At 35.6% G+C, this 72,089-nt stretch overlaps 3 protein-coding genes across 13 annotated transcripts; all 3 read left to right on the top strand.

The window, feature by feature from the left end:
- The first annotated feature begins 20,604 nt into the window (after nt 1-20,604).
- LOC122311457 lies at nt 20,605-41,571 on the top strand. 5 transcript variants are annotated; one of them, XM_043126020.1, is made up of 17 exons: nt 20,607-21,136; nt 21,441-24,155; nt 25,690-26,140; nt 27,690-27,918; nt 28,773-28,937; nt 29,194-29,466; nt 29,589-29,834; nt 32,598-32,993; nt 33,092-34,498; nt 34,686-34,742; nt 36,361-36,789; nt 38,066-38,289; nt 39,180-39,310; nt 40,029-40,295; nt 40,416-40,594; nt 40,709-40,971; nt 41,065-41,571. In XM_043126020.1, exons 1-16 carry the CDS (start codon nt 20,770-20,772, stop codon nt 40,796-40,798), a joined length of 7,626 nt encoding a protein of 2,541 aa, XP_042981954.1. In that variant the 5' UTR covers nt 20,607-20,769; the 3' UTR covers nt 40,799-40,971; nt 41,065-41,571. The 5 variants fall into 5 exon arrangements, with proteins under 5 accessions (XP_042981978.1, XP_042981954.1, XP_042981960.1 ...); XM_043126026.1 differs by having other exon boundaries at nt 41,052-41,571; XM_043126012.1 differs by having other exon boundaries at nt 40,709-40,980.
- Nucleotides 41,572-46,085: 4,514 nt separating this feature from the next.
- LOC122311422 lies at nt 46,086-50,477 on the top strand. Of its 5 annotated transcripts, XM_043125985.1 has the most exons (4): nt 46,088-46,306; nt 47,333-47,600; nt 48,566-49,548; nt 49,724-50,477. In XM_043125985.1, exons 3-4 carry the CDS (start codon nt 48,593-48,595, stop codon nt 50,208-50,210), a joined length of 1,443 nt encoding a protein of 480 aa, XP_042981919.1. In that variant the 5' UTR covers nt 46,088-46,306; nt 47,333-47,600; nt 48,566-48,592; the 3' UTR covers nt 50,211-50,477. The 5 variants fall into 5 exon arrangements, with proteins under 5 accessions (XP_042981937.1, XP_042981931.1, XP_042981919.1 ...); XM_043126003.1 differs by having other exon boundaries at nt 46,086-47,600; nt 49,727-50,477; XM_043125997.1 differs by lacking the exon at nt 47,333-47,600 and having other exon boundaries at nt 46,087-46,896.
- A 17,479-nt stretch (nt 50,478-67,956) lies between these two features.
- On the top strand, nt 67,957-72,038 carry LOC122311401. 3 transcript variants are annotated; one of them, XM_043125960.1, is made up of 4 exons: nt 67,957-68,113; nt 68,946-69,047; nt 70,824-70,906; nt 71,714-72,038. In XM_043125960.1, exons 1-4 carry the CDS (start codon nt 68,008-68,010, stop codon nt 71,741-71,743), a joined length of 321 nt encoding a protein of 106 aa, XP_042981894.1. In that variant the 5' UTR covers nt 67,957-68,007; the 3' UTR covers nt 71,744-72,038. The 3 variants fall into 3 exon arrangements, with proteins under 3 accessions (XP_042981894.1, XP_042981889.1, XP_042981903.1); XM_043125955.1 differs by having other exon boundaries at nt 67,971-68,113; nt 68,895-69,047; XM_043125969.1 differs by having other exon boundaries at nt 67,984-68,113; nt 68,918-69,047.
- The last annotated feature ends 51 nt before the right edge of the window (nt 72,039-72,089 follow it).

Below are 72,089 nucleotides of genomic sequence, written 5' to 3'. Positions count from 1 at the left end.
TTTTGAAACCACTTTATAAATGACATTGCAAAGAGAAATAGGCCTAAAGTGCAGAACTGTTTGAGGATTTTTGACTTTTGGTATTAAAAAAATGAAGGTTTTATTAATAGGAGCAATCTCACCACCTCCATTTAAGACTTCCATAACTGCGTTAGTGACATCATCTCCTACAACTTCCTAATGAGATTGGTAAAACAAAGTAGGGAAACCATCTGAACTAGGAGAACCCATAGGATTCATTTGAAATAGTGCAGCTTTTACCTCTTCAGTTGTAAATTGTTTGGAATGATTGGAGTTCATCTCTCTATCCACTCGATGATGGACATGACCCAAGCAAGCATCCATACCACTTGGATTTGAGGAGGAAAAGAGCTCTTGGAAATACTGGGAAAGTAAGGCAGAAATTTCTCCCAAAACAGTAGTTGCATTGCCATCAGCCTTTACAAGCTTTTGAATTCCATTGTTTTTCCTCCTCTGATTAGCACACCTATGAAAGTACTTAGAATTTCTATCACCATCTTTAAGCCACGCCTATTTTGCCCTCTGCTGCCATTTCAAATTCTCTTCCTCAAGAGCTTTGTCAATATCCTTCTTTAGGGCCTTAATAACTATTGAATTTGAACCAATGTTTGAGTTTTGCATCTTAGAAAGTTGGTTCAATTGGGTTTGAATGTCCCTACATTTTTTCCAAAGAGTTGAGCTCCAATTTTTTAAAGAATCCTTGCATCTGTTAAGCTTCCTCATGATTGAAGTAACCTTAAAACCCTATTGAGTATCCTGACAAGACCAACTAGAGTTAATGATGTTGTTGCAGGCTTCATGAAGGTTCCAGCTTGCCTCAAATCTGAAAATCTTCTCACTTTTAGTCTCTATGAATGGCCCCCTCCTACCTCTTCTTCTTACATTAATCAATAGGGGGCAATGGTCAGAAGCTTGGGCTGCTAGAGCACAAATGCTGCACTCACAAAATAGACTAGTCCACAGCAAGTTTCCAAGGACTCGATCCAATCTTTCTTTGGTGAACTGGACTCCCTCTCTATTATTGCACCAGGTAAATTTTGAGCCTTCATAACCTAGGTCACTCAGGCTACACCAGTCCACAGCAGTTTTGAAAGCTTCCATTTGAAAATAGGTCTCCTAGCTGCTCCTACTTTTTCATGGCGGTGCATGATTTCATTGAAATCTCCAAAGCATAGCCATGGTTTGTTCTCCTTAGGTCTGATCATCTTCATCAAATTCCAACTATCCCCTTGTTTTACTATTTCAGGAAATCCATAAAAGCCAGTGAGCAATATCTACTGCATATTCTCTTGTTGAGTGAAAATTATCGAAATATGGTTTTGAGAATAATTCTCTAATCTAAAATCCATATTGCCCTTCCATATAAAAGCTAAACCTCCAGTAAGACCTCTACTTTCTACCACAAAACTGCAATCAAATCCCAGTTTGTTCCTCACCTCCTCCATCCTTTTTCTTCCACACTTTGTTTCCATTAGGAATATAAATTCGGGCCACTTTTTCCTCACTAAAAGGTTTAATTCTCAAACTGTACAAGGGTTCCCAAGCCCCCTATAGTTCCAACTAAGGCCTATCATTGTTGTTGGTAGTCCACCAATTTAGTTTTGTAACTGTTTACATTTAAGTCTTGATTACCTTTTGATTTCTTCATTTTTATTGGCAATTCCAACTGATTATTCAAAACTCTTTTCTTACTCCCCCTGCTTTTTTAGGCCGTGTCCATAGGGATAGAGTGAAATACCTCCCTGGCCTTCCTTTTGCAGGTGGCCCCTTTTTGCCTGGTCACAACACCAATATTACTAGGCATAGCCATATCTGTATTAGACATATCTTGTTGCGGCTCTCTTTCCATAAATGGTGGTGATTCAACATCAATAGTAGGCGACATCTCATTTACAGTATATTCTTTATTATCATTGGAATTTAATAGATTTGAGGGTTGACAGTTGACAGTAAATACCTCTACCATAGGTGCAATCAGGGACTCTGTCTTTAATGAGTTTCCAAAATTAGAATTATCAAACCCCTCCTTAGATTGATTCCCATTTTTAGTGCTATTTTCCTTATAAAAAAGGTTTGAGTTGGGAAAGTCCTCAAAAGTGGCCATGACTTCTTCCTCACCCGCTTTCTTACCGTAAGTGGTTTCCTTATCATTACCACTAGAAGATTCAGATTGCTGTCTCTGCTGTTGGTTCAGACCACCAGATGTACCACCGTATTGTCGAGCATCAAAAATCTTAGAGTTCATTGGTTGCGCCTGGAGCCATGGGCCAAATTGCAAAGGCTTGGGATCATTGCATGTGTAGGACCCCATTGTTGGATGCAACTTTTACCTTTATGAGCAATAATACCACAATGAAAACAGAACGCCTATAACCTTTCATACTTTATAAAGATCTAGTGTTTACGGTTATTCAGTTCTACCCATTTTCCACGTAAAAGAGGTTTAGGTAAATCCACTACAACTCTTATCTGCATACATTTCCCCCATGCAACACCATTAGAGTCAGCATCCACTCTAATGACATGGCCAACCGAGGAACCCAAGTGCCTACCCACTTCGTCTGTCATTACCCCCATGGCAAACTATGTAGTTGGACCCAAAATGGTTCAAATTGAAAATGAATTGCGTTTAAGGAATCATCCTCATCAATTTCTAAAAAGGACACAAGATTTCTATCAAAGAACCAAGGGCGTCCCCCTAAAACTTTTTCTTTATCACCAAGAAAGTGAAATTCGATTAAGAATTTGTGTTCCCCCAATTCTTTGAACTTTACCAATCCCTCCAGTCTCCATGCTTTTGAAATTGTTGCTCTGAATGCTTCACTATTTATACCTTTCTCAGTCAAGACTCCCCCAACAATGCAATGTTTTCTACATAAGACATCCTCCTTAGACCTAGCAGAAAGGGACTTTTAGTACTTCACTTTCTGTCATAGACAAGTTCAGTCTTTTCCATCTCTTCGCAAGGTCTTCTTCCTCTATCATGGATTGGAAACAATGAGGGCCAGAAACTGGAAAAAGGCCAGGCTCTCAACACAAGAGACAAAACCACCCTATACCGGCAAGGGAACTAAAACCTTACTCTGCCTCAGACTCTAAAGAGAGAGAGAGAGAGAGAGAGAGAGAGAGAGAGAGAGAAGGACTCTCTGAAGAAGTTTGTGTTGATAGTATGTTTATATCATTAATAGTATTAGTATTATTATATCACTATAGTTAATAGTATCAAAAGTGATAACTAATACTATAGTAATTTTATATATAGACTTAAAGTATATTACTAATAGTAATTGAGTGTTAGTATAAGACCATAAAGTATAAATTGTAATTAATATACATTATATTAAGACATAAAATGTTATTAATATATTTATTATATTTGAAGAGTATGATTAAATAAATATTCATGTTTAAGATTATAATAACATTATTATATATATTTTTTATATTAACATAAAATTATAATAATATTATCTTATATATAATATATATATATATATATAATAAAATATTATTATATATATTATATAATATAATTATATATAATATAAAAATATTATATTAACATTTCAATTACAGAGAGGATTGGAATATTTGGATTAAATAGTACTGAACAAGCATAATAGTAGTCAAGAAATTAAGAAGAAAGAGGCGGCGAAAAGGAAAATAAGAAAAGAAGAAGACTAGGCTGGGTTTGGTTAGTCAGTATATATACCTCAGAACACATGAGAAGAGTTCGTATGATTGAAAGTGGTTGAGCTCCCAAACACATTAGGGACATCTTAATGGGAACACTCCAAGTCAAAAACCATCGTCACTGTAGCTCAAAATGACATTTCTAAAATGAGTAACTTATCCTATCAACCTTTCTTCTCTCTCCCTCTTTGTCGACTACCCACACCCTCACAGCCCATCTTCCCCAAAAACTTATCTCTACCTTCTTCTCCAAAGAATCCCCGCACAACGAATTGATAGACCTCTCTACTTCCTTCCTTTGTACCCTGACCTCTCTCTCTCTCTCTCTCTCTCTCTCTCTCTCTCTCTCTCTCTCTCTAGCCTAGTTTGCAATTCCTACACCCAAACGCGAATCGACAAGCCACTGTGGAACCCGTGAGCCTCCTCAAGGTCATGCGCTCCATGCTCTGTACGTGGGTGTGCTCTGATTCTAATAGTACAAGACTGCACAATCACCTTGCTGTCTGGCGGAGATTCAGATTCGAAATCTTCACCTAGCAAACTTGTACCCTTGTGATCTGGCTCTCTTATCTCACAACCTCCATTATAAAGCAACCATGACCAAAGGCAAAAAACGCACGAGATCCACTTCTTGCACACACCTTTGCACTAAGTTGGGACACCCAACACTTGTAGTGACCAGGTTCACCATCACGGGAGCGAGAATGCATTCCTTTAAGGTAAGCACAAATCAACTCCACTATTTTTGAATAATTTGTTCATTATTCTTGTGACCAATATGCATGTTTTTGTGAAGAAACTTGTGGTACAAAATGACTAATTGCATTGTTTGCTATGTCCTAGATCATCTTGTTATGTGCTAATTATAAGTGATTTGCAATGTACTGGGTTAGGGTTATTGTACAAAATAACATTTTCAGTGCTTAGATTATTCTTCATTTTTTCATACATACATGCATACAAATATATGGAATCATGATGGCGTCCCCCATTAGTTGGGATGATGGTGTCTTTCTTAGTTCAAGTGTAAGATTGTCAATACCTGGAAACTGCCAAATCAGAAAACAAGTATTCAAAAGATTTGCAATTAGGATTGGTATTTTTTTTGAGTTTTTGTTGATCCTTCGCTTTTAAGATAGATGCATTAACATGTGCAACCACAGGACAAAATCTTTAAAGAGAGTATAATTCATTCCAACAAGCCTATACACAAATGAAATGCACGTCCTTGAAGTTTCCCACACTTAACAAACCAACTGGATGCTCCAACAACATATGTAAATTGAGTCAGCTAATAATTAAGAGCACTAGTAGTGGGCTAGCTAAAGTTAAATTTCAGCCAAAGAATAACTAAAATGTCAAATAAAGTGCAGTAGTGGGCTCAATAAATGAACAGTAGTTTTAACTTCATATCATATGGCTAGCCAAATTTATTGAGCTGAAGGGACTTGCTAAATATTATTTTTAAAAAAATGATCTTCTTGAATGCCAACGCTAGGATTCGATTTGGTTTTTCTCTGTTTGATTCTTTTTATGCTTGGATGATGCGATTTTATGTTCTTTTACCACTTCTTTGTTTGGTTGTTGGTAAGATATCAGTGCGAATTTTTTTATTTTTAGTGGGCTGGGATTTATTTTTTCTGTGGGTTGCGATTTTTTTTTTTTTTTGATTCAGTGCGATTTTGTTTGCAATTTGTTTATTGGTATTTTCCCTATCAGAGCCCCTTTTTAATTTGAAAGTTAAAATTCAATATTTTAATAAAATAGTGAAAGATTTGTTGAGTCTATCATTTGGTGTAGTAAAAAGTGACTAGCTAAAATTTGTAAAAGTGAATTTTCTAGCCAAATTTTAGCTAAAGTTTATTGAGGCCACTAAGTTGAGAAGTGCAAAATGAGTGAACACAGCTTCTTCATTAATGTGCTTTTTTAGGCATAAGATCCAAGCCAAAAAATGCATCTTTAGCACATGCTTAAATTGCTCTGCATGTATACCAAATACTGTTTTTCAACCTGAACACTCGAGCACAAAAAAACAAAGCGTTCTCAAGCATCATATTCATAATCTATCTATATTTGCGTAAAAGTGCATTCAGAGTCGGAGTGGACAATTCCTAAACATGTCCACATATCGCCTCACTGTGAACATAGGTATAATCAAATCAATGTTGCAGTGCATATGTTTGCAGTCCACAAGGCATCTTTGAATGTTGAGCAATCTCTTAATAGCTTCATCCCAATGACAAGAATGATTGGGAGTTTTAGATCTTGATTCTCATTAAATTCTAGATACTGTTTTCTCCAATCATGATTATCATCGAAGCTCTCTAACTTATCGTATGTAACACCCATCCTTGTGGTGGGACCTTTTCAATTCAATTTTGATAAAAATCGATGGGAATTACGATTCCTTTAAAATTTCTTTTCCATTCATGTTAGGATATAAAAGACTCCATGTCATAAATAAAATTCATTTTCTTAATTAAAAGATTACAATGGAAAATATTAAACTTTCATAATTGAAGTTTTCAATATAAAACATCTTGCCTAGGCCTTCGTGCTCTTCCCCTTGGGCTGTATCTGTCCTGACCTGTCATGCTCATCTTGTGCCTAGGAGGGCACACATAAATACTAAAATGAGTCGATGACTCATAAGCATTACTTCATACAGTTAAAATATAATAACATAGATTTTCAGTCATGCAGTTATCATTCCGTACATACATATCTTACATAGCATGCATATGTGTTTCTTTTCGTTTGAAAACGTTGCAAGGTGGGGTTTTCTTTAAAACATGCTTTCTTCTTTAAAACAGTTCCCCACACATCACTGCCTTCATTTCTTAAAGAGTCTTTTTATGCATTTATCTTTTTACATACATTTATGCATAAATGCATACATTCATGCGTTCATCTTTTCTTACTTACATTCATGCATACAATCCATACGTACATTCATGCATATTTTCTTAACATGCACCCATTCTTTCTTTTCACTTTCATTGGCTATTGCACACTGTTACGCCCCATGTGCTGGGGTTAGCGGTCTTTTAGACCTGATTCCGCCCGTGGCTGCGAGTTGGAAATCCATTCCGTCAGGGTGCAGCACTGAGTGTACTACCAGTACTACTTACCAGGCATTGCAATCTGCCCCGTTCAATCCATTCCTTTGGTAACATTTTCATTCCAGTCCATGTGGCCCTTACATATTTTCATACATCATACATTCAATTCGTTCCTTTCCTTTACAGTCCATTCTTTCATTTCAGTCCTTACAGTTCTTATGTTTCTTACAGTTCTTACGGTCTTCATTTCTTTCGGTTCATACAAGTTTTAATTACGAAAAAAGGTTTTCTCTCCTTTATTTTTGTAAAAGTCCTTTTAAAAGAAGTTTTATCTTCTTTTAAGAGAGAGAAACTAGTTTTCTTTCTTTTATTTTAGGAAAAGTTGTTTAGAAAGATTCATTTTTTAGGAGAGAGAGTTATTTAAAAATTTTATTTTCTTTCTTTTCTTTTCAGTTCAGTCCTTACATTCCTTAACAGTTCTTACGTCTTTTAAAGCTTCATTTCATTTCCTTTTCATAAACATACATACAATACGTACTACTTATAGCATCCATTCACATGCATAAACGTACATACTTTGGGTGTGTAAAAAGGGGCTGCCAAGGGATGCTGCTACATACTTATACTTGAAAACTTACGTTTCATTCTTTTCTTTCGTAAAATGTGTCTTCGTGGAGAAAAGGTTCGTTTTCCTTTTAAAGAAAAGCTTTCGTCCTCTTTTTCTTCATTTTATTAAAAAAAAAAAAAAAAAAAAAAAAAAAAAAAAAAAACTCTAGAAGAGTATGAACGTAATACTTGCCTGGACTTCATGCCATACTCATTCCATGTAGTTCATTTGTGTGCGTGTCAGATGGTAACCTACATGCATACACATAACCTTACGTCATCATCTATCTAATGCATAAGGAACAATTCTAAAAATATAACTATGCGTCATTCGGAACACTCCCCGTCCATCCTTGGGCTCTTACGTACCATTTACTATGCTAAAATCTTTAGGGCCTTATTCCTTAAAGTGAACCATCGTGATTCACCTTAGGGTTAAGACACTAAGACCTCTACCTCGTTCTTCTATTTCCACAATCCGACGCATGATTCCGACCGACAGAGTCATGCATCCCAACCTTAGACAACTTACCCATTACTACCTTCACGTATCCTAGTCCATACTAAATCCTCATTCCCAACCAGTCAGGCTACATGAATTCAAGCCAACTCTAGGGCTAAAACACTATGTAACTCTGCTGAGGATAGATTACCCATTATATATGATAAACCTGTCTGGTACACGTGTCTAGCCAAAGACACCTGTATCTCATCCCCTTTTATCACCTAAGAGTAACTTATAGTTCCAATGAACGCCCGCTTGTATAAATAAGCTCCATACTCCAATACCAACTTGCTTAGACCTAGTTGATAGGACTCTTCCTACTTCCCGGCCCTATACAAGTTTGTCCCAACACTTGATAGGAGAGGACTGCATCTACAAATGCACATCTGTCATGTCACGTAGCTCGAGACCAATCATGAGTCACGTCACGATGCCCATCATGCTTCCGCTGCACGCTTTGATACTTTTCTACCACTTCCATAGACTCTTAGCCATAGTCAACCACAAGGTGACACTCGTCACCCCGGACTACATGCCATATCACTACTATTTTGGGACACTGTTACATAGTTCCCACCACTTAACAAGAGGATTGCATCCAGAAATATACCTCTGTCACACTATGCAACTCGAGAAATATTCCCTAATAACAGCACGATGTCCATCGTGCTTCCGCTGCACTCTTTGATACCTTTTTCACCACTTCACACTTACTTTCAGCCACAAGCCAACCACAAGGTAACACCCATTACCTTGGACTATAGCCACATCACCATTGCTTCGGGACATTGTTACACAGTTTCTCGACACTGCACCATACACTCCACACTTCTCTGCTACACCATCCAACCCTTCGTGACATGCCATCCGGTGTATCACGACCTAGTACAAAGTATACTCACGTGAACCCTCTTTCATCCACACTATGACACACATCACTACGATACATGCCTCACGGTGCATCGCTACGCAACATGGAGTATGTGTCATGCGTACTCCCTTCGCTACAACACTTGTTATCACGACGCACATCACATGGTGCATCGCCATACAACACAGAGTATGCTCCACACGCACTCCCTTCATTCTACGCCACACATCACTACATCGCACGTCACACGGTGTGTCGCTGCATTACACAGAGCATGCCCCACGCATACTCTCTTCACACTTCACGCCGTATCACAACTACGACATCCATCTCACGCCCATACTTCACAGCACAGTCCACAATACTACACAATCAAGCCCAACACTTCACAACTGCACTTCACTTTACAACTACGCAACAAATTCCACAATACTAACTATACATACTATAATCCAACCAACCAACTAATATAAATATAAATAACTAAAGATAAAGGGTTATACCATCAACGGGATAACCCATGCGTCGCTCGCTTCCCATCACGATCAAACGTCGGAGGAGGGTACGTGGCGGTAACACCACGTACGATGGCTGTCCACCACATAAAATGACGGTTTGGGCTTGAGAATAGCTAGGCGTGGCCTTGGAAAGGCTCATGATGGCCTCGTGGTGGTCAAAGGTGGTAGAGCACGGCGGCATCATGCCGTGAACAGTGAATTCGAAATGCTAGGAGCTTGCTTGAGGTGGATGAAAGCCATAGAACTTCATGGGAAGTTAGGGAAAGGTAGAGGAAGATGTGGTGGAGCTGTGGTGGCGAGGTGGTGGCCATACGGTTGCTCACGGCGACTGGGAGGCTTGAAGCTCACGCACGGTAGAGGAACAAAGGCACGGGCTGGACGTGCATGGGAAGAGAGAGAGAAGAAAGAGAAGAGAGAAAAGGAAAGGAGAAAAAGTGAGGGGCCTAAGTATTTAATAACAGTCCTACGCTTCGAGATCCTCAAAACGATCTAACGATAGTTTAAATACTGATTTGAAAACGCGTAAGTGTTTTATATAAAATAAAACACTTAAATAAAACACTGAGAGGAATTAAAATAAAATATTATTGTATAAACTAAAGTTTATAAAATAATATTTCTGCATCATTATTTAAAATGATAAAGTATCGTTAATTACTCAAAGAGGATAAAATCATTTAAATTAGATAAAAGTTTTCAACGTGAGTTAAACCTCTTAATATTTTAAAACAACTAAAATATTTAATATAAGTAATTTCCACAATTATAATATTTGCAGAGCTCATTAAAATATTATTAAAATATTATAATTGTGCTACATTAAAAACAAGCTTATTCAATAATAACGAAAATATCTTCTATTGATATTTTCATAATATTTAAAATATTCGAAAGCATTAAAATATATATCTTACTTTGAAATCTGCTAAAATAACTTTTGGAAATATGCCATTGAGGTACAATGCTTTGGATAAGGCTCAGCACGCAGATCAAAACTCGGCACGTGGAACAAGACTCAACACATAGACCGAAGCTCAGCATGTAGATCGAGACTCAACACATAGACTGAAGCTCAGCACGTATAACGAAGGTCAACACATGGACCAAAGTTTGACACGTAGATCGAAGCTCATAAAGAAGAAGAAAGAAGGAGCGAATATCACATCGTATTACCATAATCAAATTCAACAACTAGATTATCACAATTGCCTCCTTTAGTGGTTGTTGCATCCATAGAAGATGGGAACCAATCGCTTGTAGTAGCCTCAATCGCATGCTACGTACGTATCCCTTTTGTTCTCCTCTTGGACCTCTACAGTTAATTGTTCCTCCCATGGATGACATGATGCATGACCCGAAAGAAAGAAACACCATAGTATAATAGTACCTTCAACATGTCTATAGTAAACTGAATTAAATCTAAGTATATCAAACATATTACATGAAATGATATAAAAAAAGTCACAACAATATAAAAAATAAAAATTAAGACAACTAAAAAAATATGTTACATGAAACAAGCTGGTTCATGGCATATGCATTATTACTTCATGTAGATATCGGCAAACATATTACTGTATAAATACTCAATTGGTACCTCATTCCTAAGGACCACTTGTGTGAAGTAATAACATTTTCTATGTACATATAAGCAAACATTGATTATTGAACGTAAAAGTGAATGTGGTTTCAGTACTACAACCAGACAACCCCAGAATCTAACTACCAAAAGAAGCTTAAATATCCACCCCTCAAGAATGATACTAAAATCTTCAATTGACACATAATGATGAAAAAAAAAATGAATAGAGATGATTCAATAGAACTAAGCTATAGGTGCAAGATAAAGAGTGAGGCAAAGAGTGAAAGGTAAAAGAAAAGCAAGTGTTCCGTAATTTGCCAAGCTATCGGGCAATGTATTTCCTTCTTGATAGACATGCACTACAAGAGAAACCATTTTTTGGGACAATGGTATTTTCGTCCCTAAAGAGAATTAGAGATGAAAATATTTCATCTCTATTTCATCCTTAAAGGTTAAAGGTTTTTGAAGACGAAATTCAAATTTTGCCCCCAAAAATACTTTTATAGATGAAACCAGGTGAAAACAGTTTGAACGAGTGAATTTTTTTGGGATGAAACATTTTTTCATTCCTAAAAACTGTTTGAATGGACAAATTAATGTTCGAACTATCGGGTTTCCATTCAATACAATCGAAAATTGCTTCAAACGACTCAAATTTATTTTATCTTGTTCTAATGGAGGGATTGTTCAAATAGTTTATTTATGTTCGAAACGATATATTTTTGTTCGAACAAATATATTCTGATCGAACGCAATTTATATATGTTCAAATTGAAAATATTTGTTCGAACAAGTGGTTCAATACTTTTGTTCAAACAGTGTATGGTACATTCAAACGATGACAAATAAGTTTAAACAAGATATTATCTGTTTAAATGTTCGTACATGATGTCTATTCGAACAAAAAATTAATCTGTTCAAACATAATCGACAGTTCTCAACCCATTGGAATGGATTTGATTGGTTGTTCGAACGGAATCTAAAATATATGAAACAACCAATAAATTGAATAGTACCATTCGAACTAGGCTTGTTACGTTCGAACGATACTCTATCTAGTTCGAATGGTACTCATGCTACAATAAACCGTAAATTCAAAACTAAAACAAATATTAAAATATTATAATTAAAACATCTCATTTGTTCAAATGTTGCATCAAATCAGAATAAAGAAACAAGTAAAGAAAATAAATTCTAGAATGGTGGTAGCATAGAGTTTTGGGACATCATTAATTGTCATTGTTTGAACATTTTTTTAGATTGAATCTCCAACTTTTTCTTCATATTTTTTTTCTAATATTGTCTCTATATCCGCTACCTGAGCTAATTGAGTCTACAACTCTATTTACTTAGACCTCAAATGTTCGATCTCCAATCTTGCTTCCTCTAATTTCCAAGAATTCTTATTCGATCTTACTTGAGAAAAGGATGATGATGTTGAGGAAGGCTTTATGCAATATCCTAAACCCCTCAGATATCTAGAATGCGATTCAAAAACTTGAGAAAAGATCTAAACATCATTCACAGATTATTCATCAGATGGAGACGCAGTAATTTCTATAAGTGATACCATGATCTTGTCCTTAAAAAAAATCATTAAAGATGGTTATAAATAACAAAAATATTATTAAACAATAAAAATAAAAAATCTTAAACTTACATAATTTACTTCTACTTCATAACTAATCCAAATACCATCACGATTTTTCTGTGATGTAGTATACAATTCGGTCAGATTATAGTCAATATGACTTTCTTCTTCCTATAAAAGGAAAATCTATATTATAATTTCAATCACAAATCTTAATATGTTAATATTCAACGGGAAACTAGTATAACGTTACTATTTTTTTTTATAATCAATGAAAAGATCGAGAACCCGCACGATTATGTATCGTTAAATTTGCTCTATTTAATTTGTTGACAGTATTTCGTTGCTACAAAAGAAGAAACAACATTATTACTATATTTCTTTAATGCATCTATCATATATATGCATAAATAAAGATAGAAGCGAAATTACCTAATATGAGGAATCTTCAAACATATCACAAAAGTTTTACCATTCGTTTGGTGGCATCTCTTGGAATGAATTTTGGTGCGCCTCTGTTGCACTACTAAACTTTTGATAGTATGAGTGGCATCTAACTTTGTACCTCCGGTACATTAGACATAAGCTCATCAACTATTAGTCGATTCTCTCGCTGGCCAAAATTAAATTCAAACTTATCTTTAAAAAAATTATAAATGATTAGTCCAAATATAAACTAATTATAAATTAACATGTTATACTTAATTATTTTCTAAATGACTTATTACCAAGCAATGATTTTTTATGTAGTCTTTCACATCTTATAAAACTTTAGCCTAGGAGGATATAGCCATCAGTATATATGTGTGAGTAAGGGTACCAATATAAGAAACAAGCCAAGCTACCAAATCTTCAGATCCACTAGTATGATCATCAAGAATATCAACGAATCTCCAAAGCCACCAACTACCAAGGTCAAATAAGTTAAATATGTATTTTACTAAATAAGAATTTTTGAGGTAATAAATATATAGAAAATAATTTAGATAAATTTAGATTGTGTAAATTTGTACTATTTTTTATAAAAGAATAAGCACTTGTTTGGAGATTAAAAATATATCATAATACAAAGCCTCTTTGGGACGGTCTGGCTAGCAATGGTGTTATACCAGCCCTCCAATCACTGCATGCCACGTCAAGAATTTCACACTAAGAGAAGTAGACTCCACCACATAGGAACGTTTGAAAGCAGCCTCACTATTTTCTGAAATCTTGAGAATTCTTATTTCTTCCTTATCTTGTTTGCAGCGTGTTCTGGAGTTCGTGTAATGGGGTGGATTTCAATCATGGTGTTTGAAATAGAGTTTTGAAATGCCACACAACGCTTTCCTGAAATGGTATATGCATAGCTCCAATCCAAGGACTTGCTTTTGTTGACATGTTTTGCCTGCAATACACATATAAGCTCTAATGTCCCGAAAGTTCACAAGTGCATAGTAAAACAATGACTCCAAGAAATAGTACAAAAGAAGCTAAGTCATAATCTAAACATCGATGTGCTAACTTGTGTATATAACAAAAAAAAAAAAAAATCGGCATGATTGTTTCTTGCGTCTTTGACAAAAAATGCAAAACTAATCGAAGCTGCTTCACGAGGACCAAAATTGGGTGCGAGGACGATGCCGAGAGAGGGGTGGAGAGGAGGTTGCAAGATCTTGCGTGCGAGAGGTGAGTGGAGAGGGGATGCAAGGGCTTGCCTGATTTTATAATCCGATAGAGTGCAACTATAAGGTAAATATAGTGAAAAGCCTAGGTTTCAATTAATTATTAGTGGGCTGCTCTTTGGCTTTAATAAATCCGATTGTTTTTAAGGTTAACTCATCATAATATATGTTAATAGGAATAAGGTAGTTTATAAATAGTAATGAAATAGCTTGAGTTTAGTTATTTTATTAAGTTTTGAAAAATAAAAGAGAAAAAGTTGAATAACAATATTAAAAAGTTAAAAAGTTGTAATATAATTTTTAATTTAAAATTTGAAAAATTTGTATTATTTTTTATTTGAAAGTTTAGAAAACTTGTAATGATTAGATTAAAAAATTTAAAATTTAAAATTTAAAATAAGAAATTTTTTGTGTTTAAGTGATATTTAGAAATAAAATATTTGAAGATACTTGAAAACAACTGTATTCTCAAATGGCCCTAAGGCCATATTTGGTTGTTAAAGTGATCTCAACCCATTTCAAACCAATTATTAATAGGATCTAGTATTTTTTTAACTTTTTATAAAACAGTTAAATTCATCTCAACTTACTTAATACATTTAAACATATATATATATCAATTTATTTACATTAAAAAATATATCAATAGGACTCATAAAATATTACTATTCAAACATTAACTAAGACATTTCAGTAACTAGTGAGATTATAAGAATATCTTATACTACTTTTTTACTATTTTCAAATTATTTATTATTTTATTATTATTATACTATTATTTAAAAATTATCTAAGATCATGGTCTAAACGTATACAAACTAAAAAGACTAATTTACGAGAGAAATATTATTTTTAATTATTATCATCGTTCATCCGGCTAGTCTATTTTTCGAAGGATTTGCTCAAGAATAGGGGTGAAAGCCGGTCGGTCCGGACCGGTAAAACCGACCGGACCGAGTGTTTCGGTCCAGACCGGACCGAACCGGCCTTAGAGCCGGTCGGTCTCGGTCCATGAAAGTTAAGATTTTCGGTTTCGGTCCCGGTCCCGGTCCATGACTTTTTTGGACCGGACCGGACCGGACCGACCGAATAGAAAAATGTGATTTTAAAATATATTATATATATTATTTTATATAATAATTGTATAATTAATTATGCAATTTTCATCTAAAATATTACCATTAAGTTTAACAATATAAAACTTTAAATTTAAATTAATGTTCTAGTAATTAACTAATGTCAATTAGTTATTAATACTTATTATCAATTGATTAAATTCACCATTAACTAATTAGTAGGTGAATTAACTAATTACTAATATAACTATTATCTATGATCTGATTAAAGTTATTAGATAAACAAGTTATACTTAAGTTGTAACTTGTAACTTCGTAAATATAAATCAATGATAAATTTTAATTAACTAATATATAATATCAATTAAGTAACCTATCACCAATTCACCATTAACTATGTTACTATTAATTATTAACATATACAAGTAACAAGACTAAACTACATCTATGATCTAATTAAAGTTAGTAGATAAATTTTTTGTAAAATACCTAAGTTGTAACTTATAACTAAATATAAAGCAATTAATGTAAATTTTAATGAACTAATATATGATATCAATTAAGTTATTAACTAACCTATCACCAATTCACCATTAACTAATTATAGTTTATTAACATCTACATCTATGAATCATGATTCATGATCATATAAAAAAATTTGCATCTATAAGTTTAATATAGCTCACTAATTCATTGACATACTATAACTATAAGTCTATATCTCTAAGTTAGTAATAAAATAGTAATTAATATATTAATATAAGTTTAATTAATTATTTTTTGAGTTAATGAAATAATCCACATTATTACATCAATTAGTTTACTTAACTTTAATTATATTAATTTAAATATTTTTGCATTTAAATAACAAGAAGATAAAAGAATTTAAAAGAAAAGATTGGACCTAAACGGCGCCAGTGGAGATCAAGGATTAAAACCGGGTTGCATGAAACGGCGCCGTTTCATGCAACTCAGTTTTTAAATTTAAACCCAGCCGGTCTGTTAAACCTTAAACGGCGCCGTTTGGAGTTAAATTTAACCCCAAACGGTGCCGTTTTATCCCTAAACGGAAGGCAAAGCCTTCTTCCCCCCTCCCTCAGCTCATCGATTTCATTCCCAATTCCCAATCCCCCCCTCAGCTCCCGATTCGGCGATTCCCAATTCCCCCCTACCCCTCAGCTCCCGATTCAACGATACCCTAACCTCTCAGCTCGGCCGACCCATACAGACCCCCTTCCATCGCAGACCTTCGCCCCCTCAGCTCAACGATACCCATCGCAGACTCACAGCCCCTCCAAACGGTCCACAAACCAGCCGGTCCAGCCCCTCCACTTCCCACAAACCAGCCGGTCCAGCCCCTCCAAACGGTGATTCGCACCCTTCCAGACTCCAGTTCCCTCTAAAGGTAATAAATACCTCTAATTTCCAAATGTAGTTTGCTTTTTTTGGTTAGGTTAGGTATTTACCGTATTTGACTACATGATTCATGTTTTTTTGTTTTTTTTTTTTTTTTGAAATCATGTCCTTCTCTTCTCCACGGGGTTGCTTATTATATATGTGTTCATGAATGACAGAAAATCAAACCATATAATATTAATGTTATGAAGTTCTTAATATGATTGTACCTGTATGTATATATGTGTTCATGAATGACAGATTGATTCATGTTTTTTTGTTTTTTTTTTTGAAATCATGTCCTTCTCTTCTCCACGGGGTTGCTTATTATATATGTGTTCATGAATGACAGAAAATCAAACCATATAATATTAATGTTATGAAGTTCTTAATATGATTGTACTTGTATGTATATATGTGTTCATGAATGACAGATTGATTCATGTTTTTTTGTTTATTTTTTTTTTTTTTGAAATCATGTCCTTCTCTTCTCCACGGGGTTGCTTATTATATATGTGTTCATGAATGACAGAAAATCAAACCATATAATATTAATGTTATGAAGTTCTTAATATGATTGTACGTTCATGTATATATGTGTTCATGAATGACAGATTGATTCATGTTTTTTTGTTTTTTTATTTTTTTTTGAAATCATGTAGATGGACCAGATTCAAGACTCTACTACAGATGATGTAGAGTCAAGTATGCCTACACAAAGTGGTACAGCCCTACCTCCACTTGCACCCAATGTAAGTGGTAGACATAGGTCAATGGTTTGGGATCATTTTACTAGAATACCAAACGGTGATCCAAGTAAACCTAGGGCTAAATGTAATTATTGTACTGTTTCGTATGCATGTGATACGAAGACCAACGGTACAAAGTCCATGAAATATCATATTGAAAAACAATGTAAGAAATGTCCTTTTAATAGGACGGATAAGTCTCAAACTACCCTAGCTTGGAAGGCGGATGGAGGAAGTGGTAGTGGAGAACTTGTGTCTATAGCATTCAGTGTTGATGCTTGTAGACAAAGCTTAGCAGAGATGATAATTCTTGATGAGCTACCCTTTAGGTTTGTTGAGGGAGAGGGTTTCAAGAAGTTTATGCTTACTGTTTGCCCTAAGTGGGTAACGATTCCATCTCGTGTTACGGTTGCAAAGGATTGCTTTAGTGTGTATACGAGGGAAAAAAATAAGTTGAGAAGTGCTCTTCAAGGGCAACGAGTTTCCCTCACTACGGATACATGGACATCCGTGCAAAATCTCAATTATATGTGTCTTACTGCACACTTTATTGATGATGATTGGAATCTACACAAGAGAATTCTTTCTTTTTGTTTGGTTGAGAATCACAAAGGGGATACACTTGGTAAGGCCATTGAGATGTGTTTGCATGATTGGGGGCGACCAAAATATCTTGCTATCACACTTGATAATGCAAGTTCTAATAATGGTGCAGTTTCTTATTTGAAGAAAAAAACCAAGTATAGGAAGGATACTATTTTGGAACATGAATTTTTGCATGTTCGATGTTGTGCCCACATCTTAAACTTAATAGTTCGTGAGGGGTTGAGGGAATTTGATGAGTCTATTGCAAAGGTGAGAGGTGTTGTAAAATATGTGAAGTCATCACCTCAAAGGTGGAGCATGTTTAATAAATGTATACAGTTGGAAGAAATTACGTGTAAAAGTGGCATTTGCTTAGATGTACCAACTAGGTGGAACTCCACCTATCTTATGTTAGAGAGAGCAATAAAATTTCGAAGAGCGTTTGAACGGTTGGAAGAAGAGGATTCGGCTTTCCTTACTAGTATTGGAGATGATGATGACGATGATGAGGAAGATGTAGAGCAAGTTGTGAATAGGAGAACGTCAAAAAAGTTGGGGCCTCCCAATAATATTGATTGGGAGAAGGCAAGGTTGTTTGTAAAGTTTCTTAAACTATTTCATGATGCAACTTTACGCTTTTCGGGGGGTCTATATGCAACTTGCAACTCTTTTTTTCCGGAGTTAGCTACAATATCCGGTGCAATTGATTTGGAGTGTCAAAATCAAAACCTTGTGGTGGGATCAATGGCCACAAATATGAAGAAAAAATTTAACAAATATTGGGGCAACTTGGATAATATGAATATGTTGTTGTTTGTTGGAATTCTTCTTGATCCTCGGTACAAGATGCGATATCTTGACTTTGAGTTGGAAGTGATGTATGCCCATGATCCCACAAAAGCAGTTGATTTGAGTTGTTCAGTGAAGAATACTTTAACCCACATGTATGAGTCATACCTTGCAAATGATGAGTATAGCAACTCTTTACAACAACAGCAGCAGTCTAGAAGTTTATCACGTGAAGATGTAAATCTTACTGATGAAGATGGCGCAAGTACAGACGTGGATGTTCGTGCACAGAGAATGGCCATATTTAAGCAACGGTTGCAATCGGAGGACTCTCTTGAAAGTAAGTCAGAGGTTGATAGATATCTAGATGAAAAGTGTGAGACAGACAGTGCAAGTTTTGACATTCTAGTTTGGTGGAAGGTTAACTCATTTAGATATCGTGTGCTTTCAAAAATTGCACGCGATGTACTTGCAATACCAGTCTCTACAGTTGCCTCTGAATTTTGCTTTAGCACAGCGGGTCGTGTTCTTGATCCTTTCCGAAGTAGTTTATCTCCAATGATGGTTGAGGGCCTCATTTGTACACAAAATTGGCTTCGTTCTTCATCTACTCCAATCAGCCTTAGGACTATAATGGATGATGTGGAAGATTTTGAGAGGCAGTTGGATATGGGTATGTTTATTATTTACTTCATTTTATAACTTTTATGATTTATATATGTAGTGAAAATTTATATAAATTGTTTTTTTTTTCCTTTATTGTATAGCACTTGCTCAGGAGGGTGAAAATTCTATGGAGACGTCAAATACAATGTCTACATCTAATGCAAATTCATGAGGTGAGAACTTAAATTGTTTTCTTTAAAATTTCAGATTATTTTCTTCAATTGTGACTTGTCCAATTTAGTTTTACTTTTGTATTGTCTCTCATTGAATTTTTGTGTCCTATTTGGCAGCATTTCGTTTGGTGGTGAAAGTTTTGACGGGATCAAGTGTTTGCCGTTTAGAGATCATATCTTAGTTATTTGTTATTTGTATTAGTTATTATTTAGTCACTTGTAATTCGTAATATCACTTTATTAGTTATTATGGCTAGAAGCCTAGATGCATGGATTGTAAATTGTAATATTTTTTATGTCCTTTGCTTAACTTTTTTTGGTTTCTTATTTTTTTTCCCTTTTATTTAGACTTTTGGATGTTTAGTTGGCATGTTTAGTTGGATGTTTAGTTAAGACCTATCAAAAAAAAAAAAAATGTTTAGTTAAGAATTAGATGTACTTTTTAACTTTTTTCCTTTTCTTTTGAAATATGGATGTTTAGTTGACATAGAATTAGATGTATTAAATTTCATTTGATATGAAATATTGCTTGTATGTGAGGATTTGACATGAATTGTTGGATTTTTTATTTTTGGATGTAAAAGTGGTGCTCTTTAAGTTTTAATGAAATCATAGGTCCTTTGCAAATCATTAATTTAGACATTAAGTCATGGATTTTTTTGTAATTTATGGGTTTTTTTCAATTTTCTTTATTTTTTTTTTCCTTGTAAAATCTTTTATTCAAATTTATTGTATATAGATAATTTTCTTTTTATGCTCAATTTTATTTTGCATTCAAATTTTTTATTTTTAGGTATTTTTTGACATAAAATTAGATAAAAAATTAATGTGATTTCACTGTTGGGCCGATTGGGCCCATGGGCCACATGGTCCATATTTGGACCGACGGACCGACCGGACCGGACCCCCCGAAAGGGACCGACCGGACCGGTCCTTAGTGCATTTCGGTCCGGTCCAGGGTGGGAAAACCCTGGACCGAATTGGTCCGGTCCGGTCCACAAATCCTCCTGCAGACCGACCGGACCGGACCGAATTCACCCCTACTCAAGAATTGCATGGCATGAGCTTGTAAATTACTATTGGGGGAAGAAATTTCCGAAGATCCAAACGCAAACATCCCTGATGGGTGGTCGTCACTCCAGTCTCAGTGACGATAGTCGTAACCAACGTAAAATTGCATTTGGATCATTTTCTTCCTGTTATGATCATATACCGGGAACCAAATGACAGACCCAATAGCCACCGTTGATCCCATCCCCCACCTCCCCCTCCCCCTCCTCCCATCCGATCCAATCCCTCCGGCTCCGACCCGCTCCTCTCCACCCGGATCCACCATCGATTTCCTCCCGGACTTCTCCGGCTACTCATGGGTCGCCTACGCTGCCTCCTCTCTCCTAGTCATCTCCCACTTCCCCTCCCCTCTCTCACCCGACGAAGTTCTCATTGGCCCAATCTTTCGCCAGGTATTCGAGCTCTCCTCCGCCGTCACCGCTGTGTCTTGGTCTCCGGTGTCGCCATCGATGGGAGAGCTAGCCGCTGCAGTGGAGAACTGTGTCTGCCTCTTCCAGCATGACTCGGCGAGTTCCGCAGGTACGTTCAAGTTTTTTTTAATGTTTGGTTTCCCAGATAATTGAGCAAGGGAAAGGAATTGAAGCTTGAAGTCTTGAGTAATTTAACGTTATTTGATTACAGTTAGCATGCTCATTTTGTGCTAAAAACGACCCAACATCGTCGAATTAATTATGATTTTCAGATATCTGATAAATTCTGAGTAAGATGGCACACGGATTTCCGAGAGATTGACTGTATTTGACTTTCTCTATTCTTTTTAATTTTACTTTTTTCATTCTGATATTGGTATCTTAAAGTACGAATTTGTTACTCATATGTTCAGGTTCTTTTTGTTGGAGTCAGAATGCAGTGCTTGTACAATGTACAAAGGTGGAGGCAGTCGAATGGACGGGCTCTGGGAACGGGATAATTGCTGGTGGAATTGAGGTGGTTTTATGGAGAAACAACAGCAAGTCCTGGGAAATAGCTTGGAAGCTTAAAGCAGAGTGCCCCCAAACTCTGGTCTCTGCAACGTGGTCAGTTGAGGGACCTTTCGCTACAGCAGCTTATCATAGTGACCCTCAGATTGAAGGATCAATGGTTGATGCGGTTAGCAAATGTGTGTTCGTATGTTGGAGTACTGGAAAATCTGATTACACAAAAGCTGAGCTACCTCATCCTTTATCTGTGTCAATGATCCAGTGGAGGCCATTGACAGGAAGACAATTGAATAGAGATGGAAAACATTCACGGAGACAACTGCTGCTAACATGCTGCTTAGATGGAACAGTAAGGTTATGGTGTGAGATGGATAATGGAAGGGTCAGAAAAACTGGAAAGGACACCATTGATCGCGAAACTGCCAGGCGATCTTTTTGTGTAGTTGCTGTAATTGAGATTAACCAGGCCCTGAATGGAACTCTGGGCATGGATGTATATGTGTTGTGGACCACAGAAATTTGGGGCCTTTTAAAAACTGGTGATGGAGTGGACCAAATTTTGTCCACTGAGGGATTGGAGCATGACAAGGCAGGCAGATGTGAGTGGTTAGTTGGATTTGGTCCAGAAAAGCTGGTTTATTTTTGGGCTATCCACTGTCTTGATGACATCTCCCCAATGCGGTTTCCCCGAGTTACATTATGGAGGAGACAAGAATTGCAGGGCCTAGAAGAGGGAGAATGTTGTGGGACTAGTTTTTCAAATTCTAAAAACAGGTTACTTCTTAATAAATTTGTTATGTTGAGGAACCGCTTGTCCGGTCCACCAATTATGTGTTCTTTGATTCATTTATTACCTTGTGATTCTTTAGTTTGGTCACTGTTACATACCAAGGCATCTAGTAATATAGAGGATACTTCTCCTAGTAAATCCAGGACAGATGGCTTTTTATCATGTTCTGCCAGTGGAATTCTGAACTTAGGTGGTCATGCTGGAAAGATCTTACAAGTTGCTGCACATCCTGATAGCTGTGAAGTTGAACTGGCCGTTTCTCTAGATTCTAATGGATTGCTTCTTTTTTGGTCACTTACTACAATTTCCAACGGCATTCTGGGTTGTCCATCATTGCTTCCAACATGGAAGCTTTGTGGAAAACTTGTGATTCAAGATTCATTTCCCAAATATACATGCTTGAGGTGGGCACCTTCAGTACTGAATGATGAACTGTTTCTTCTTATGGGACACATTGGAGGAATTGATTGCTTTATAGTTACAATCCACCACAACAAAGCAGAAAATATAGAATGTCACTACTTATTCACCATACCTTTCACTGGCCATGGTCCATATGAGGATGGTCCCACAAATATCTTTTCAATTCCATTGTCTTCTACTTGTGATAAGACCTTCAAGTACAATAAATTTATGCTTTTGGGGATATGGATGAAAGAGTTTCGGGCTCTATCATGGGAAATGACCTTTCATTGTTCTGATCTATCCGCAAGCTACTGTGAATGTAATTTTCACACCAAAGATGGCTCAGAAGGCAGCACATGGATGTTTGAAGGTGCTTTTTCTGGTAAAAGATACCGTCTTGGCGTAAATCCTTGCTCATCACATTTACCAGATCCTCACTACCATGATCAGGTTACAAGTTTTGCTGTGGTCTGTCCAGGTAGTCTGACTCATAACCAACAAAAGCTGGATTCAATCAATGATATGTATGGCAGTTATCCTGCATATATCATGGCCACTGGCTGCTCTGATGGAAGTTTGAAACTGTGGAGAAGTAACGCTGGTAAGGCCTCAACCCCTCATGTGCCATGGGAGCTTGTTGGTATGTTTGTTGCACATCAAGGGCCTGTTAGTTCCATATGCTTGACTGATTGTGGTCAGAAGATTGCAACCGTCTGTGTGGAACATCATCTGAATACTGTCAGCACCCTTCATATATGGCACTCTGTACGCCTTACATGTGCAGGGACTTTTATGTTAGAAGATACATTATTCCTTGATAAAGGCGTCATTGCTTTAAATTGGTTAGCTTTAGGAAATGGTCAGTTATTACTTGGAGTATGCATGCAGAATGAGTTGCGAGTATATGCAACAAAGCGGTTTGGAAGTCACAATTTGTTGGGCTCTGAAAAATATTCGAAAATGGACATATGGGTTTGCATTGCATTCACTCACACTCTTCCTCCCATTCATGACTTTCACTGGGGACCCAAAGCTGCAACTGTGGTTATTCATGATAATTACTTCCGTGTATCTTGTCAATGGCTGTTCCACATTCTTAAAGAACATAAGGCTAAGTGCCATCTGAATTATATTGAGGAAAGTTTCCCTCATTGTGATGATCGAGCAAATGAGGAAATTCTTTCTGCAGTTTTCACTGATTGTGACATTGGGAATTTTAAACAATCATGTGAGTCTCAGCCATCTGTAGAGATGCATAAGAAGAATGATTTCCCTGCCAGCAGTTTGTTCATAGCAAGGGATCGATTGAAATGTGATTCAGGTTCGAAGATTGGTTTATGGAGCTTGCCAGAAGTAGTGGAGAGGTTTAGCGGATCTTTACCTAGTTATCACCCTGAAACTCTACTTATGAATATATTTTCAGGTATTATGAATTATTAACTACTTGTTTGAACCTCTGATTTTAGTGCCATGGCACTGTTAAGATTCAGATTTACGAATTTGAGTCACGGCCAAAAAATGGATAATTATTGTAAGGGTCCTGGGGTTTGATCTGATTACAAACTTGGTCCCTGTGGTAAAAAAGTTCAAAAACTCTATCCCAAGGTTAGTCCCACATCAAATTCATCCATCCATCCATTTACCATTAGATTTGTCAGGGACAATGTTGACACCAATTTGCCATGTTACATTTAATTAGATTTTGACACATGTCATAGCTATATAGTGAGCGCTTTAAAAAAAAAGTTACATAATCTAACTCATAAGACCAATTAAAAATAAAAAATAAATTTAAAAAGTGAAAACAAAGAAAGAAAGAAGGAGAGTGTGTGCTTGCAACCACCTTTTTGGTTGTCCTCTGCCCAGGGTGCACACTGCCACCCTAAGGGAGCCAGTAAATCTCCTCCACCCATGGGGTCATTGCAAGCCACAGTCTTAAAATCGAAGTTCTTGCTGATTGGTTTTTCTATTATTTTTTAAAGTTTTTTTTATTAAAAAATTGATTCTTCTTTTCTAGTTTTAGTTGAATTTATCATACTAGTTACTTTAAGTTTAGATATTTAATTTAAGTTTTTTCTAATTTTTGGTTTTTTCTTTTAGTTTTTAAGTTCTAACTTTAGTTCATTTTTTAGATATGCTTATTTCAATTTAAGTTTCTTTGGTTTTTGTTCATGGTTTAGTTTTTTTAGTTTTTTCTTAAAATTCGATGTTCATTTTCCCAAGTTTAAGTTTTTATTGTTTTTGTGACATTTGACTTTTTTATTTTTTAGTTATGACCATGCAGTTTTACCACATTTTGAAACCATATCCGTCAGGACATGGATAATAGTTGCCACACTAGTATGGAGGATCAATTTGCTATGCAGAGCTCACTCTAAGGATCAACTTTTAAAATTTTATACCACGGACCATAATTATGCTGTTGTCTGATTTGGGTAATTATGCATGTCATTGGGTGGAAATATTCTAACTGTTTTGCCTCCGTTTTAAATATCTTGACTACTCTTAAGGTGTGGTTTGGATAATGAGATGAGGTGAGATGGTTTTAGATGAAAGTTGAAATTTGAATAAAATATTGTTAGAATATTATTTTTTAATATTATTATTTTTTTGGGATTTGAAAAAGTTGAATTGTTTATTATATTTTGTGTTGGAATTTGGAAAAATTGTAATGATGAGATGAAATGAAACCGTTTCTGTATCCAAACTAAGCCTAATCATATGACCATTTGTTATAGGAGAACCCAGTGACTGATATATATTCACAGCCACTTTGATCATACGACTCAAAGCATCCATAACTAATACAAAAAGATAAAGAGATAAATTATTGGTTCCCTTGTCAATTTAGTTTTGGAATTTCTAGGGCAATATTGCTTCTCTAGCTCATAATTCTCCAGTTGAAAAGCTTTTCTTTGGATGTATTAATTAAAGAGTTGTATTTCTAATGTGTTTAGGGAATTGGAAACGTGCATATATGGCTGTGAGGCATCTTGTTGAATGTCTTACTTCTAATTATGCTACTAAGATGAAAAATATCTCCACAAAGACCTGCTGCATAATCCCAGAGATCCTTTTGTCGGATTATTTTGATGGAAGTCTTTTCAGAAATTCAACTTATAAAGGATTTCAATGGGGTGGAGATTTGACGACAACATCATCTCAATTTCAGAGCAGCATGTTCCAATTTGCGTCCGATTCTGAATCTTTTGCTTCCAATAATATCTTCCCTTCCTCTTCCAAAAAATCTGAACTTAGTGGTTTTGTTGAGACTCTTGAGAACTTGCATCAGCTAGCAGCTATAACCAACACAGAGAAGAATCAAATTGTTGCAATTACAGATCTTCTCAGTGAACTTAGTACTGCACAGACTTCTGCCTATGAAAGTCTTGATGAACCTGGGCGAAGGTACGTCTGAATCTAATCTGTATCTGATGAATTATGTGTTTTTCCATGATGTTTTCTGATATCCGTTTTGCAAGATTTGCTTGCCAAAAGATTTTTATTTTTACTGGATCTTTTATGCTGGTGTTTTATTTTTAAATGACAGTTTTCAATAGAATGTCAAGAATCATTAACTAAATAACCATCGATTCTTACAGAGGATGCACTTACAAACTTGCGTGGATAGAAACTATGAGCATACTAAGTAAAGTTCTCTAGATAGGGTTAAGGGCGTTCTGTGGTGTCAATATTGGTCATGGAGAATTGGAAGAAATGATCTAATTTGTCAGAAATGTCAACAAAAAGAAAGGATATAAAAAAGAAGGAAAACATGTAGCGATTATTACTTTAAACTTGAAATTTTTTAATGCATAGTTGTTGCTGTAACATGAATTTTGTGCCCTCAAAAACTGTAGCGTGCCAGTCAAACATGGATGGTGGTTCAATGTTGCTTGTTCACTTTATTAGGTTTTACAAGGCTGTAGTCCATCAAATTGGAGTCATTATGAAAAAATGGAATTTCAAAAAATAGAAGTCCTTCAGCAGATAATAACAAGAGATATTTGTATTTTATATTTATTCGAAGATACTAGTATTAAATTGCTATTTTTTTGTAATTTGATGCCTCTATTGAGTTAATATATCCAGTAGTGCAGTATTAAATTATATTTGTTTGCTCTAAGTTTATGCATTGTTAATAGCTGACTTTGTTTTCCCTATCTAAAGTGTCATTAGCATTGTTTTTATATTTTTTTCAAGCAAAACTTGGTTAGTAAGCCCCTGTTCTTTTCCCCAATTGAGATTCACCTCATGTTTTCATTTTCCCTTTTTAGGAATAGCAGCTCGTGTTATGTCAAATTTTGAATCAAGCCCATCAGTTAGAAATTCCGTATACTCCACTTAATGGAAAAAACATGGCAGTCTGAAACACCACCACATGGAAAATACTATTATCTTAATTAAGTTTATATAAAAATATAAATAAAATCTTAAGAACTTATTTAAAAAAAAAAAAAAACTGGCGTAAAGGCAACTAGGTGCTCTGGCCACCACATGGTTCATTTTGGGCACCCACGTAGTGGCTAGATCTTTGCCTCCATGTCAGGCCACCGGTGGGTGGCTGGAGTCAGCCACACGGTGGCCTGAGCTCGGCCACCTCCTGGTGCCCCCTGTGCTATTGTTTTTCTTTTATTTTCTTCTATTGTTTATTTTTTAAAACAAATTATTTAAATTTTATTTTTTTGTAATTTTTAATTATGAAAATAATATTACCACGTGGCATTGTTTCAGACTGCCACGTGTTTTCAGTTAAGTTGAGTGAATGGAATTTATAACAGGGGGACTTAATTCAAAATTTGTCATGGCATGATGGGTTATTCCTCATAAAAAAAGCACCAAGGGCAAATCTCAATTGGTATAAAGCATAGGGAGAAGTGACCAAAATTTTCTTTTCTTAATCGAATCATGATTTTCCTTTTCTCTTAATGTTAAATTCTTTTATTTCCCCTTCCAGGTTTTGGGTGGCGTTGAGGTTTGAGCAATTACATTTTTTCCGGATGACTGGTAGACCGGCATCTATGAAAGAGTTGATTGTTGACTCTAGGTTGATTGTATGGGCATACCACTCTGATTCCCAAGAAATTTTATTTGGTTCTTTTCTACCTAATGAACCAACTTGGCAAGAAATGCGGGCTATTGGAGTTGGATATTGGTTTACTAATACAACACAATTGCGTGCATGGGTAATAAATATTATCATTATTCTTGTTCCATCATACAAGGAAAATGTTTCCATTTTTAGACGGTAACAAAAAAAGATTGTCCTTTTCACCTGAGCATTTTTTCTAAATAATGTCTGATAAATCATCCCCTGAAGGTAGTAGGTAATACCATCATTGGATAAAATTTCTAATTGCCTATTGTTTTATCAAAATCCTTGTTATTTTATTCTATCACTCCAACATCAACAATTCAATGTGCTCTAGCTTGTGTTGCTGGCATAAAAACATCTAACTCCTTTGGAGATAGAGGTAGCGCCATTCTATCGTCTATTCTTGGAAACTAGTATGAACACCTCTTTGCTAATTGGATTCAATTGAATTGTATGGATGGATATATAACATCCAAGGATTCTTATGTCCAACTTGTTGGTTAGTTTGGGGCTTTCTGAGCTATGTCAAACAGCTCGTTTTATTAGTCAGTACCAAGGTTGGATGCAGCAGCTATACAATGTTTGAATTCACAATAATTATGCGGGTTAAAATGGCTGATGATTTCTGATTCTGTCTTTTTGGTTTTGGGAGTCTATATATCTTGGTGACCAAGCCATCGATGGAAGGGGTACAAGTTGATTTCACATCAGCTATGATCATAGGTGTTTACAACACAATTCTTAATTGTCTCTTACTATTTTGCATACAGTATATGGTATGTTTTTGTTTATGATAAATAGCAGTTACCCCCTCGCCTCTCTTTTGGACACGGTTCTTTATGAACCATAGTAACAGCACCCATCCTCGTTGACAAGGTATTGAGATGAGTTCTAGTCTGTATCTTTACTCTTTAAAAAATTTTAATAAAGGTTTTTTTACTGTAGATGGAGAAACTGGCAAGATCACAATATCTTAAAAACAAAGATCCCAAGGATTGTGCTCTGTTATATATAGCTTTGAATAGACTTCAAGTGTTGGCTGGTCTTTTTAAAATCAGCAAGGACGAGAAGGATAAGCCTTTGGTGGCTTTTCTTGCACGGAATTTTCAGGTATTCTCGAGTTATATCAGGTTAACTTGTTGACGCTTAAAGGACAAAAAAAAAAAAAAGTTGTTGATTTATTTCTGTTGGAAGCTTGGATAAAACAATTACAGAGGCTCTTTTTCCAATGTGTTTCTCAGAAGAAGTCAATCGCCTAAACCTCGCTTCTTTCTCATATTTCTCGTTTGTGTTATTTGGAGACAATTTAGATGAACTATAAACTGGTTAATTCATGAATATGCATTTGCATTAATTACTGCTACAGGAGGAAAAAAACAAGGCAGCTGCTTTGAAGAATGCTTATGTTTTAATGGGGAGACATCAGCTAGAGCTGGCCATTGCTTTCTTTCTGCTTGGGGGTGATACCTATTCAGCTCTCAATGTTTGCTCAAAGAACCTTGGGGATGAACAGCTTGCAATAGTAATTTCTCAACTTGTTGAGGAGCGTGGTGGACCATTACAGCATCATCTAAAAGCAAAGTTTTTACTTCCATCAAGCATTGAGAAAAGAGACTACTGGCTTGCCAGCCTTCTGGAGGTTTGCGGGATAGAAATGCTTTCTTATTATGTTTCAAAAGGATATTCTTATGAATAGCCATATGTACGAATTCTCCCTGCCTTTGATGATAGCATAATTTACAAGGACTTCTTGATTTGCAGTGGGAAATGGGGAATTACTTGCAATCATTTTTTAGCATGCTTGGTTTCCAGATCAATACCATGGCTGAAAAGTCTGTGTTTTCGTCCAAGCATGTTGCGTTCTTGGAGCCAAATATTGGTCTTTATTGCCAAATGCTAGCCTCCAAAAATAGCTTGAGGAATGCAGTAGGGGAGCAAAATACAGCAGTTCTGAGTAGGTGGGCAACTTTGATGACATCTACTGCCTTAAAAAGATGTGGGCTTCCTGTAAGTTCATTTTTCAGTTCATGATATTGTAATAGGGGTTTATGCTGGATGAGTATATAGCATTTTGGTAATGTTTTAGTATATGAATAACATTTTGATACAACCCCTAGGGGTTGGCTAAAGTGGTAAGGGCCTAATCTTGGTAGTACGATCCCACTAGGTTCGAACCCTTGGGTGCAAACAATTTCTAGGGGCCACATCCGTATGTGGAAAAGCCAATTATTTAACCAGGTTAAAGACATGTAGCATTTTGCAAGGTCGCCGGGATTCCTTGTCATAAAAGTAAATAAATAAATTATGTTCAGATACATTGTAAATATTATAACTTTATAGTATAAATCTGTTCACAAGTTCTTCTTCTTTTCCTGCATGATTTTCAACCTATGTCTGTTGATGAAAGGTTCGGATACCAAATTGCTTTTCTATTGTTGCACTCATTTGTGTTGTCCTTACTATTACCATTCATGCGTAGTGATTATCATTTTTATGCTATCACAAACAAATCGCATGGCATGCTTAAGATGTTACTCTTTAATGAAACAATTCATAATGGTCGAGAGTCATGCATAACTTTATTTGTCAATTTTTTTCTAAGATGACTTTTTTAAAATGCAAAATCATTTACAAGAGTATACAATGGAAACACCTAATTAGAAAGAGTAAAAAGGTCACGATTGTCTGAAAAACACGGGCTGGAAGGACTTAAGAAGACTGCCATCCAAATGAGACATATTTAATGAAGAATTCCCTCTTCCTTGTTCTTCGGACAATTTTCAAATCTGCAATCATTCCTCTTCCTCCAAATACACCACATCAGGCAATTTTTTATTGATAAGTAAGTAAAACTTAATTGATAGAAAAAGGCATAGCCCTAGTACACTGGAAGTATACACCTATAAACCACTAGTGAGGGATACAAGCAAATTATGAAACCTATCCCCATTACAAACAATGACAGAAGCCCAAGAAAATAGAGTGTTAAAAAAGAATCTCTTTGACTCTTCCAAGAAACGCTGCCATTCTTTGAAGCATCTAGCATTTCTGTCCTTCTACATAGCAGTGATGTGAACATTGCCCCTAAGGCCTTTCCAAGACTTAAAAATATCCTCTACCCTTCCAGGCATAACCCATGCCACACCTGTTCAGTTGAAGATATCATCCAATAAAAACCTGGCCTCCTCACATGCAACAAGATGATCCACAGTTTCCCCTTTTCCTTACATTAGTAACACCAATCCATAATGATAAGACCCGTTTCCTCAGATTGTCAAATTGGCGTCATTTTCCACAAATTTCCTTTGGTAGGCTGTCAAGCCTTCCATTCCAACAAAGAAGATCAGCCACCTATTGTGGCATGACCCAACTCAACCCCAATAGGCTAAAGGCAGTAGGACTAGCTGCCTCACAATGTAGTAGCTAGTGGTCCACTATTTCTCCATCCCTTGTTCGCATGCAGCACCAATCAAGATCATCGCTTTGATTTTTTCTCCAACTCACTTCCTCCAGGAGACTAGTCTTTTCCAACTCTCTAATGGTTGTATTTCTCTTCGCCTTCTCCTCCACAGCTAGGGCCCTCTCTTCTTCAATAGACACTTGACTCCTTCAAGAGGAACATTTGCTTCTCTCCCCACATCTCCAAAAGTTTCCTTGTTCAACATACTTAGATTGGCTTTCAATGCCTTTAGTTTACACTCAAAACACAACTCGAGCCTTGAAAGCGACAAGAATTCTACCCCTCCACCCATTCCACAAATCCTTTTGAGAGTAGCCACATATTTTTAAAATTGAAATATTCACTACCTCAGCCTCTTATTGCAGTCCAACAAAATAGGAAAACTATCATAGCAATCATGAGAGTTTTCACTAGGATACATCAAGGGGTTGGCCCAAGTGGTGAAGGCCTTGGTCTGGGGGTCTCATTCCCTTCAAGGTCCAAGGTTCAACACCTCATGGGTGCAAACAATCCTTTTGGGCCACACTCCCTGATGAAAAGCCAGCGATTTAACCAGTTCCGTGTAGGGAAACTTCTGACGGTGCGGTACACGGGACCGGGGTTTATTCTGCAGGGGTGGGTCCAAAGGGCCCTGCCTTGGAGAGGTTCCCCGACATAAAAAATAAAAAAAATAAATAAATAAATAAATAAAGATGAAGAAGAAGCTAAGATTGTTCCAATAGTAGATCATGTCTTCTTCAATTAGGGTTGGTCCCCCCATCCATGAGAAGATCAATAAGATTGTGCTCAATTATAAAGTAGAACTCCATTTAGGGCTGGGAACTAGTTGTAAACTTTTCAGTGGGGAGCCTAGTAACTAGACCAGCGAACTCATCCTAGAACATCCTTCTATCATTGTCAGAGTCAGGTCCATAGACCCCAACAAATACCACACAGACTGATCTATCTGGGGGAGAGAAAGGTGCAGTTATTTGAAATCAAATCGTTTATAAAGCATTTTATTCTCATGCATACCTTTATATGTTGAACTTTGTAAGAATAACTCCCTATTCTTAAAAATGGATCCACCAAATAACCCTAATTTACCTTGGAGGGCTTTCAGAGCTAAGATGTCCATTTAGAGCTTCAAACACCTGCTGAATGCTGCAATAAGGTTGACATATTTATTATTTACCAAACCCTGATCTCCAAACTTTGAAATTCTTATGACTTCTAATGTTTTTATGATCTCCAACTTCAGGCCCTGTCTTTGTGTCGTGTCATCATGTTTCTGATACAAAATAGTGACTTGCTTCTCAAATTCATTGTAGCTTGAAGCTTTGGAGTGTCTTTCATCTTCCATGAGTGTCATTGGGAGTAGAGATGATGGGAGGTGGTCAGATGATGTCAGCAGTTTTGAAATTCTAAACGGGATTCTAAAGCCTTCTCCACAAGATTCCTCTAACTGGCTTTCAGGTGATGCAGCTTTTCAACTGGAGTCCCATGATAAATTAGATTTGGCACTTCCGTACTTCTCAAAATTGCTGATAGAGCATCCAAGTTGGCCAGGCAACATTGTAGAATCTGTTGGAGCTAGTGCATGCTCAAAGGAGTATGAGATTCATGAATATGAGGAATTACTTGAAAACTTCCGACATAAGTTCTTTAGAGGGCTCTCACAGTTTGATCAGAGGTTTTCCTTGAGTCCTGCCCATGTAGTCAGCTTGGTATGTAGTTTGTAAAATATATTGTGTTAACATCTTGTTAATATTTTGACAGATGCTTTCTACCAGCTGATTTATTTTTTCTCTATCCCTTTTAACAGATGTTTGTCTCACTATGTAATCATGGGCTCTTATTTATGGGATACGATATATTGGATGGTTCTGCTTCTCAAGATCAGTCACAAGATAAGCACTATAAAGTTGACAGTTTCATACTATATCCTCTTCTGCGTATGCCACTGTTGAAGGCTACTAATGAAATTTCCCTTTTATTTTCACGGTTTATTACTGCCTGCAGTATAACCTGCCCTCAAACCAAGTTGCGTAATATTGACCATGACATGTCTGCTAACAATAGATCCAAGTGGTTAGATACTTGGGGGTACTTCTTTCAAGGCCTTATGCCATCATTATTGAGTTTAAGAGCTGCTTTACGATTTATTTCCAGCTCCATCACTAAAGATCTCATGATGGAACCCCTTATGATTCTTGATTTATTTGAATTTTATGTACATTTTGCATCTGCTTGGCTTCAAAAAAATTCAAAAGTTCTCCTTCTGATGGTGCAACCGCTCTTGATCACGTTAACGAACGGGCATGCTCCATATGAAGCTGATGTAACAAATATGAGGAAACTCCTTCCCCAGATTGAAGAGTTAGTAGCTCATAATATATCCATGGATGACCGAGGAAAAGGCCTTCAAGCTTCAAATTGTGTGCAAAATAAACTTGCTAGAGATATGATACATTCAATGCCAGAAGAAGAAAGATGGCAAATTATCGGCACTTGTTTGTGGCAACACATGTCCAGCTTCGTGAAACAGAAATTTGAGAAACTTGACGATAAATGTTTGCCTGGTGTTTCCATCAGAAAACTTTCTTCCTATGCATCTTATTACACAAATTTGGAATATGATGGCAACAATATAACAGAAGAGATCAGGTTGGTCTCGTTGAGCTTGGCAGAGTTATTGAAGACCACACTTACACATCTTTCTTCTTATCATGTTAAACAACTTGCATCATTTATACAACAGAAAGTAGAGAATGGATTGCAGGTAATGACTCTTCTATGGTTAAAAGAATCTAGTCAACTTCAATCCAGAGACCTCTGTGAGGGTACTGTAAATATTGAGGTCATGAAAAGCAAAGATGAATCATCAATTTCTGAACTACTATGGGATATCTGTGCCGATTCTAAAATAATATATGAAGGCTTTAAACATGGAAAAGTAAATTTGTCACATAGTTTTGATCAGAAACTCTCTAACGCATGGAGTGATAAATATATTGGTCTGGAAGTACATGAAAGAGAGGGATCTAATACATATGATGGCATGCTTCGGAATAGTTCTGCCAGTAGTGAATCGGAATCACCTGCTGGGGGTCTGATTCATAGTGGCCCTGCTTTTCCAAGTTCCTGGCAAAAAGAGGCAACTCTTACAAAGGAGGTTATAAGTTTCAAAAACCCTAAAGAAGTGTATAAGAGAAGTGGGGAGCTTTTGGAGGTAATATTTCTTTCTTAACTTCTGCATATTTTTTTTTTATTAATTTATTGTCTTTTGATCACGGTACTGCTTGCTGTAGTAAAATATCTTGGTATCGACTCATCTGTCGATGTCGTGTAGGTTATGAAAATCATCTTTGTAAATCCTCAATTCCATTGTGCAGTAATTTAACCTTATTCTTGAGCAGGCATTGTGTGTCAACTCTATTGATCAAAGGCAAGCTGTGCTTGCAAGCAATCGGAAGGTTAGACTCAAACCTTAGCTTCTGTTTTAGTGGGACTTTGGTGAAAACTCCTTTTGTTGTGGGGAGACTGTTCCACTCTGTGTCTTGCATTTTTTGGGGATTTTATGTTCAAGTTTTTATGTTGTCTCAAGCAGTGTAGTTAGGATGTAGCCCTGCATGTTCCATTAAAGGTAGGTGTAAGCAGTCCAGATTTGTTTTGGATCTGCCAATTGACCATTGTATTTTTCGAACAAAAATGAATTTGAAAATATGCTTGAATTATTCCCCCCCCCCCCCCCCCCCAAAAAAAAAAAATTTGATGAAGTTGAAAATATGCCAATTGGGGGAGGGGGGGGTAAATAACCTAGATGCTAGTCAAAAAATTTTGTTCCTTTTTATTTATCCCCCCCTCCCCCAACATTTTGTTTACTAGTTGCCATCAAGGTAGCATCATTGAATCTTGATACTGTTCTTTTAATTTAGCGATAATACTCTGCTAGATGCTGTGTTTTTTAATTATCATTGACGTGCATGATGGGGATGCAAAAAAATTTTTGATAAGTAATAATATTTATTGAATAGAAAGAAACTAGGCAATGCCCAGGTACACAGGAAGTATACAAAGTGAGACACCTGATTACATTCTAGTAACCTGGAAAGTAGACAAAAACTCATGAGCATTCCCACCCTTCAAAACAATAGCAGAAAACCATTGAAAAAGAGAGAATGGATTTCCCCCACTCCACACTCCTTATTGTTAAAGCACCTATCATTCCTTTCCGACCATAGACACCACATTAAGCACAAAGGTATCATCCGCCGCCCAGCTGCCAATTGTGCGCTATTGTGAGGCCTATTCCAGCATGCAATTAGCTCCACCACACTCCTAGGCATAATCCAACTCAGCCCGGCTCTACTAAGGATACCACCTCACAATGTAAGAGCAAATGATCTATTAGTTCCCCACTCTTTTTACACATAGCAGCACTCCAAGACAATCATACCTAGCTTCCTAAGATTATCAACCGTTAAAATCTTCCCCTGTGCAGCTGTCCAGGTAAAGAAAGTCACTTTAGATGGTACCGACACCTTCCATATACTCTTACACGGAAAGAAAGTAGGCTGTTGGATAGTCAAAACCTTGTAAAAAGATTTAACAGTAAACTTTTTGCTCCCCGTGGGAGTCCACAACATATGGTCACCCCCACTGCCACCTAACTTTGCTGAATACAAATAGCTGTAGAAATCCGCTCTTCAAGTTCCCAGTCCTGAGCGTTTCTTGTAAAAGTGACATTCCAAGTTACCGTCCCATTGGCACGACATATTCCTTCTGCAAAAATTACATCGGAGAACAAAATTGTAAAATTTCTCCCTTTCCTGGTGGGATTTTTTTATACATTAGTAATTGTTTTTATTTAATGTACTGATAAAAATAACTAATTCCATCTAAAAATTCTAGGGGAGTGCTTGACAGCTTGCTTTATGCTGCAATAAAGCTTTGAAGAGTAGGACATTATTTGTTTGTCTTTAATTTGTCTGCCTTGAATCTTGATTATATTTTAGCCTTTTTATCTATATCTTATGTCCAGCCTGGAATGACATACAAAACATGTACTAATGTCAAATTGTATCAATTCAGGGCATACTGTTCTTTAATTGGGAAGATGGTTCGACTTTCACTGATCAGTCAGACTATATCTGGTCAATAGCTGATTGGCCACAGAATGGGTGGGCTGGTTCTGAATCGACCCCAGTTCCGACATGTGTCTCTCCTGGTGTTGGTCTGGGGAGTGAAAGAGGTGCACACCTTGGGTTGGGTGGAGCAACTGTTGGTGTGGGCTCTCTGGTTAGGCCCGGCAGGGACTTGACAGGTGGTGGAGCATTTGGAATACCGGGTTATGCTGGTATGGGAGCCTCTGGCTTAGGTTGGGAGATTCAACAAGACTTTGAGGAGTTTGTTGATGCACCGCCTACTGTTGAAAATATAAGCACAAGGGCTTTCTCAGGTCACCCCTCTAGGCCATTCTTCTTGGTGGGTTCTAGCAATACACACATTTACTTATGGGAGGTAAGAACTTTATTATCATATGGTAACATATGCAATGGTTCATTGGTAATGCATTAGTCTTTCTTTGGGTATTGTTCTTGCAATAATCTTGTAGATTTTATGGAGCAAATGGGAATTCTTATAAGGTTTTCTACTCATCAGAAAGAAATGTCTTTTCAAGTGTTTTTTTTATAAAATACAATCCAAAATGTTGCCTATTCTTTATGAAATGGTCATTTCCTTGATTGCGCTGTAGGCCATAACGGGAAGGGTTTTGGTTGATTGCAGCTTAGGCATGGTTTCAACCATGTATCAAATTTGCATAGTAAAGTACCACCATCATCTGAGGGGTGAGATTCAGGGTTTTTCATCCCGGACCAAACCAGATCGGACCGAATGAAAATAAAAAATATATATATTTTTTATTATTTATATATATTATTTATAGAAATAATTGTATATAATTAATTATTAATATATCACAATATTACTTAAGTATTATATTCTTTAATGTATAACTATAATATATAGTACTAATATATATTAATATATTAACATATTATAAGAGTTATAGTATAAATTATAGTATATATATAAATTTATAATAGTATTAGTATAGTTAACTTAATATGTTAGTATTAAATCACTATAATTACAGAGAGTATTATTTAATATAGTATTACCAATTTATCACTAACATATAGTATATTAGTAATACTACTAGTATAGTTATTAGTTATAGTATTGGTAACAAGTCTATAACTATATATATTTAGGTCAATGTATTATTATGTTCTTTAATGTATAAATATAATACGGTCCGGGAAAATGATGGACCGTCCATCACCCCCCCCCCCCTCCCCCAGGGACTAGACCGGACCGGACCGTTTTCACCCCTAAGATTCATCTCGAGATGCATTAGTATTTGAGCTTCTTGTATTACTGATTTGTCTCTCACCAGACAGACTAACAAAATGAGTTTAGGGAAAATCACTTTTGCATGTTGAAGCTTACCCGTTATGTTGCACCAGTGGCCAGTCTATTCTACTCCTTTATTTTGTTCTGATTCTAGATTCCCAGAAATCACCACCAAAAGCTCCAGGAGAGAGCTATAAAAGAGTAAAGGAAAAGAAATATAATGCATGGACATTAGATGTTTAAATAATATGTTGAAATGTTTAAATGCATGGACATTAAAAGTTTAAATAATGCTCTTAAGTGAGGTTTGTGAATTGTTTATTGCTCATTGTGACTTTTAGTGCATAAGCATAAGGATGATATGGGTTAATAAGTGCAGTTTGGTAAAGACAAAGCTACCGCAACTTATGGAGTGCTGCCTGCTGCAAATGTCCCTCCGCCATATGCTCTTGCATCAATATCAGCTTTGCGATTTGACTACTGTGGACACAGATTTGCTACTGCAGCCTTGGATGGAACTGTATGCACATGGCAGCTGGAGGTTGGAGGAAGGAGTAACATTTGTCCAACAGAATCATCTCTCTGCTTTAATAACCATGCATCGTATGTATTCTATTCCTGTTGATTTTACAAGACAGTTCCACTCACCCTTCTTTTCATCTTAGCCATGCTTGGGAAGTTGATGGAAGATTGGGGAATTCATTAGAACATTATTTTGACTTGGTCAAGCATACTAGCATCACTTCTCCAGATTTTAGTGAAGTAATTTCCTCCATGTTATCATGCAAGTTTGTTCCCTGTAGCATGGCCGTTTTCTCCCCCTTTGACGCACTATACATTGGCTTTCTCTCTTCTTCTTTTTTCATGTATTTCACATGGTAAAGGCCTTGATCTTGGTGGTAAGTTTCCTTCAAGTCTAGGATTTGAATCCTCTTGGGTGCAAACAATTGCTAAGGGCCATTGGACTGGAGGAAACTTCCCCTTGAATTACTCAAGGTGCACTTGCGGGAAACCCCTTGTTGAGAGCCTGTGCACCCTCGAGATTAGTTGAGACTTTGTTCTCAAAGTCTCGGACACCCAGTGCCAATAAAAAAAAAAAATGTGTTTCATTTTTATCACTTCTCCAGATTTTAGTGAAGTAATATCCTCTATGTTGTCATGGAAGTCTGTTCCCTCTACAGTGGCCATTTTCTCCCCGTTTGTCTCATTTTATGTTGGCTTTCTTTTTCTATTTCATTTTTTGTGAGTGAAAACCCGGAACAATTATATAAATTAATTGGCTAAAAGTTCATGTTGTTGTTTCTTCTTGCTTTTTCAGAATTTCTAAGTATCAGAATTAATCCCCACAATATTGGTATTTATTTGATTTGGTCTAGTCAGGTAACAAAATCTATAGTTGAAATGATGTGTGTGTGTGTGTGTGTGTGTGTGTGTGTGTGTGTGTGTGTATCTTTGTGCTTTTAATTGATACTAAATCTTAAGTACTTTTGTAGGGATGTTACTTATGTTTCTGGTGGATCAGTCATTGCTGCAGCTGGAAATAGTTCCAATGGTGTTAATGTGGTTATATGGGATACATTGGCTCCACCTTCAACCTCTCGAGCTTCTATTATATGTCATGAAGGTTTTCCTCTTAGTTTGAAACTGTACATGGTGAAACTGTTGCATGTTACTATCTTTATCTGCCCAATTCTATTGATTTGTAGTGGAATGTGTAGGTATTTAAAATAGAAAATACATAAACACTAGTTACATTATTATACTATATTCCCACAAGTTTTTCCTTGGAAATAAGGGTGAATTTTTGGTAGTGACATAAGTATTCCAAAAAAATATTGATTCATGAAAGTTACCCGAAGGTGATGCAAATTATGATGACAACTATTAACAATGTAAGATATAAATTGAAGTTACCTAATCAGAAATTGATTATGAATCTGGTAATTACCTCACTCCCTCAAATGAATTGCTTCTATCCTCCATATAAAGTAAGGTTTAGGTTATCGTTTCATAGATTGCTTTTGTCCCCGTGTACTTGGGCTAAGCCTATTCTCTTTAATATAATATAATCGTTTACCTATCAAAAAAAAAAAAAAAGATTGTGTTTTGGTCTTAGATTCTTGGCAGCATCATTTGTGGAAGTTCATTAAAAATAAAAAAATCAAAACTTCTAAATGCATCAGATCTGGAACATTGAACAAGCCACCACCCTTCTTCAATCTTCTTTAGGTGCTATGGCCATACTTTTTGTTTTGTAGATTGTCATTCAGCTGTGATTAAATTAGTTAACAATATGCATTTCTAGCAGTAAAGTTGTTCATTCATTCCCTTTTGTTGTGAAGGTGGAGCCCGCTCCCTTGCTGTGTTTGATAATGATATAGGAAGTGGTTCCATTTCTCCTCTTATTGTGACTGGCGGCAAAGGTGGTGATGTTGGACTCCATGACTTCCGGTACATTGCTACCGGTAAGAGTAAGCGGAACAGGCATGCTGATATTGGTGAAAGCATTGGCTCATCTTCAAGTTCTGACATCCAGACAGGGATTACTAAAAATGTTGGGGACCAGAATCGAAATGGGATGCTTTGGTATATACCAAAGGCTCACTCAGGTACGGCTTTGTTTTTTTAAATGTAACAAAGGCTCACTCAGGTAAAGCTTTGTTCTTTTAAATGTCATCTATTATTCATGATTATTTGATCTAATTTTATTTAAATCAAATGGTCTGAAGGGAGTATCACCAAAATATGTACCATCCCAAATACTAGTTTGTTCTTGACTGGGAGCAAAGATGGAGATGTTAAACTTTGGGATGCCAAAAGGGCGAAGTTAGTATATCACTGGTCAAAATTGCATGAAAGACATACCTTTTTGCAACCAAGCTCTCGAGGCTTTGGTGGACTTGTTCGGGTAATCTTTTATCACACAAATTTGCTAACATAACATAGAATCTGGCTTTGTTCTCAAAAGAAATTTCTTTAGTTGTATACCTGTATTAAAGAAAAATTCATTCATATGGAACAGGCTGCTGTAACGGACATACAAGTTTTGTCACACGGTTTTCTTACATGCGGTGGAGATGGCATTGTAAAGCTGGTAGAGCTCAAACAGTAGCAACATGGGACCCAGTGAGTTTTAAGCGAAAGATACACCTGTGCTCATGGAACCGTTGTTGCAGAATGAAAATAGATAAGTTTTGAATTCCACCACAATGGCAATCCAGGGAAGGTTGGCGTGACATTCCATGTTGCTCATTCTGGTGCCTATTGTCAACATATCTTTACATGGTCAGCAATGTATGTCTCTTACAATTCATGTTTTAAAATACTAGCCATGAGAACCTGGAATGCAGCTGACTTTTGTGTAGTTTCTTCCATCAGGAATTTTTTTGCATTGCTAAAAAGCAGAGAAATGAAGTCCCTGTAGCAGTTGTTGTAAATTACGCGAAAAAGACCAAGCTAAAGGATTTTAATATTGAATTGACTGTGATGAAAAAAAGATTAACCTATCAGGTTTCCTTGCTGGGATCAGGGCTTTTGTCGAGTATTTACTGCTTGTCATTGCTCTTCATGTTCTGTCACCAAGCTAAGCAGCAGCATCGGGAGTTTCTAAATTTTGTATCTATTTTCCTTCTAAGTGGTTATTGCGTGTATATGTATGAAGAAACATAACAAAATCATCTCCTCTGCTGTTCAAATCTATCTGCTTTATTACTCGAGTAAAATGTACATAATTCTCTGAAAAGCAGTGGTTCACTTACCGATATCCATTGCTTTCTTCTCCTATAGTTGCCACTTACTACCATTTATTGATCTTTGTAGCTGACAAAGAAATAATTGCTTTTCTTTTTGTTTCCTTAATGGTCAGAGTCGTTTCATTTTAGGATCTGAAGTATGTGTATGGAGGATTAAATGGGTTTGAGCTACAGGCCGTATCTAATTTCAGCATGGATCTTCTTTTGCATCTTAGCATGGTTTCTACTTATCTGAAAAAAGAAAAAGAAAAATGAGAAACAATGCCATCAGCATATGTGCAAGTGGATAATGGCAACATCCAGGATCTGCATAAAGATAATTAGCGTTGAAATGAATGCATTCTAAGCCAATAAAAGGAAACTAATATTAATGTACTATTTAGTGATTAAAACATGTTTTGGATGGGAAATACCTTTTGGTTGTATTTAAATTAACAAGGCTGTGGTAATTAAATCCAAAATAACTGTTGTTTAATCTAACAAATCCTTTTCTATTTTCTAAACATTGTTTCGAATTTGTTTCTTCTCATATAAAAGTGGCCTTTTATAAAAGAGAAATTTTATTTACAGTCTTGAATGAGGGACTGTGTGTGCAATTTTATTAATAAATTAGGGTAAAATGAAAAAATATCATTTTAAAAAGGATATTATTGTAATTTTAAATTTTTTAAAAAAATATAATTATATGGACTTGCATGAGCAATTCCTATTTGGGGATTGTATGTAGACTCTTTATAAAATAAATAAGAGAAATATTTTAACTACAAAGGGATTACATAAAAGTAAATACAAAAATTGACGTAACTTGATACAGTACATCAGATTGTAAAGTTATTTTTATTAAAAAGTAAACCTAAACGATCACATAAAATTAAATCAGTTTGTAAGTTTATTTTTATATATTTTCTCTATATATTTAGTTGTTCTCAATAAATAAATAAACAAATACCTGTGCCTCTATGCATGCTTGCAAAAGACGAAGGATGCAAGTAGAAGACCTTTCTATAATGTAATTCTATTTTAACAAATCGATGGAATCAGGCCGAAGTTTTCGGACCTGAAGAAATGAACTATGAAGCCTCAGCCTAAGTCAGCAGTTGTACGGAGAATTACTCATATTTTTAAAACATACAAATATCTTTTCAGAAGAAATATAGGATACCGTGGCATCAAACCGCTTCTACTTCGAAACAGGCAAGTAAGGAAAAGTTTTAAACCCCCCACCCAAAAAAAAGGGGGAAGTAAAGTAAAGAAAAATTATGAAATTGTTGTGGATCATAACCTCCCTATATTCTCGACCTATCAATTTAAAAAGATTTGAAACTTTACTTCTAAAATTTTTCTTATAAAATAAATAAATAAAAACATAGTAATAAGTGTGATGTAGTTTCCAGAAATACCTCCAACATGCTTAAACAATCTATAACCGGAATAAAAACTTCAGAGAACCCAGTGTGGGATGCCTCCATTCATTAGTCAGATAGGAACTAACTTCTCTCAATGAATAATGAATGGATCATTTCTAAAACATACTTGATAGGCTATTTATAAGGGTTGATGTATTCTACTATGGCATCCCCCCTTTCGGGGCACAATTCTTGATGCTTAATATTATATGTTACCCTCTTCTTAGTATTCAAAATCCTATGTTATCTCTATAGATTTTGATCTTAGTGGAATACGATTAGTTGAGTTTCCATACTGAGCATGATGTCTTCCTGTGCTTCCTCTCTGAGTTCATACGGTGCGTTTTGTGTAATTTTATCATTTAATTGCTCTCTTTCATGTGATTCTACCTTTGCTCACCCGTTAGGCCTCATTTGGGAATACATAATCTCATCTCATCTCAAATATCACTGAAATATAAATACTTTTTAATTTTAAATTTTTAAATTTTTAATCTAATCATTATAACTTTCTCAAACTTTCAAACAATAAAAAAAAGTGAAATACTTTTTGCAGTCGGCAGATGCAGTCGGCGTGCAGTCGGTTGTAAAAAAAAAATTAATACAGGACGTACATGAAAAAAAAAATTATTTTTATAACTTTTTATAATTCATGTAGGTCCCCCTGAATATAAAAAAAAAATTTATAATTTTTTTTTATTCATTCCGTACAGTCGACTGCACGCCGACTGTATCTGGCAACTGTATATAGCAAATCCCTAAAAAAAATCAAACATTTTCAAATTCTAAAATAAAAATTATATTAAAAAATTATATTCTAACAGTATTTTAATTTTATAATATTTCTATTTAAATTTCTCTTATTTTTTAAATCAAATAAAATATCTTGACTCAAACTATTTTATGATTATTCACAAATAATTTCACTATTATTTATAGATTTTTCATCTCATTTTATTCTCCAAACAAGGCCTTAGTTTTTTCTCTAGCCAGCCACATATATATATATATATATATAGCACATCCCACGATTGTATTCAGTATTACTCATAAATTTACTAAATTACTGCAAAATTAATAAAAACAAAAAAAAGTCAAAGAATGTGGTCTCCTATCTAAATCTAGAAGTTTTATTTTCATCCATTTCATATTCTACCTAACTAGAACATGCAGTTGTCTTCCAAAACCATAAAGTGGGCTGTTGCTGCATTATGATAATAATAGTAATACAATGGGCACACACTGGATTATTTTACTTTGTTAAGAGTACTACTTTTGCCTTATTTTCTTTTCTTTGTTTCGGTATTAACTCTTCGAAATATAACCATGTTATTGAAAAGTAATGTTAAATATGATTATAGAGTGTATAAATTTTATATTTAAAAAAAAAAATCAAATTTATTATTAAAAAATAATTTTTTCATATGAATTATAAATTTATTCATTTCTTTTTTACAAATAAAGTGTGATGTATGCATATTTTAAAATTATAAATATCATTCCTTATTTGGGAGCTTGCTTGTAAGATCGAAAAACCAAATGGCAAAATGCTTGTTTTCCTTTTTTATTTAATATTGTATTTATGTGTTGATGGCAACTAGCCGAAATTTTGGACGGGGCTGGGGGGTACATCCAAATAGCATGTACGAACAAGGAAAACAAGATAGAAATGGACCACTTACGAGTAATTCTTAAAACAAAAATTCTAAATATAGGCCCACATACGGTACATCATTCATATATATATATATATATATATATATATATATATATATATATATATATATATATATATATATATATATATATATATATATATATATATATATATATATATATATATTATTAAATATTTACTAAATATTTAAAATATAGATAATAAGTAAAATAATTTAATTAGTTAAAAAAAATAAACTCAAAAAAATATAAATAAAATTTTAAAAAATAAAATAAGTGATATGTGGGGAAACTCATAATCTGAGAGACAGCACAACTTTATCCAAGACAAAGTTAACAAACCCCACACTCCATCTAAGACGGAGCATATGACACACTCTATAGACAAAGTCCAAGAGATAATATGTTTATTTTTTTTATTTGTCTAAAACAAAAGACATTACAGAAATTAAATACGTATGGAAAAATAATGAATTACATATTGGAAAGATATAGATCCACATTTTTAATTTTGGAGAAAAAAATTACAAACACAACAACTGTAATGACGCGTGAGAGCCATGCGCCTACCTTTAGAGTATGGTGGTCAGTCAGATCTGAAGTAATAGGTGACCCTAGACGTAGAAAAACCACGCGTGGATTTCATGCAGGCACTTTGGATCAAACGTGTGGCTCACACTCCGCTCTATTTAGAGAATTTCTTCGCCCGTCTAAAAGATCAATGCCTTGAGAGGTCTGCGGTAGGGCATGAGGTTGTTTCTAGAGAGAATGAGTATCTCTCTCTAAAACTTAGGCCCAAAAATGATAAGGTTTAGGTCATGAAAAGTGATATCACAAAATTCTCATTATTTAATGATTATAATAAACTTTCAAATAAAACATAAAAAATATTACAATTTTTTTAAACTTTAAAATAAAATTTATATTCAAATAATATTTTTATCTTTATAATATTTTTATTCAACAATTTCTTTATTCTTTTTCAAAATTCAATAAAACATTTTAATTCAAACCATTTCACTATTTTTCATAAAATGAAGAATAAGAATGGCTATAATTCTTAAATAACATCAAAGTATAGAGTCTTGATATTTTTATTTTATTATAAAAAAAAAATTTCAGCAGAGTATACAAATTTTGGGTAATTCTTATGAAAAAATAACACACTTAAACATAAAAATCATCATTTTTATTTAAAAGACTCTACACACGACCTGCTATCTTAAAATTATATTTAATGTTACAACATTATAAAATTAAGAAAAATGATATATACAAGCTTTAAATACATAAGTTTTTCACAAATCTTTTATAAAAAAAAAATATAAAAATCTCACTTTTTCTTGATAGAGCACACATTTTTACCAAAAACTTATATAAAACTTGTACGTTAGAGTTTGTACCAAACACATTACTCTAAAATTATATAAAACATTTCTCTGACTAAACTTTACCTACTAGAGAAAGGAAAACGTGGGAGTGGCACAAGAAACGACGTCGCACTTTTGCCTCCAATTTGAAAAATGCTTTTTCCGTGCAAAACCGACGGTGTAGAAGAAAATGAAATGGTTACCGTAAACGAGGCGAAAGCCAACGCCCAGAGCCGAGACCCTCTCTTACTTACAAGGGCCAGATTCTATCTTTGTCCTAGATTCTCTTCTGGGTCTCGACTACTACAAAACACTTGTGCGTTTCGCTCCCTACCTTTGTCCGCGAACTCATATAGATTGATACTTGCTCTCTCACGTCTCACCCTTGTCCACCAAACTCACTCGCTATCTCTTGGTTTGTTCTATATGTCTTACTTTATCTTCCCTTTCCTTCTTTCTTATTTTCTTTTTGCATATGTGTTTGATTACGTGCCTTTTCTTCTAAGCTTTTATGGGGTTGTTTTAGTTTACGACGTTGTTTCAACTGCTATTCACCTTCTCTGTGTGATTGACCGATTGTTTTGCTGGGTGCTTCACTTTCGTAGTGATTTCCAGTTCTATATGTCGGTTTTTCCTGCGGTGGTTCTGGGTGTTGGTTGTTTTGGTTTTATTTTTTCCTGTTTTCCTCCGTTTTTTCTTAGACACGAGGATCTGGTGGTCATGCTGGGAATGTTGATGACTGATAAGAGTTAGTGGATATAGATTTCGATATAATTGTTAAATTCAATGAACCCTGTGTTGAAGTCTGGCACAAATGACCTTGTCGATCATTTCCAAGCCATCTTACTTGGGTTGGTAGTTCCTTGACGAAGAAGGCGTTGTGCTTTCCGAGCAGAAGACAGAAGCGCTCCTCATTTCTCTACATATATGATTAAGATCATCTTAGAGAGTCTTCATCGTTTGGTTCAGGGGAAGTAGTATGGTTCTCAGTATCTTTCAGTTTTGGTAATGAGTTTTCATGCAACTAAAGGCTTCCTAATGATATTTTTGATAATTTCCTTTGCAATTAATATCAGAAAAATACTAGCTTGTACCGTTCACTTGACCATGTATGCAAATATGTGGATCTCTTAGGTCTTGTATATTTTTTCTTCTATTTGCTCTGGATGAATGTAATGACGTTTATAAGATTATCCTTCCCACTTATGTCGCTCTTTACTAGTGGAATGTTCCGTTTGATCTTTGTTAAGTGATACCTTTATTTCTACTTCTGTTTGGTCACTTAAGCCAGAATTTGGCTTGAAATTCATTATGTGAGGTATGCTCCTGGCTTTCCTTAATGAAAATTACTTTTTGAAGGAAGGAGTTTATGTGGTGGAGCTTACGTTTGTGTGTGTGTGTTTTTTTTTCTTTTTTTTTTAATTAACTGTTGTTGCATAAGATTTATAGCTAGTATATGGTGCTGGGATCGATATCCTCCACTAAAGAAACATTTTAGCAGTAGTTAAAGTGGCTCCTCTGCCTTGGTTGGCCAAGACACCATAGGATTGCCAGCTTCAAATGGCTGAGCATATACATTATATGCCACTGGTTGGGAGGGCCTTTCTCCATCAAACTTTAATGAAGTCACTATGTCAATCTCATGTGATGGGCACCAAGGTGGACCAAGTCTTAAGCTTCTTCCATTGGCTTGATTTTGGATTTCTTGGGTGAGTTTTCAAATTGATTGTGGGTTCAAGGGATTCCAATTCCCGTGGGTTCATATCATCATGGTTAAATTTCTGTTTTTGATAATGTCTTTTGACAGTTCAGAATCCGGTTACAGCTGCATGAAGCATATTCTGCAATGAGGGATGCTGTCTTCTTAATTACTACTAGTTTATTAAGACATAACTAGGCTTTGCATTATTTCTATGACCATTTTAGTCTTACTTATTAAGTCCACATGCTCATTTACTGTAAAAAATATAGAAGGATTGGAAGTAGAGCCAATGGAAGCAGAGTTATTGATTTTCTTATTTTTGTTGATGTCTTTCTTTAGATCATTAGGAAATAGAAACATGAAAGCTGGAGAAACTCGTGTCTAAAAGGTGAATAGATAAGATAATGGATCATTCCTATTTTCTTGGATTTGACCTGTTTTCCTAAAGACTAATCCATTCTGAGAGGGCAAAATTTGTGGAGAAGGTGGAAACTTGCACATTATATTGCTAGTTACTTTTCAAAGATGTTGAAATGATGAGTGATATGGGAAAAGCATTTAAAGGAACAATTGAGTCTGCTGTGATCTGAAAGAACTCTTTAATTTCTAATTAAATAATTACTTATAAAAAAATTCTAATCAAATAATTTTCCATGTGCTAAACCTAACCTTTTCCATTTTAATAATGATAAAAACCCCCACCTTTTTGCATTGATGTTGAGAACCTCATCTTGAATGCTTTCTTTTGTATGTTTTCTATTTTCTTCTCTTATTCTCTGGGAATTGGGGTCATTGGAAGAGTAGGATCATTTCTGTCCCCAACAACTCAAACATATATACCAGTGCAAGTTTTGTCCTAATTATGTTCTGTTAACAAGTCACATTTCACTCTATTCTTATTAAGGAGGAAGCTTTTTCTGAATTTTTGAACTTTTTCTTCACTCAAAATTTTAACCTCTAATTTCTATGCAGAAAAATGTGTCAAAGAGTAAAATAGTGATGGCGGTAGCAGAAGCAAGAGCTGCATGGCAGAGAGCAGCTAATCGCTGCTTTGTCCAAGAAGATGCCAAAAGAGCTCCGAAGTTAGCTTGCTGCCAATCATCATCTTCAGCATCTAAGCAGGTTGACACTGGACCTACCAATAATACAGATGGGCAATATCATCCTTTCTCTATTTTTATGCCTAAAAGGAATCCTTCGTTTTCCAATCTTCCCCCCGACACAAGATGCTGGCTCCAATTGCAACCAAGCAATGCGAACCAAAAGGGCTTAACATATGAACAATTGGTTGCATTGGAGGCCAAAGTGGACACCTTAGGAGCTGGCACTGTAAATTCAACAGCTAAGCTCGATGAGGTCCGCCCTAAAAAAGGGGACATTATTAATGACGATAATGATAAGAACTGCAAGTCTTCTCTTGATAGGCAATATGGTCTCTCTGCTGTTCGTATGAACAAAGCTGTCGAAGCCAGAAAGGAAGAGGTAAATGCTTCATATTGTAAGAATGCTGAGTATTGTGAACTAATGGAAGTAAGGGGGAGATACGAACACTTGGATATGGATCCTGTTGGTTTTCCAGTTTCCAAGCAAGCCAATGAGTGTAGCTTAAATCCAGAATCTCCATGGATTGGGGATTATAAGACAGGACCATGGTGGCAAACAACAGATAAAGAAGAATTGGCCTTCTTGGTCGTGAAGAAGTCACTTAACCATATTGAGAATTGTGATCTCCCCCCACCTCAGAAAATTTATGTAGGGAAGCACCCATATGTTCATAGTGGCTGCATTGATCATAATGAAGCATTGCTGTCATATTCTGATCGGAAGGCCAGAACTGGTAGCATTTCCAATAGGACTCAAGCACAGGGCTTTCCTGATTCCGGGAAAGCAGATGGAAATGAGGTGGCTTCATCTGAAGAAGGGTGTTCACAATATGGTTCTGACAAGTCATTCAGGTATAAATTAGATTACCATCATTTTCACTCTGGGATGAAATCATCCCTTTCTTTCATCTCACTACTGCAGATATTAGTAATTCTCTTATGTTGATTTTGTTGGTTAAGCTTTTACGTGTCTTAAAGTTTTTGTACACATCCTCTTAGATTTTTGTTCGGTCTTGCAATTTAATAGCAGTTATAGCACAAACCACAAAGATATCACGAAGGCATTACAAGTTTCTGAAGGTGTCCATGGAAAAGCTCTGCTGATTGAAGCACTCTGCCATTCTCAAACCCGTGCAAGGGAAGCTGAGAAGGCAGCAAAGCAGGCTTATGCTGAGAAGGAGCATATTCTTAAGCTCTTCTTCAGACAAGCCTCACAACTTTTTGCCTATAAGCAGTGGTTCCAACTGCTGCAGCTAGAATCCCTTTACATGCAGATTAAAAATACCGACCAATCAATTTCCACTCCCTTCCCTGTGGTCGTTCCAAAGATGGCTTACAAAGGTTGGAAACAGCGAAAGAACTGGCAGAAGGCTACCAAGAGGAGAAGAGTCCAGCGAGGGCGACCACGACATGATGTCAAAAGGTGTGCTGCTGCTTTTGCTTTGGGAATGAGTCTCGTTGGTGCTGGCTTGCTTCTGGGATGGACTGTAGGATGGATGTTACCTCCTTTCTAGTGTACAGCGTTTCACCTGCGCCTTGTGAAGATTGATTCATAAGGGTAAGCAACTGTTTTGAATATCTTTTAGACATTTATCTTTGTAAAGTTTTAATTACAGAAGTGCTGAGATATGCGAATATGTTGGGGCGAAAATATTCTGAATTTAACATTTCATCAAAAGATTTTCTTTGACCCTCTGCAAGGTGGTTTCAAAAATACCCCGTTGCAATGAACTGTGAGGACGAGTTAACACTGATGAGTTAGGAGAGAAACTTTGGATTTATCTTTGTGTCATTCTTTTCTTTTATTTTTTTTGTTTGTTTTTATGTTTTTCTAAATGATAAGGTACGAGGGGCCAACCAGACTTGTCTTCTACCATGTATGACCGTAGTAGCATTCTATCCGTCGGAAATCGGATATGAGAGATTAGACAGCAAATGACCCCGGAATAATGGGTGCATCTTTGATTGGGATGTATTGGTAAAAGTGGCTTTTACACGTTCCAATCAATCAACTTCATGTCATTTTCTGCTAAGCACCCGTTTATTTTCACAATTCATTTCAACTAATCTAATCATTATAATTTTTTAAAATTTTTACATAAAATAAAATAAACAATTAAAATTTTTCAAATTTTAAAATAAAAATAATATTAAAAAATATATATTGTAACAATATTTTATTTAATTTTTAACTTTAATCTCATCTCATCTCATCTTTAAAAACAAATTAGGTTTACAGGCTACAATAAATTAAGCTATACCAAGTTAAATTTATATAATTAAATTCAAAAATAATAATAGACCAATAATTAATGTGATAATTGTTAAATAATAATATTAATATATTAATAATCAATTAAATGTACGCACTACACATCATAGTTTTACTATTATACATATTACATATGTTAAGGTAGATGATGAAACTTGACTAACTAATAGTGAGTCATTGTATCATATATAATGTATATATTGTAAGACTATTTATCTGTTATCTAGATTCTAATATAGTAGAATGTAACAAGAAAAATGATGGTGTGTAATTGTAGATATAGAACAGCTGTTAGTAGTTATAACTTATAAGCTACACATAAGTTAATACTAGTAAATTAATCATTTTTATGCTTTGATGATTCAATACAAACAATTAAATTAAGTGTTTAAAATAACTAGAAAAAAAAGTGTTTTTTAAATAAAGTTTAAACAAAAATTCAATTTGGGTTGAGGGAAAAAATAGTTTAAAAAAAAAAACACACCCCAACCTATTTCAACTAAGATGGCGCCGTTTAAGTTATATAAAACAGTGTCGTTTAGGTTACAAATTTAGTATCTCGACCTAATGCCCATTAATTAAAATGGTGTTGTTTTCCCCCACTCAAACGGCATCATATCGTACGACCATTTTTAACCCTAACTCCTCATGGCTCAAAACCATCCATTTCACCTCTCTCTCTCTCTCTCTCTCTCTCTCTCTCTCTCTCTCTCTCGTCTTCGTTTCTTTTTGCCGTTGCCCAAAACCCTCTCTTCTTCACTCACAAGCTACCACTACCCCTAGCCATTGAATCATCCTCGTTCAATTCCTATCTGTCGGCTCATCTTCATTTGCTATATGATCAATAAATAATTTGTTTAATTTTATATGTGAGTAATGAATTTGCCCCATAGTTGTTGGGCTCCAATGGATTTTTGGTCTTCTTATGTAGTTTTCTCTCTGTGTAGAAAAAGGTGTTGCTCTTTACTTCCTTTCATTTCATTTTCTTTGAGTTAACTAGTGTAGGCACTACCAGTACTTCTATCACCTGACTTTGTTATAATAACTATCATTTTTTTTTCTTTTTGATATATTTAGGGAGGGGAGTTTGGAATTCTATACCTCTATTTTGAAATTGAGGATAATGCTAATCAGGCCATGTGACTTTAGGTAATAACTATCATCCTTGAATATGGTTGAAACAAAGTATTTTCACAATTATTTTTTCCATGGGCAATGTTACATACAGTCGCGGAATTGCAAACGCCGCGCAATCACTTTGAAAAAGAGTGGGGTCCATGATTAAAAAGTTAGTTTTTTTTCATGTGGGTCCCATATTAATTCATTTTTTTCAAAGCGACTGCACTCCACTTGCACAACCACGACTGCAAATATCATTTCTTTTTTTCCATAACTAACATTTTGATGAACAACCAATGACAATGGAAGGGCCTAAATCCCCCACCTGATTTGATGGGCTTGACTGCATATCCCTAAGTGCCTGGCCCAGGTAGATGTGTCCCGAGCAAACATCTCTTATAGGCTATGGCCTATGGGTCTTTGATAAGCTGACTGGGTAAGGGCTTATCAAGGTCATACCGGCTAAGACAATCCAACAAACTCGATAAATAAGATCGAGATAACAAGGAAAATTCAAATAATAAAGTCCGGACTTGATTTTAAATAAGTGACTAGGTTGTTACAAGGCTCAATGGGGGTTCCCTCATCACTCTATATATATATCCATCGATGATCTTCCATCAGGTACGAAAAAAATTACTCCTTAATTATATAAGGAAGATTAACCAATTCATCTGACCTAAGGCATAGAGAAGTTTCTATACCCTTCAAGCCTTTCCACTTCTTTGGTTGTAGGTTTTGTAGAGAGTAGAGGGTGCAAAATATGTCTAGAACAAACAACTTTTTCTTTTCTTTATGTTTTGGGAAAGAAAAACCTATTTTGTACATTCTTTATATATTTTTACAAATAGGATAACAATTTTAAAGAACAAATTTAAAGAAAATTTGGTTATTAATCCCATTTTCTCTCTCCCAAATGAGATTCCCTCAATTCGCACTTTTTCAAGAATAATACACAGTCTAGAACAAGCTTGATATATGTCTCTTCATTTACTAATTCTATTAATTCCTAAGATTGGCTCAAGTGGTAAAGGTTTTGGATTTAGGGGTATGCTCCCCAAATCGAAGATTCAAATCTCCTTGAGTGCAAACAATATCAAGGTGTCATCAAATTGGAAAATTTTTTCCTTTCTAGAATTACATGATGTGCACTTACGGAGAAACTCCTTATTGAGGCATGTGCACAATCGAGATTAGTCGGGACCCAGTTTTCGAACACTTGGTATCAATAAAAATAAATAAATAAATAAATTTCTATCTAGCTAACTTGTGATGACCCGCTTTTGAGTGTATTTTCGTTGAAATGGTTGTTTTTATTTTAATTAATATATTAGTTTATTATTTTAATTTACATGCGTTTTAAAATTGGTTTTTAATTTACTTGATGTTGTGTTTTATTTCTTTTAGTTGTTTTGTGGTTTTTAATCTCTTTTCGGCGGTTTGTTTTGTTTTCCCGGAGTGAGGATTGGACCTCATTTCTTTTCACATCTTTTTCCTTTTTCCTTTTTCTCTTTCCTTTTTCTTCTTCTTTCTTTTTTTTCTTTTTTCTTTTTCTTCTCCTGCTTTTCTTCCCGTGCGTCGACCCCTCCCCCCCCGTGCGTTTTTCTCTCATTTATCCATCCCGTCGCTGCCCCTTTGACCGGCCGGTTCTCCGCCGTCCGGCCACCGTTTGATGCACCGTCACCACCATCCTCTTCCCCTTCCACCATAGATCATCCTCACCAATTTTCAGAGCCATTGGACCAGCCGTTAGCTTTCGAGAGCCGCCGGAAGTCGCTGCACCTGCTCTGTTTTTGCCCCTGTTGCCGGAATCTTCTTCAGCCCAGACCGCCGCCGTCCGGCCACCGTTTGGCTCGCCGCCGGTCTCGTTCGAACCCCCTCCCTCCGGCGCACCTTCCCACCAAATATCTCCCCCATCCGGCCGGCCGTTTGGCCGGAAAAGCCCTTTGAAGCCACACGGTTTTTCACCGATTCCGGCGCCGTCGCACCACCTCCGGCCACCATCTCTTCACAGCTTCTTCCCTTACCTCTTGCCGACCTAACCCACCTAATTTCGGCCCCGATCCGTTGCCGGAGTAGCTCCCACGAGCTCATCTCCGTTCAGCCCCTTTTTGGCCTTCGACCGCCGTTTCCACCACCACCCACGGCCAAAACTCGTTTCCTTTAACTTCATAAATATCTCAAGACCCTTCCCTATCAATCCCGAGCTTTGGTTTGTCCTCGTTCGAAAGTGGATAATTTATTACCCACGGCAACAGTGTAAATTACACTGTTACGTTGCTTTTCCTCCACCGTTTGCAACGCCGCTTGTTTTCTAAAATTGTCATATAGCGCTGTAAGTATTTTCCAAACCCTATTTTCAGATTTTAATATATATTTCTCATTCAATTATTTACTGTTGTTGGTTGTTGATTCCGAACTGAGTCCGAGGAGTTTCGGGGGTCGGATGGATGGAGGACGGAGTTGCCTGTTTATTTGATTTATGATTGTTGGATTATTTTATTATGCATTGTTATGGCATTACATGGTGCATGCACGTGTGTTTGTGGATTTATGTGAAAAGCCTGTGTATTGGCGTAAGTGTATTGCGGGTGCGTGCGTATCACGAGCCCAAGCCGGGATGGGTTATTATCTCGGTGGAGCTCCTCTGGTCACTCGGGAGCGGAATAAACTGAGTGATGTCCCCTGAGTTGTCGAGAGCGATGACGGGAGCGGGGCTAGGGGATGCTTGGCTACGAACGCGCCGGGCGCGGAACCGGGCATCGCCCTACTCACCGACTCCATGGCCCTTCGCTGGCGAGGGCTAGAGGATGCTTGGCTACGAACGCGTGGGGCGCGGAACTGGGCATCGCTCGTTAGGTGTCACATGCGTGGTGGTACTCTACGGTGTGACACTAGAGCCAGGGTGTGCGGATGACTCCTAGGGGAGGTCATGGTGTATACGGTTAAAATTGGATAATGGTTTGTGAGGCCAAATGGGACTTTTGGCATGGGCCAGATGGACTTCTGGCGAGATATTGGGCCGGATGGACTTCTGGCGAGATATTGGGCCAAATGGACTTTTGGCGGCCAAATGTGACTTTTGGCGTGTTTTTCGGAAAGGATATGTTTTTGGGCCAAATGGAATTTTTGGCGTGTGTGGAAAAAAAATTATGTTTTATGGGCTTTGTGCATTGGGCATGTTTCATGCATATTGTTTGAGTCCTATGTGTTTTTATCTGGTAGCGTTTGGGTTTACTTACCTGCGGAACCATTTGTGGTTCCGTAGCTTTTGGTGCAGGTGATGAGGATGAGGAGGAGGAGGCTGAGCCCGAGGATGCGGCTCCGCCGGGTTGCTGATGATATGTTTTATATTTGTTTAAAACTGTATTTGGGTTTTTGTAATATTTTATTTACGTATGTTTTAAACAGCTTGTATTACATTAAGAAAAAAATTCTGGTACTTAGTTATATGACTTTCGTTATCCGCTGCGTTTCCTTTTGCACATTTGTTGCCTTTGCACACACTTGGCACCCGTCGATGGGATGGTGACCCGGGTTGTCACCATTCGGACGTCTCGATTTCCCCGTGTTCGGGCGTGGGGATTTGGGGGCGTCACATAACTTAATAGAAAACGTATGGAAGTTTTTAAATTAAGAATTTAAGATTGTTGCTTGGAAATTTTGTTAAGATTAAAATATATATAATATCAAAAGACTATATTTTATTTTAAAGATTTAAATTAAGAAGAAAATTAAAAAGTGAATAGATTTTGAAAAGAAAAAAGATGTGAGAGTCCCTTACCAACCAAGCCATTGTGGGCGCCGAATCTAACAAGCCCTGGGCCATGCCTTGGGTCTCAACCACCCATTGGGTGGCCAGATTCAGCTTGCCTATGGTGGTTAGAATATGTCCTCCCTTTTTTTAGAAACTTCTGAACTTTATTTTTAAAGAATCTTTCATGTAGCAATTATAGAGACTATTGTATGTCTAGTTCAATTATACTAGTTACCTAGCATCTATACCTAATTAAAATAGTCAGATACATTTTATTTGTTTTTCCTTCAACCATTTTTTATATAGCATTAAACATTTTTTAAAAATATAAGGAAATATCAATTTACTAATATTCATTTCCTTAATCATTAAATAAAAAAAATCATAATTGCTCAATTTTATCAATCAATGTAACATTTTTCATACATAAATATATATGTATGAGAACAAAACCGCTTTGAAGCGGTCAAACTATTATTTTGACTTTAACAGACCCCAATGAAAGATTGCCACAACAACAACTCTACGTAAAGGATTTTGAAGTATATCACACCCAACAAGTCCAAAAGTCCTGAAATGTTTTCATCGTTGAAGCTGCCTATCTTCCAATTTCTATTTGTTCATATGGGTCTGTAGATGCTGTTTTGAAGTTCCCATTCCCATTGTCACTTTATGTTTTGAAGTTCCTATCATTCTGCAGTCTCTGAAGAGAACATATTTTTCTTGTATCCATATTCCACAACAACTAAAGTAATACCTGGGTAGCACATTTAGACTTTGGTGCTAACCATTGAGAGCTTGCTCATCAAAACCAAACTAGAGAGATTCAAGATACTAAGATTTGAGTGATGGAAACTTTCTTAAAGGAAAAAATAAAAGGAAAAAAAAAATGGAAATAGAATATAGCTTGTAATCCCTTTTGTATGGATCTGATTTAGACATAGGAATATGGGTTTGGGTTTTTTTTTTTTCCCCTATTTTTCTTGACAACCAAACAGAGTTGCTAAAGTAAAATTAAAGAATGTTAATTTTCCAAACAGAGTTTCCCATTTTTCTCCCAAAAATTAAACTAAATTACAAAAAGAAAAAGAAAAAACAAATAAGTTTACAATGTCTGTTTTCCAAATCACAAAGACTGTTAAAAACCTATTTTAAAGTTCAAACCTATTTCAGGAAGCAAATGTTAACAAAAAAAGGAAAAGAAAAAGGTAGCCAAAGTAAATTCCGGCGTTGCCTCTCTGTCTTCTCTTTCTCAACACCCTCTCCCTCCCTGCCAAAAGCAAAACCAAGCCTCTTTGTATCTACCAAAAATGAACACAGTGCATCTCATATCTTCTAGCGACAGAGCGAGTGTAATATCCCGTATTTACATATATTTTAAGTAAATAAATTATTTTATTTATTATAATTATGAGCATTCTTGTTTTAAATTTTATATTATTTTATTGATATTATTTTATTATTTATAACTGTAGAATTTAATTCAAAGTATTTTATTATTATTATTATTAGAGGATGCTTGGCCACTAGCGCGCTGAGAGTAGAACTGGGTATCGTTCGTTACGAAGTCACACGCATGGTCGTTACCCGTGGTGTGGTAAAGGGAGCCAAAGTGTACGGATAATCCCTAGAGGATATCATGGTGCATACAGATTAAAATTAGATATTGGTTTTGATAAATGGATAATGGGTCATTTTCTAGAAAAATTGTGAGATTTGTTTAATGGAAATATGTGAACCATTTTTTAGGAAAATTGTGGATTTTATATTGGGCAATTTTCTGAAAAAATGGCAGATGTTTTAATAGACTTGATATGTTTTGGAGCCAAAAAAGAACTTTGGCATGCATTGGAAAATATTCATTTTAGGGGAAAATGATTTTCGAGTCTCATGCATTTGTCATCATGTGCATGTATATTGTTATTGCTTGAATATATTTTTATCTTACGGGCTATTTAGATTATTACTTACATGTGATATCGTAGATTTTGATGCAGGTGTTGAGGAGTTTGAGCTTGAGGATGCAACTCCGCCGAATGAGTGATCAAGGATCACTTTCTTGTGAGATGGGATTTGATTTCCAACTTCGGACATTATATTTTGGTTTATTTATGTTTCATTGGATAATTGTATTACTTTTGAAATGTTTGTATTTATGTAAATTTGTATTTAATAATTCTGATACTTAATTGATTGATTTTAACTTATCTGCTGCATCTTTTGTCTTACACGTGTTGCATGTGTACACACTTAGCACTTGTCGTTGGAGTGGATAACCCGTGTTGTCATCATCTCGATGCCTCGATTCTCATGTATTTGTACGTGGGAGTTAGGGGCGTCACAGCGAGAGAGTTGGAGGATAGAATGTGATGGTTTTCTTGTTTTTGTCCGAGAGCTAGGCGAGGAGCTCTAGAGATATGAATGTGATAATAGGAGCTAGGGGCTATAATGGGTTACAAGGATTGCAAGTGAGAGGGGGAGCGAGGGGCTGTAATGGGGGAATGTGAGATCTAAGTGTGAGAGGGAGAGCAGGATTTCCTGATATGCGATCACATTGTAGTTCCAATTAAGAGGATATGTGACATTAATCTATTGGAAGGCTATTTTTCGATGGAGGGCGGACGGATTGATTATAAGATTTTCTTATATGAGAAATGTTATTATGTTGCCCCGTTTATATTGCACTTTGTCCCATTGAAATAACACAAACATAAAATGGATAGAAGGAACCTAAAGTTCCAGTCTTTCTATTTTTTGTATTTTCATACGGCATTTTGTTTTGAATAGATTTATTTATTTTTTTTTAATAAACTACGTGGTGGTGCCACGTCAAAGGAAAAAGTGATCGGTATTAATAGAACTTTAAGGGGTTGTTTTGATAGTGAGATGAGATGAAATAGTTTTAAATGAAAGTTAAAATTTGAATAAAATATTGTTAAAATATTATTTTTTTCATATTATTATCATTTTAGGATTTGAAAAAGTTGAATTTAGATTTGAAAAAATTGAATTATTTATTATATTTTGTATAAAAACTTGAAAAAATTATAATGATGGGATGAGATGGTTTATGAATCCAAACAATCCCTAAATATTCAAAAGGGACACTCATTCGAAAGCCAAGGTGCCACTAGGATGGCTTACTAGACTGTGTCTCAGCTTGAATCTAAGAACCATATCAACCTTGTTGAACGTTGAGATTGAATATAGATATCAGTTTGGATATTGAGAGTATTTTAGAATATTTGTGAATGAAAAAATCTATTTATTATTTTTTTATCATCTTCTCATCATCTCATAATGTGGCATTATATGATAGGTTCACAAGTGAAATATAAAAAATAGTCTTCAACCATCTAATATCAAATCATGAGATGATGAGAATTGGAATGATGAGCATAAATTTTTTTATTTTTTTTTGTAATAATAGGGAATTAAGATGTTTAAATAGGTTTTAATTATTATTCAAATACAAAAAATTAAAAACACTTTTTCTAACTTTTAAATAAATTACAAAAAATAATATAATTTTTTTAAATTTTCAAATAAAAATAATATTCAAATAATTTTTAATTGAAAAATGATATTTCCAGTCGTAGTTGTGCAAACGGCGTGCAGTCGCTTTAAAAAAATGAATTAATATGGGACCCACATGAAAAAAAATAACTTTTTAATCGTGGACCCCACTCTTTTTCAAAGCGATTGCACAATGTTTACAATTCCATGACTGTATGTAACATTGCTCTTTTTAATTTTATAATTTTTTATTCAACTTTTTTTCTTTCATTTTCTAAAACTTAATAAAATATTTTAAATCAAATTATTTTATTACTATTTATAAACATTCTAAAATACTCTACGTGACTAAAATAGTTCAGTTCCTTCTCTTGAGTCTTCACCTAAACAGTGTTTCGGCTCTCTCTCTTAAAAAAAAAAAAAAGTTTTTGGTTTAAAGAAATCTTCAGTGATTTTTTTTTTTTTTTTTTTTTTTTTACATTTGTTTTCTTTGTTTTAATGTTGTTTTACAGTTATATAATTTTACATATATTTGTATGCTCTTTATAAAGACAAATGTATAATCTATATATAGAACTTACTTAAAGAAACTTAATTAATGCAACCTAGCATGATACATCTTATCTATTTTATAATAAAAATAATTTTATAATTTAATATATAATGTTCAGTTTATAAACTTTATTTCATAAGATTTCCGTGGTTTAAAAATATTTCTTTATTTTTATTTATTTGTAATTGTTTTTTATTTATAAATTTAAAAAAATAATAATTTGTATAGATTCTTGAGTCCCGAACACACAAGTTCCGTACAAGCATTTAAAAAAAAAAAGTGAAAACATTTAAAAAATCTCAATTTTCTTCAACGTGTCATACTTTTTTCAGAAAGTTAGAATTTGCATATCCTAAACTTGTATCTTTGCCTATAGGTATCTTCTTGCATTCAGCATTTTACTATCTGACATCTCGCATCAATGCAACAATTTGTGAACTTCTTTCCAAAAGATTTGTAGCAGACCCATGAAATATGAATGATATGTGCAAAATCCAAGACCGTCACCTTCCCAAAAATAAGAAGAAAATAAAGTGAATACATTGAATTTGAATACATGTATGTATTATAGGCCCAAGCCCATGGATACAAGTCGTTGCCAACTTCTAACACCTCTTAACAGAAAGCCCTTAAGGCCCACCGGCAATAATATAAATGATAGAAAATGCTTCTTCCACATATACTTTTTTCTTTTTCTTTTTCTTTTTTCATAATGGTTAAAAAATTATTTTTTAATATATTTATAAATTTTTTCCAAAATATTCAAAGGAATTTAAAAAATATTAAAAAAATAAAAGTACAATTTTACACTATCAATACAATGTGCTAGACATGGCAAAACTAAATTGAGATATGAATTGGAGATGGAGTGAGTTACGAGAGGAAGTTTGACCAAAGGAGATGCTGTTAAAGAGAGCCTGAGCTTTTCCAACAGGCTGCAGCTTGCAAGATAGTATGGGTTGTAGCTGCTTATAATGAGTTATTAGTTTAGTTATGTTAATGGGCTGAGGCCCACTTTAATGAGATGTAATAGCTAAACAAGTAATATGCTTATATTATTTTCTTTATGTTGCTTTGTTAAGATGAGGCCCACAAGGCCCAGCAGCATGGAAGAATTTCGTTAAGGGAGTTTTGGCAACTAAATGTAGTAGGGCAGACACTTTGGGGGGATTCAATCAGAAAATTATCAAATTTCATTTTATCTTCTTCTTCCTTCTATTGTATTGGAGGTTTCTCACCCTCAAAGTGGGATATTTCTTTACACTATTCAACAATCTTATACAAATTACAAGGGAGTATTACATTTTGGCATCAAAGGCAAGGTTCTATGAAAATAAAAAAAGTAATCATTGCCATGGCTGATGGTACTAGACTGACATAGCTGCAAGATGGCTACAATGCCTTGAAGAAGTCCACGAATGCACAAAAGAAAGCCTCAGATCCACAGTTTCAAACATTAGAGACTGAAATGCTTGCCCTGAGAAGGCAAGTAGATGTTGTCATGCAACAAGTCACGGTATTAACCATAGAAATGCAAAAAATTGCAATATTAACCACAGAGATGCCCTAGGTACAGCCAAGGAGAGTCATCATCAGGGTTAGTATTGCATGGGGAAAGAGATATGCAGCATTGGGGGGATGCATAGACCAGGACTATACGCCTAGAATTTCCTACTTTCAAGGAGAGGACCCTATTGGTTGGCTCTATAAGGTACACCACTTTTTCAACTTTCACAACACACTTCCCCAACACACTTCCCCAACACAGGATAAGACTGGCCTCCTTACATATGGAAGGTAAGGCACTAGTCTGGTTTCAAGATCTTGAAGTCGGGTCTTATCAAAGCATTGCTTGTTAGGTTTGAACCTAGTACTTACGATGACCCAATAGAGTCACTTCCTAGGCTAAGACAAAATGGATCAATGGAAGATTCTAAGGTGAGGTTTGAGGCATTGTCCAATCGATTAAGGAGACTATCTGATGGGTATAAACTGAGTTGCTTTCTTAGTGGGTTGATGAATGATATTAGGCTACCACGAGGATGTTTAATCCTAATAATCTTATATTAGCATATAGATTAACCAAGATACAAGAGGAGAACATTAATCTGACAAAAAAAATACCATAAACCCCCATTACCCTTCTTGGCTGAATTTGGAATTTTAAAAAACCTTGCACCACCAAAAACAACCTACTCATCTAAAGAATTAACCAGATCCAAATGAAGGAAATGAGCGACTAGGGACTACATTATTACTGTGATGCCAAGTGGGGGCCAAGGCACAAATGTTAGAAACCTAAGCTTTACTTGCTAGAAGAAGTGCGTGGGGAGGGGGAAATGGTGGAAGGACTATTGGATAAAGAAGCTAAAGCTAAATAAGGGGAGGAGTTAGTAGAGATAAATTGCCCCAGTGACTAACTGGAAATATCTTTGCAGGGGTAGGTTGTAACACTCCACTCCCTAGGTTTTAGAAATTCTCGGGAACTAGAGTGCTACTACCGAACTTGAATTAAAAATATTTTCTTTTCTTCAGAAACAAGCATCAAGTGCAAAGATTTTTTTTATAATAAATAGAGTCGTTTTAAATTAAAATACTAAAATCATAAAAGAGAGTGCGCAAAATAATTTATTAAAATATCTCAAAATCTATGCCATAAAAATCATAACTTAAAATCCATGTACATGATCTAGGTTTCTTTCATGCCTCATTGGACTAAGTCGTATCCTGTAGCTCTACCTTTATAAATATTCTGACCTAGAGTAGTTCAAAAATATAAAAATAAGCTAAAATGAGTCAATGACTCAGTAAGAAACTCATCATAACGTAAATATACTTAATATAAAATTTTCATAAAATATTTCTTGTTGAGAATTAAAATCATGAATGATCATACTGATGATTATGCTATGCATAACTGATTTATCTAAATTAACTGATTGATCTGATTTATTTGACTTATTTGGTTAGCCAACACACTTAAACTTATGTGCAAGGTTGTGCACTAACTTCCCTTGTTGCAGCAAAGGAAGCCGATTGTGCATGACTCTAGTGTACTACGGTGGATCACACTTGAGTCTGTGGCTTGCACACCCACCATAAAATTGCATTGATACTATGCATTTTAATGGCTATCTGATTAATTGTTCTGAGTTTATTTTATACTTAATCTTATAAAGATACATATTTTATGCAACGTAAAATGCATAATATATACATAACTATAATATACGAAATTAAACATGATAAATGACGTGCTTACAAATATCATGACATGCATGGTACATAAACACTGATTTCGAAATAATTGACTTTAATAATAATATATATAACTAGCTAACGTATGCTAATTATAATTTATGATCAAGTTATTTACCTTATAGTGTTACTTCCTAAAATTTTCGACACAAAATCAATCATGGTACCAGATTGAAAGGTTTATGATTTTTTTCTAAATAACACGCGGAAATGAGATATTTATAGAGAGATTTGAGAGAAGGTGTTGATGAGTTTGAGTTTGAGTTAAACACGATTGCGAACATTCAATAATAGAGTTTGAATTTAAAAACATGTTCTAGTAGTTCATTTAATATAAGATTTGGAAGTGACTTAGATGTTGCAAGAAACTTCAATCAATGATGAGTTTAAATTGAAATAAATTTCTAATAATCAATTTTTAAATTCTAAAAGGAGTATAACTTGTTCAATAAATAATAAATGGAATTTAACCTAGTTAGTTAGTCTAATTAAAACTCCTAATCAACCTTAATAATTTATCGCTCATGAGCTTATCTAATATAGCCCATTAAATATAATTTAGACCTAATAAGAATTATCAATATTCTGACGTTAGATTTATTGGGCCACGTCATTACACATGTGGATCATTATTCTGATAGACACTGGGTTTGCACACAATTTTTTGGATCCTGTAGTTGTCCAAAAGACACAAGTTCCACTTGACTTAAGTGAAAGGGTGAAGGTTCAAGTGGCAAGTGTGAATTAATACAAAGTGAGGTAAAATGTGAAGGGGTGAAGGTCATAGTCCAAGACGCCTGTTTTGTCATAGATGTCCATGCGTTGGTCCTACTTGGTTGTGACGTGGTGCTTGGGATACAATGGTTGAGAGAACTAGGCTCAATTCTTGGGAATTTTGAGAAGCTAACCATGAACTTCAATTACAAGGGAAAAACTGTAGCTTTAAGGGAGTTGGCAGCCTCAAGACTGATTGAAGAAGGCTCCTTGAATAAATGTGACACAATGGAGAAAAAGTGGATCATTTTACAAATGATTAAGATGAGGCAGTGAGCAAAATCAAGACCGAACCCCAACAGTTGCTATTCCAACCCTGTGAGAAGAATATGATGATGTGTTTGATGAACCTATTGGATTACCTCTACCTACAACCCATGAACATGCTAATACCCATAACCCAAACACAAAGCCCATCTCTATAAGACCTTATAGATATCCCTATTTTAAAAAAGATGAAGTAGAGAAAATAGTGAAGGAGCTGCTATAAAGTGGTGTTATTCGACCTAGTCAAAGTCCTTACTCATTCCCAGTACTATTGGTGAGGAAGGCATAGGGCATGTGGAGGCTGTGTGGATTATCAAGGGTTGTACAACGTCATAATGAAGGATAAACTCCCAATACCAGTGGTGGAAGAGCTGCTTGATGAACTTAATGGGGCTTCCATATTCTCTAAGTTGGCTTACGGTCTAATTATCATTAAATTAGAGTCAAGCCCCAAGATGTATCCAAAACAACATTTAGAATGGGACATTACGAGTTCTTGGTTGTTCCCTTTGGGCTAACTAATGCCCACTCAACGTTCCAAAATCTCATGAATGAGGTATTTCGGCCCTATGTTAGAAAATTTATACTTGTTTTTTTATGACAATTTGGTATGTAGTAGGGATGAAGAAGAATATAGGAACCATCTAAGCACAACTCTAGCAATACTAAGGCAATGGGGTAGTTTTAATACAGCGAGGGAGGCCCTTGGCCTTCTTTAGCCAAGCTTTGAAAGGGAATGTGCTAATGATGTCTACTTACGAAAATGAGTTATATGCTCTAGTTACAGCAGTAATGAAGTGAATGCCTTATCTAATAGGGCAAAGGTTCATGGTGAAAATCGACCAGCAAATCCTAAAGGATTTCCTGGATCAAAAGGCAGGCACACCAATGCAATAAAAGTAGATAACCAAGCTGTTGGGATACGATTTTATTGTAGAGTACAAAAAGGGGTGAAAATAGAGTGGCAGATGCTTTATCAAGAAAAGAGACTAAAGAGGAATGTTTCCTATCCCTCATTACATTCCTTACTATGGACTGGGTTGAAGGACTTAAGGCAGCATACAAGGGAGATGAGAAGTTACAGAACATCATCTACCAAGCCCATAATAACCAATAGCCACCAAATTACAACCTAAGGGGAGAATTACTATTGTACAAGAATAGATTATACATACCTAAGATAGGGGATTCAAGGAGAAACTCTTGGACCTAGTGCAAAGTAGCCCATGGGGTGGTAACTCGGGGTATGACAAGACCATGCACTAAGTGAGAAGGGAATTTTATTGGACGAGCATGAAGAAAGATGTGAAGCAATTTAAAAAGAATTGTGATTTGTGTCAAAGGGTTAAAGCTGATAACACTTTGCCTAGTGGGTTGTTGCAGCCCTTACATATTTCCAAACAACCTTGGACACATGTGACCATGGACTTTATAGATGGCCTTTCAACCACACATGATTTTTACTGTATTTGGGTTGTAGTGGATTGACTTACCAAATACAGCCATTTTACTCCATTGAAGCACCCTTATTATGCTAAGACAGTGACATACATGTGTTTAAATTACATTGATTGCCTACTTTTATAGTGTCTGACCGATATCCCATTTTCACTAGCAACTTTTGGCAAGAATTTTTTAAGATGCAAGGAGTTCAAAGGCACATGAGTACAGCATATCATCATTAGTTAGATGGCTAGATCGAGGCAGTCAATAAGGCATGGGAAAATTAATTGAGATGTTTCTCAAGAGACAGACCGAAGGATTGGTCAATGTCGACCCCTTTAGCCGAGTGGTGGTACAATACCACCTCCTATGCATCGACCAAATTCATCCTTTTGAAGCCATGTATGAGTATCCACCCCCAAGGCTACTCAGCTACACATAAGGTATTACCAAGTTAAACACAGTGGAGGACAGCCTAAGAGATAAGGACCACATGATCAAGATTCTACCGCACAACCTCTAGAGGGACCCAAGATCGCATGAAGAAATATGTGGATATCAGAAGGATGTAACAAAAATTTCAAGAGGGAGACTGGGTGTATTTTTTATTGCAACTAGGTTACAGTTTCTAAGCAGTGCAAACTAAGACTGTTACCTAGGTTCTTTGGCCCTTTGAGATTGTAAGCAAGATCGACAAGGTAGCATACAGATTAAACCTTCAACCAACATCACGCATACATCCAACATTCCATGTATCTTAATTGAAAAAAACGGTGGGATCAACTGTCACAACCTTACCTATGTTGCCTCCCACGGATGAGGAGAGAGCACTGAAGCTAGAACTTGAACAAATCTTGAGCCAACGTTTGTTGAAGGTGAAGAATCAGGCAAGGGTCGAAGTATTGGTCTAATGGCATGGACAAACAAAAGATGAGGCCACTTGGGAAATCCACACCCGACTGAAGGATGCTTACCCACTTCTTGTGGGCAAGGTGCTCTAGATGGGGGAGAGATTATCGCACAGGACGTGACTAAATTGAGATATGAAATAGAGATAGTATGAAGTGATGAACTGAGTTACGAGAGAAAGTTTGACCAAAGGAGATGTTGTTTAGAGAGAGCATGTGCTTTTCCAACGCGCAACAGCCTGCGAGATAGTATGGGTTGTAGCTGCTTATAGTGAGTTATTCGTTTAGTTATGTTAATGGGCTGAGGTCTACTTTAATGGAATGTAATAATTGAATAAGTAATATGTTTATAAAGAAAAGATATTTGTAATTATGAATTGTATAACTATTGCGTAATCATTTAAAAAAAATAAATAAAATATAAAATTTATATAGAAAAATTAATTTTTTAATAATAAATTTACTCTTTTTTAGAAAATTACGTTACGTTGATGCAGTTTACTATTATAAGTAAAATTATTTAAAAATTATTTATATTTATATTATTTCCTTTATGTTGCTTTGTTAAGATGAAGCCCACGAGGCTCGAAGAATTCCGCTAGGGAGTTCTGACAACTAAATGTAGTGGAGCAGACGCATTTGGGGGGAAACAATCAAAAAATTATCAAATTTCCTTTTATCTTCTTATTTCTTCTACTGTTACGGAGGTTTCTCATCCTTGAAAGAGGATATTTCTTTACACTATTTAACAAGGGAGTGTTACACAACGCAAAGGTCATCTTTCTAGATGAAATTTTGGTCTATTCTGATATACGGGTTTGGAAAAAGATTTTATCCCAAAATTTTTATTTTATCTTATTATTTTTTTTAAATATCATTTAAATACAAATATTTTCAATCTAAGTATTACAAATTTCCAAAATTTTAAACAAAAAATAAAAAATAATTCAACTTTTTTAAATTTTTAAACAAAATAATATTAAAAATATATATTTTAATAATATTTTAAATTTATAATATTTTTTATTCAATTTTTTCTTTAACCTTTACCAAACTTCCATAAAACATTAACTTAAACTATCTTATATTATTTACAAATTATCTTTCTACCATTTACAAAATTCTCATTTCATCTTACTTACCCAGCTTGTTCTAAAAGTTTATTTGGATTGAGAGAGTCTCTTATCTTATTTTATTTAATTATTATAATTTTTTCAAATTCTCATAAAAAATAAAATAAATAATTTAATTTTTTTAAATTTTAAATAAAATAATATTTTATTTAATATTTATCTTATTTTATCTCATCTCATTTCATCTCACTATTTTGAATTCAAATTTTCCCTTTTAGGCACTTTGGTAAATACTCGGAAAATGGCGGGGGTAAAATTGTCAAAAAGGCAATCCTTTTCTTCTACCTCGCGGGCTGCCCAGCCTAATTTCTATGCCTTCCAGCAGCCCAGCCATTGATAATCGTCCGCTCCGTCGCAGCACCTCTTGTCTCAGTCCGATCCGCCTCTCCGTCGCAGCCTCTCTTGCCATCAGCCACGGTTTATCTCTCTATCTATCTCTCTCTCTGTGATGGATTCCATAATCATTAGTTTATTTCGTTTTTTGGACTTTGGATTCTGGAATCAGACCTTACCCATCTGTAAAACGTCGTCCATTATGCGATTGGCCCTCAGAAAAAAAGGCATTCAGTGAATAGAAATCATTGAACGGAATGGCTTCTGTAGAGATTATCTGAATAGGCTATTAAGATTCTAACCCATTGGTTAAGATTCAGACATTATGAAGGACTTCGATCTCATCTGTAATTCTGTATCATTGCTTTTTCGGCTACTACTTCTGGGAAGGTTCAATTGTCTCATGACCAACTATTAGCATTTGGGTTCTTGCTTATTTTTATTTTTAATTTTTTTCTGGGTTCACTTTTATACGATTTTTTATTTTTGGAGTTGAGAAATAATCAATTTACTAGTCCTTCGTTGCGCTGATTATGTCCTCTGACTATATTACATGTTATTTGCTGAAGATAAGGGCTACGTCAGTTGGGACATTTACTTGTTTGCTTAGATAATTTTTGTATTTTCCTTTACTGTTAGGCTATTACGTTGAAAGAGTCTGGGCTATTTCATTAGTTTGTTATGGGTTTCGTGGGTCAGTCATGGGTTTGAACTAGTCCGTGCAGATGGGATTGTGTGGGTCGTGTGTTTATGGGTTATCTTATTCAATTATTGTTTTCCTATAAATATTGTACTGTGATGATGAAATGAATTATGAAGTTTAGCCCAAATTATGAAGTTTGTTACTGGCTCCTTGAATTGCCAGTGTTCTATTATTTTCAATACAAGGTTCATAAGATTACATTTACTTCTCAAGATCAACATTGCACTGAGGGAGAGATGGCGGTGATGCAGAAGCTGAGGATGTTTGTAGTGCAAGAGCCAGTTGTCGCAGCTTCTTGCCTCATTGCTGGCGTCGGTACTTTCTTACTCACTTTCTCTTTTAATCCCTAACCGACATCTCACATTTTTGGTTTTCTTCTGTTTTTATATACTTTCTGTTCAATATTTTGATTTGTCAAAATTTTTCGGTTTCATTATTTGAATTTTGAACAAATTGTTTTGGGATTCTGGGTCTTTTTTTATTTGATTAATAAGGAGGGACAGTTAATAATTTTCACGGAGCAGTTTGCTTATAAAAGAAAATAATAATAATTGATGGACCAGTTTGAGACCGATTTTATGGTTTTCCAGTCGGACTTGGTGGGTAGGCTTGGGATATTTTTCTTAGCATTTATTTGGGTTTTTCCTGTATCGGAAAATTGGCAATTGTAATGGTATCTGTGTGACTGGAAACAAGTTTATTATGAATAATTAATGATTAGGGCATGGTTTGGTTAGCATTTGAGCTGCGCTTAGTTAATGGATATCATAAACTCTATGATATTCGGTGAAACTGGGCAAAGTTCTTAACGACAAGAAGACAAGTTAAATTGGGCCATTTTTTGCATGGTAATAATGGTTGGCAATGATATGCGGCTGTTACAACAAGAAAGAAACGTGAACAAGAAACTAGGAAACTGGTTGCTTGTGAGCAATCCCAAGGAAATTTGTAAGGTTGAGTTATGTATGGAATTTACTGTGACATTATCTGTGGAGTAGTGGGCAGTTCTTGAGGTATACTTGAATTGCAATATCAATAGAGAAATAATATTTGCAGTCGTGGAGTATGCAAGTGCTATGCAATCTCTTTGAAAAAAGTGGGTAAATACGAGACCTACATGAAAAAAAAAACTAATTTTTTAATAGTGGACCTCACTCATTTTGAAAGCAATTACATGGCATTTGTGTACTTTACGATTGTATGTAGCATTACTCATATCAATAACACTGGTATATGGATGACAATTCTATCTCTTCAGCTGCTTCTCGGAACATGTTGGGCAAAGAAAATTAAAATTGGGGTCCCTTTTTGTGTAATCAACTAGACCAGAGGAAAGTAATAATAGAATTTTTAAGGTCAGGCAGGATCCCCCACAATGCTTGTTTATGTTTGCTGGCCTTGGGCATACTTGACTTGGATAACTATATATGAGTAGCCAGCCCCTAGGGGTTGGCTTAAGTGGTAAAGGCCTTGGACTTGGAGGTATGCTCCCCCTAGGTTTAAGGTTCAAATCCTCTTGGGTGCAAACAATCTCTAGGAGCCATCGAACTATAGAATTTTTCCCTTGAATTACCTGAGGTACGTTTGCAGGAAATTCCTTGCCGAGGGCCTGTGCACTCCTAGGATTAGTCGAGATGTTGTTCTTGGACACCAAGTGCCAATAAAAAAGAAAAAAAAAACTATGAGTAGCCATGCCATATCATGTAGCTAACTTCTCTGATATACTCTAATTTGATCCACTTATGTGAGTGAGTTTCCTATGGGCTACTGATCCATATAGATTAATCATAATTTCTATCACTACTGATATCATTTTATTTATTTGAATGGAAATTTTTTCCTGTAAAATAGCGACAATGACTAAAAGGGACACTAATCCATACTGTCTTCATTGTTCCCAGGAGAGCTCTATGCAAAGAAAATTTTCTTCAGTTGTGTGCAAGAGTTTCAAATTTGTTTTTTAATTTCTAGAATTCTTTGAGAGATCATGAATTTAATGGATTTTCTACAAACGGTATTTTTGGGGTATGAGGCTATTTCCATGGGGAAAATGAATTAACCTTACTAGTTGATATCTTGTTAAAAATCCAGGCCTGTTTCTTCCAGCTGTTGTTAGGCCCATCCTTGACTCCTTTGAAGCATCTAAACAAGTTCCCCCGCCCGCTTTAAGTGATGTGAGTATTTGGTTTTGCAATATGTTTCTTTTATGCCTGTATCTCTCAGTTTCTTTTCTTTTTCTGCATCTTGTTATTTGGGTACTTAAATTTTAGTGTGTTTTCGAAATTATTTTTGTCTAAAACTCTTTTTCCTTTTGTGTAGAGCTAGAACTTATTTATTTCGTGACAAGTATTTAAAGAATATTAAGTTTAGTATGCAGTAGTTTTTTATTTATAAAGAATGACCATCATTAGCTCTGGTAACTTGCCGCACTTAGAAATAGCTATTAGTTTGGCTGCTTCGAGTAGCCTTCTTTTGAAAGCATAAGCATCAATTATTCATGGGATAGGTGTACTTTTGGTGTTATACTTCAACTGTTGGATGGACTGATCTGCCAGGGATGCTTATGTCCCTAAAGTCTATACTGCGTATCTCTCTCTAACTAAAAATCTTCATAATTTGGGTGCTTGCTTTCATATGGTCATGAACATGGGAGGATTGAAATCTTACCTACACTGGTCAGAATTAATAGATCAACTACACATTCATGAAAAACTCAGCCTCATTGCTCCCCGTAGTTGGATTGTATACTTTCCTTCTATGTTTATTGGAATAATAAGAGAGGGATCAAGAAGATCGTTTGCTAAAGTTATCATACTTGGATGGATGGACTAGATCAACTGAACTAGAAAGATTGTTCCATTTCTGACTGTGACTGCTGTAATCAGAATGCAACACATTAACGAGACCTTTCACATTCGCTGCCTTGGTTTCTGTAATCCCTTTCTTTTTCTGTCAATGCCTTAACATCTCGTACTTTCCAGGTGGTTGCGGGTATGACTGGAAAGAAATAAGGGTGATGGTGTTTGTTGCTGACAAAATCTCAAATGCCCCCTGCCTCCATTGCACGTGATTTTATTCTCATCAGCAATGTAATAAGCCTAACTGTCCCATATTCGGGGTGTATTAAATGATACTAGTGGCGTATCCAAATCTTCTTATTTGTGCAAGGCATATGAATTATGAATGGTTAAGGTACACTTGAACCCTAACTAATGCATTCTTACATTCAACTTGAAAATCTAGGATTTTGTATCTCTTCCTTCTACATTTTTGTTTCAATTTATGAATGAGAAATGTTTTGTCTAAGGGACCAGTCGGTCTTGGCCTCAAAAGTAAAGAAATTAAGTTTCCGGTCCG

Source organism: Carya illinoinensis, chromosome 1 (assembly GCF_018687715.1).
Source record: "Carya illinoinensis cultivar Pawnee chromosome 1, C.illinoinensisPawnee_v1, whole genome shotgun sequence".
Classification (NCBI taxonomy): Eukaryota; Viridiplantae; Streptophyta; class Magnoliopsida; order Fagales; family Juglandaceae; genus Carya; species Carya illinoinensis.
Note: the sequence above shows the minus strand (reverse complement) of the source record. Positions and strands in the feature narration are given on the sequence as shown.

Bases quoted from the DNA above. Each gene is read 5' to 3' on its own strand.
- LOC122311457 (XM_043126020.1), top strand. From the start codon at position 20,770: ATGACAGACCCAATAGCCACCGTTGATCCCATCCCCCACCTCCCCCTC. The intron at 29,835-32,597 runs GTAAGTTCATTT...AATTCATTGTAG, and splicing joins TAAAAAGATGTGGGCTTCCT to CTTGAAGCTTTGGAGTGTCT. The intron at 34,499-34,685 runs GTAATATTTCTT...ATTCTTGAGCAG, and splicing joins GAAGTGGGGAGCTTTTGGAG to GCATTGTGTGTCAACTCTAT.
- LOC122311422 (XM_043125997.1), top strand. From the start codon at position 48,593: ATGGCGGTAGCAGAAGCAAGAGCTGCATGGCAGAGAGCAGCTAATCGC. The intron at 49,549-49,723 runs GTATAAATTAGA...GCAATTTAATAG, and splicing joins GGTTCTGACAAGTCATTCAG to CAGTTATAGCACAAACCACA.
- LOC122311401 (XM_043125955.1), top strand. From the start codon at position 68,008: ATGCCTTCCAGCAGCCCAGCCATTGATAATCGTCCGCTCCGTCGCAGC. The intron at 69,048-70,823 runs GTACTTTCTTAC...TTAAAAATCCAG, and splicing joins TTGCCTCATTGCTGGCGTCG to GCCTGTTTCTTCCAGCTGTT. The intron at 70,907-71,713 runs GTGAGTATTTGG...CGTACTTTCCAG, and splicing joins CCCCGCCCGCTTTAAGTGAT to GTGGTTGCGGGTATGACTGG.